At 56.3% G+C, this 66,428-nt stretch overlaps 5 protein-coding genes and 1 pseudogene across 5 annotated transcripts; 3 read left to right on the forward strand and 3 right to left on the reverse strand.

Moving 5' to 3' along the window:
- Nucleotides 1–10,348: 10,348 nt before the first annotated feature.
- Nucleotides 10,349–19,291, forward strand: NLRP6 (NLR family pyrin domain containing 6). The gene is made up of 8 exons (XM_055300917.1): nt 10,349–10,398; nt 13,716–14,005; nt 14,248–14,286; nt 14,552–16,274; nt 17,077–17,169; nt 18,291–18,461; nt 18,565–18,732; nt 19,153–19,291. The coding sequence occupies exons 1-8, from the start codon at nt 10,349–10,351 to the stop codon at nt 19,289–19,291; spliced, it is 2,673 nt and encodes an 890-aa protein (XP_055156892.1).
- Nucleotides 19,292–22,418: 3,127 nt separating this feature from the next.
- On the forward strand, nt 22,419–28,575 carry PGGHG (protein-glucosylgalactosylhydroxylysine glucosidase). The gene is made up of 14 exons (XM_055301147.1): nt 22,419–22,536; nt 22,780–23,063; nt 23,560–23,770; nt 23,845–24,280; nt 25,115–25,234; nt 25,572–25,703; nt 25,826–25,937; nt 26,140–26,212; nt 26,302–26,438; nt 26,537–26,670; nt 26,795–26,890; nt 27,056–27,153; nt 27,227–27,438; nt 27,543–28,575. The coding sequence occupies exons 2-14, from the start codon at nt 22,805–22,807 to the stop codon at nt 27,635–27,637; spliced, it is 2,115 nt and encodes a 704-aa protein (XP_055157122.1). The 5' UTR covers nt 22,419–22,536; nt 22,780–22,804; the 3' UTR covers nt 27,638–28,575.
- A 2,135-nt stretch (nt 28,576–30,710) lies between these two features.
- On the reverse strand, nt 30,711–31,836 carry IFITM5 (interferon induced transmembrane protein 5). The gene is made up of 2 exons (XM_055301149.1): nt 31,623–31,836; nt 30,711–31,191 (listed from the first exon to the last, which is right to left on the reverse strand). The coding sequence occupies exons 1-2, from the start codon at nt 31,812–31,814 to the stop codon at nt 30,979–30,981; spliced, it is 405 nt and encodes a 134-aa protein (XP_055157124.1). The 5' UTR covers nt 31,815–31,836; the 3' UTR covers nt 30,711–30,978.
- Nucleotides 31,837–39,024: 7,188 nt separating this feature from the next.
- Nucleotides 39,025–40,080, reverse strand: LOC129494306 (interferon-induced transmembrane protein 1-like). Its single transcript, XM_055301148.1, has 2 exons — nt 39,745–40,080; nt 39,025–39,309 (listed from the first exon to the last, which is right to left on the reverse strand). Exons 1-2 carry the CDS (start codon nt 39,991–39,993, stop codon nt 39,127–39,129), a joined length of 432 nt encoding a protein of 143 aa, XP_055157123.1. The 5' UTR covers nt 39,994–40,080; the 3' UTR covers nt 39,025–39,126.
- A 1,427-nt stretch (nt 40,081–41,507) lies between these two features.
- LOC129494308 (interferon-induced transmembrane protein 3-like) lies at nt 41,508–42,518 on the reverse strand (annotated as a pseudogene).
- Nucleotides 42,519–64,697: 22,179 nt separating this feature from the next.
- On the forward strand, nt 64,698–65,731 carry LOC129494310 (interferon-induced transmembrane protein 1-like). The gene is made up of 2 exons (XM_055301151.1): nt 64,698–64,932; nt 65,460–65,731. The coding sequence occupies exons 1-2, from the start codon at nt 64,753–64,755 to the stop codon at nt 65,652–65,654; spliced, it is 375 nt and encodes a 124-aa protein (XP_055157126.1). The 5' UTR covers nt 64,698–64,752; the 3' UTR covers nt 65,655–65,731.
- Nucleotides 65,732–66,428: the final 697 nt, after the last annotated feature.

Genomic DNA, 66,428 nt, shown 5'->3' on the forward strand with positions numbered 1-66,428 from the left:
ATTGGCCCGACTGTCCCGTGGTCACCTCCTGGGACATGAAGACTTAGATGAAGGCCCTTAATAACACAAATGGGGCCCTGATGGGCTTTCAGGCATTTTAGGGGATTCCTTGTTACATTTGGGAGCTTGCTTTCTTTTTTCCAAAGATTTTGTTTGTTTGTTTGTTTATTTGACCCAGAGAGACGAGGAGGGGGGATCAGTAGAGGCAGAGGGAGAAGCAGGCTCCCCTTTGAGCAGGGAGCCCGATGAGGACCTCGACCCCAGGACACCGGGATCATGACTGGAGTCGAAGGCGATGGCAGACACTTCACTGACTGAGCCCCCGGACCCCCTGGAATTAATGTTTTAAAAACATCTTTAGTGAGGGGCGCCTGGGGGGCCCAGTCAGTGAAGCATCTGCCTTCGGTTCAGATCATGATCCTGGGCTCCTGGGATCGAGCCCCACTCGGGCTCCCTGCTCAGCCAGGGTCTGCTTCTCCCTCTGCCCCTCCCTCTGCTCACACTGTCTCTCTCCATCACTCTCTCTCAAATAAATAAATAAAATATTTGAAAAACAAAACCCCAAAAACATCTTTGGCGAGATATAATTTATATACCATAAAATTCACCCACTTAAAGGATATAATCCAACGGTCCTCAGAACTCTTATTCATAGAGTTCTACAATCATTGCCACAGTCAGTTCTAGAACATTCCACCACTCCAAAAAGAAACCCCGTATCCGTTAGCAGTTGCTCCCATCCCCCCCAGCCCCTGGCCACTTCTAGTCTGTATTTTATCTCTGTGGATTTGCCTGTTTTGCACATCTCCTGTGAGTAGAATCATACAGTACTTGGCATTCTGGGTCTGGCTTCTTTCACCGAGCACAGTGTTGTTAGGGTTCATCCACGTGGTAACACGCGTCAGGACTTCATCCCTCCGTGTGGCCGCATAACATCCCACTGCGTGGACGGGCCACATTTCGTGTATCCAGTCTTCATTCGACACTGGTGTTGCTGGCACTTCTTGGCTAGTAGACGCACACTTTTTTTTTATGTTTTTATTTTTTTTAAAGATTTTAATTTATTTATTCATGAAAGACAGAGAGAGAGGCAGAGGCACAGGCAGAGGGAGGAGCAGGCTCCATGCAAGGAGCCCGACGTGGGACTCGATCCAGGGTCTCCAGGGTCACGCCCTGGGCCAAAGGCAGGTGCTAAACCACTGAGCCACCCAGGGATTCCCGATGCACACGTTTTTGTGTGGATGTTGTCTTCAATTCCCTTGGGAAGATACCGCCGAGGTACTTACTAGGTTATAGGGCAGCATCATGTTTAACATTCTGAGGAGCTGACAAGCTATTTCCCAAAATGGCTGCACCACTGTGCATTTCCACCAGCAGCACGTGAGACTTCTAATTTTTCTACTTCCTCACCAACACCTCTCATTGTCCATCCTTTTCATTATAACCATCTTACCGGAGGTGAAGCCGTATCGCGTTACGGTTTTTTAAAATAGACTTTATTTTTTAGAGCACTTTTAGGTTTATGAAAAGCTTCACAGAAAGTACAGAGAATTTTTAGATGCATACATATGTATAAACATATGTATATATTATATAAATCTAACCTTATTATTGACACCATGTGTTAGTGTCGTACATTTGTTACAACTGATGAGTCAATATTGATGCATTATTAACTAAAGCCCAGAGTTTACATTAGGGTTCTCTCTTGGCTGTACATTCTGTGGGTTTGGACAAATGCATCATGTCGTGTGTCTACCATGAGAGTGTCACGAAGAGTAGTTTCACTGCCATAAAAATCCCCTAAGCGCCATTATTCATCCCACTGTCCCTCTAACCCCTTGGAACCACTGATCTTTTTACTGTCTCCATAGTTTTGTCTTTTCCAGAATTTCACAGATGTGGAATCCTACAATGTGTAGCCTTTTCAGACTAACTTCTTTCACTTAGTAATACGCACTTAGGATTCCTGCATGTCTTTTCATGACTTGATAGCTTGTTTCTTTTTATCACTCATTAATACCCCATTGTGTGGATGTCCCAGAGTTTGCTTATCCATTAACCTATTGAAGAACATCCACTTCCAAGTTTTGGAAGTCATGAACAAAGATGCTATAAATATCTGTATGCAGGTTTCTGTGTGCACATGAGCTTTCAGCTCATTTAGGCAAATATCTAGGAGCATGATTGCTGGATTGTATGATTAAGAGTCTGTAAGAAACCACCAAACTGTCTCCCAAAGTGGCTGCACCATTTTGCAATGAGTAAGAGCTCCTATTGCTCTGTATCCTTGCCAACATGTGAGGCCAGTGTTCTGGGTCTTAACCATCCCAATAGATGTGCAGTGGTCGCTCATTATTTCAAGTTGCATTCCCCTGACGATACAGGATGCTCAGCTTCTTTTCATGTGCTTATTTGCCATCTGAATATCTTCTTTGGTGAAGCATCCAGATCTTTTGACCACTGTTTAAGGAGGTTGTTTTCTTATTTGGGAGTCTTGACAGTTCTTTATATATTTTGGATAACATTTCTTTATCAGATATGTCTTTTGCAAATATTTAGTACCAGTCTGTGGCTTGTCTTTTCATCCTTTTAACAATGTCTTTTGCAGAACAGAAGTTTTTAACTTTGGGGATCCATGGGTGGCTCAGCGGTTTAGCGCCTGCCTTTGGCCCAGGGCGCGATCCTGGAGTCCCGGGATCAAGTCCCACATCAGGCTCCCGGCATGGAGCCTGCTCCTCCCTCCTCCTGTGTGTCTCTGCCTCTCTCTCTCTCTCTCTCTCTGTCTATCAAAAAAAAAAGAAGTTTTTAACTTTAATGAAGTAAAATGTATCAATTTTCTCTTCCATGGGTCGTGCCTTTGGCATTGTATCTAAAACACCATTGCCAAACCCAAGATAACCTAGATTTCCTCATATGTCCTCTTCTAAAAACGTCATTGTTTTCTATTTAACATTTAGATCTATGACCCATTTTTGCATTGATTTTTGTGAAAGGTTAAAATCTGTGTTTAGATTTTTCCTTTCATGTAGAAACCCAGTTGCTCCTGTACCATTTGTTGAAAAAAAGCTATCCTTTCCAGGCAAAACACATGAAGGGGATTGAGAGGTACAAATTTCCAATTAGAAAATAAACTACACCTAAGGATGCAAAGTACAGCATAAGGAATATGGTCAATAATATCGCAACAACTTTGTATGGTGACAGATGGTAACTATACTTATTGTAGTGAGTATTTCACGAAGTATGTAAATGTTGAATCACTATGTTGTATATCTGAAACTAATATTGCATGTCACTTATGCATCAATAAAATAAAGTAAATATAAAACTTTTAACCAGAAAAAAAAAAAGACTATCCTTTCTCCGTTGAATTGCCTTTCCTCCTTTGTCAATGATAAGTTGACTATTTGTATGGGTCTCTATGTGGCCTCTCTATTCTATTCCATTGATCTATTTCTCTAGCTTTTTGCCAATAGCACACCGTCCTGATCATTGTAGCTTTACAGTAAGTCCTGAATCATTTGTTCCAACACAGTATTGTGTTGGCTCTTCTGGGTCTTTTGCTTCTCTGTATAAACTTTAAAATAAGTTTGTCGATGTCACAAAACAACTTGCTGGGATTTTGATTGGGATTATATTGAATCTATAAATCAATTTGGATAGAATTGACAGTTTTATAATATTGAATCTTCCTATCCAAAACATGGAATATTTCTCCATTGATTTATACTTTTTATATCTTTCATCAGTGCTGTGTTGTTTTCCTCATACAGATCATGTACATATTTTGTTAGATTTATACCCAAGTATTTTACCTGCTTTGGTGCTAATGTAAATGATGTTATGTTTAATTTCAAATTCCAGTTATTCATTGCTGGTATAAAGGAAAGCAAGCAACTTTTGTATATTGATCTTGTATCCTGCAGCTTCACAACAATTGCCTATTAGCTCCAGAAGTTTTTTATTCTTTGGAATTTTCTTTTTTAAATATTTCTTTTATTATTATTATTATTATTATTTATGATAGTCACAGAGAGAGAGAAAGGCAGAGACACAGGCAGAGGGAGAAGCAGGCTCCATGCACTGGGAGCCCGATGTGGGATTCGATCCCAGGTCTCCAGGATCGCACCCTGGGCTAAAGGCAGGCGCCAAACCTTTGCGCCACCCGAGGATCCCCTGGAATTTTCTACATAGACAATAATGTCATATGTGGGGAAAAAAGTAAATTTCTTCCTTCCTAATCTATATACTCTCATTACATTTTCTGGTCTTATTGCATAGGCTAAGACTTCCATTGTTGACTAGGACTGGTGAGAGGGAATTTCCTTGTCTCATTCTAGTTTCCCACCATCAAGGTGGAAGGATTCTTAGCAGATCTTTTTTTATTAAGTGAGGAAGTTCCCCTCTATTCCTAGTTTGCTGAGAGTTTTTCTCATGAAAGAGTGTTGAATTATGCCAATTTTTTTCTATATCTGTTGATTTGACGATGTGATTTTTCTTTCTTAGCCTGTTGATGTGATAGATTACACTAACTGATTTTGGAGAATTTTTTTGTTTTTTTTTTAAGATTTTATTTATTTATTCATGAGACACACAGAGAGAAGCAGAGACACAGACAGAGAGAGAAGCAGGTTCCCTGCAGGGAGCCCGATGCACAACTCGATCCCAGAACCCTGAAATCATGACCTAAGCCAAAGGCAGACGCTCAACCACTGAGCCACCTAAGTGCCCCATACTAACTGATTTTTTAATATTAAACAAGCCTTGCATACCAGAGATAAATCTCATTTGGTTGCAGTGTATAATTAATTTTACTCATGTTGGATTCAATTTTCTAATATTTAGTTGATTATTTTCACATCTATGTCCATGAGAGAGATTGTTCAATTTTTTTTGTAATGTCTACTTCTGGTCTTGGTATTAAGATAATGCTGGCTTCACAGTATGAGTTACACAATGTTCTCTCTGCTTCTATTTTCTGGAAGAGATAGTAGAGCTGTTATTTCTTCTTTAGAATTCACCAGTGAACACATCTGGACCTAGTACTTTCTGTTTTGGAACATGATTAGTTTGTGACTCTTTTTAGTAGATACAGACATATTCATATTATCTACTTATCCTTGTGAAAGTTTTAGTATATTGTATCTTTCAAGGAATTGATTTACTTCATCTAAAATGTCAAATTTGTGAGCATAGGGTTGTTCATAATATTCCTTTATTTTCCTTTTAATGTCCATGGGATCTGTAGTAATGGCCCTTTTCTCGTTCTGGTATTGATAACTTGTACCTTTTTTTAAGATTTATTTGTTTGTTTATTTATTTATTTATTTATTTATTTATTTATTTATTTGTTTGAGAGAGAGAGCTTGAGAGCATGAGCAAGAGAGACAGAGGGAGAGGGAGAAAGAATCTCAAGCAGACACCACACTGAGTTTGGAACCCAACGTGGGGCTTGATCTCACAACTCCGAGATGAGCTGAACCGAAACTAAGAGTTGGACATTTAACTGACTGCACCACCCAGGCATCCCTTATCTCTCTTTCTTTTTTACAGGTTAGTCTTGTTAGAGGCTTATGAATTTTATTGATATTTTCAAAGAACTAGCTTTTCATTCTTTTATCTGTTTCTACTAACTTCCTGCTTTCAGTTTCTTTGATTTCTTATCTAATTTTTATTATTTCATCTTTTTTCCTGGTTACTTGGATCTAACTTGCCTTCCCCTCCACTTGTTTCTCAGTGTAGCATCTTAAATTACTGATTTTGGAATTTTTTTCTTTTGTATAATTTTCCTCTAAGCAGCAATTTATATGAATCTTGCAAATTTTGAGAAGTTGTTTTTCCTTTTCATTTGGGCAACAATATTTTAAATTTTCTCTTGAGACTTCATCTTTGACCACTGCGTTATTGGAAAGTGTGTTGTTTAATCTCCAAATATTTCAGGATTTTCTAGGTATCTTTCTGTTATTGAATGCTAGTTAAATTCCTGTGATCTGAGAACAAACATTGTATGATTTCTATTCTTTTAAATTTGTTAAGGTGTGTTTTATGGCCCAGAATGTGGTCTATCTTGGTGAATGTTTCATATGAGCTTGAGAAGAGTGTGTGTTCTGCTGTTGTTGGTTGAAGTAGTCAATGGATGCCCATTACATCCAGTTGATTGATGGTCCTAAGTTCAACTATGTCCTTACTGATTTCCTGCCTGCTAAATCTGTGCATTTCTGGAAGAGGGGTATTGACATTTCCAAATATAAAAATGGGTTCACCTATTTCTCCTTGAAATTCTATCAGTTTCTTCCTCAGGTATCTGACACTCTGTTACTAGGTGCATACACGTCAAGGATTGTTATGACTACTTGGAGGATTAACCCTTTATCATTATGTATGCCCCTCTTTATCTCTGATGATTTTCCTTAGTCCTAAAATATGCTTTGTCTGCTTTGCTATTTGATGCCTTTGCTTTTGAAATTAATAAAACTACTCTAGTTTTTTTCTGTTTTATTGAGATAACAACTGACATACATGTAAACTGTGTGTTTAAGGTATACAGCATAAGGATTTGACTTACACATATCATGAAATGATTGTAAACTGTGTGTTTAAGGTATACAGCATAAGGATTTGACTTACACATATCATGAAATGATTACCACATAAATTCAGTTAATCTCCATCATCTCAGGGGCATCTGGGTGGCTCAATTGGTAAAGTGTCTGCCTTCGGCTCAGGTCATGATGTCAAGGTCCTGGGATCAAGCCCCACATCAGGCTCCCTGATCAGCAGAGAGCTTTCTTCTCCCTCTCCCCATTGCCGCCCCCCCCACTTGTGTGCTCTCTCTCTCTCTCTGTCAAATAAATAAAATCTTTAAAACATATATATCCATCATCTCAAATAGATATCAAAAGAAAAATGTCCTTCTTTTCTTTTTGATGAGACTTCTCAGGAATTTACTCTCAACATTTTTCGTATATGCATAGCATCCACAGCATTAACTGCGGTCACCATGTTGTCCTTTACATCCCCAGTGATCATTTATCTTATAACTGGAATTTTGTACCTTTTGACCACCTTAATTGACCCAGTTTTATTTTTATTAGCATTAGCCTGGTATATCTTTCTCCACTATTTGACTTTTAACCTATCTGTGTCTTTATATTTAATGTGGGTTCCTTATGGACAACATACACTTGGGTCATGCTTTTTATCCACTCCGATAGTTTCTCTCTTTTAATTGGTATTTAGGTCACTTATGTTTAAAATGATTATTGATATAGTTGAATTAGTATTTACTACATTTGTAACCATTTGCTATTTGATGCCTTTGCTTCACTTTCCTGGTTTTTTTCCCTTCCACTCTTTTTTCTGCCTTTTCTGGTTTTGAGTATTTTACATCATTCTGGTTTCTCTCTTCCCTTAGCATATCAAATATACTCCTTTTTATTTTTATTTTTTTGAAAGGGAGAGAGAGAGAGAGAGACAGAGACAGAGACCACAAGCAGGGAGCGAGGGACAGAGGGAAAGGGAGAGAAAGAATCTTAAGCAGGCTCCACACACAGCCTGGAGCCTGATGCGAGGCTCAGTCTCACAACCCTGAGATCATGACCTGAGCAGAAATCCAGAGTCAGATGCTTAGCTGACTGAGCTACCCAGGTACCCCGACTATACTTCTTTTTTAAATACTTAAAAAAGAAGCATTGGTTGCCCTAGAATCTGTAACCTGCTTTTACAGTACGCTAAGTCTGCTTTCATCTAATACTGCACCACTTCACAGATAGTGCAAGTATTTTATAACAGGCTATTCCCAATTCTTCCCTCCCATTCCTTATGACATTACTATCACACACCTCCCCTACTCACAAGCTACATTCAACCAATATATTGCTATTATTATCTTGAACAAACTGATAGATCAGTTAAGTATAAGAAAAAATATTTTGGGATGCCTGGGTGGCTCAGCAGTTGAGCATCTGCCTTTGGCCCAGGACATGATTCTGGAGTCCTGGGGTCAAGTCCCACATTGGGCAAGGGAGCCTGCTTCTCCCTCTGCCTGTGTCTCTGCCTCTCTCTGTGTGTCTCTCATGAATGAATAAATAAATCTTTTTTAAAAAATAAAAGAAAAATATTTTATTTTACCTTCATTTATTCTTTCAGTAGTCCTCTTCATTTATGTAGATCTGAATTTTGACCTATACTCTTTTTCTTCTCTCTGAGGAACTCCTATTAACATTTCTCGCAGGGCAGCCTGGGTGGCACAGCGGTTTAGCACCACCTCCGACCCGGGGTGTGATCCTGGACACCTGGGATCGAGTCCTGCGACGGGCTCCCTGAGTGGAGTCTGCTTCTCCCTCTGCCTATGTCTCTGCCTCTCTCTCTCTCTTTCTGCATCTTTCATGAATGAATAAATAAAGTCTTAAAAAAAAACATTTCTTGCAGGGCTGATCTTCTGGTGACAAATCTCCACAATTTTTGTTTGTGTGAGAAAGCTCTTATTCCTGCCTTCACTTTAGGATAATGTCACTCATTACAGAATTCTAGGTAGATGGGTTTTTTTTTCTTTCAACAATTTAAATACCTCATTCCACTCTTCTTGCTTGCGTGATTTCTAAGAGAGGTCTGATGTAATCTGTATCTTTGTTCTATTAGTGAGCTTTTACCCCCCCCCCCCCGCCCAGCTTCTTCTGAATTCTTCTCTGAGTGAGATAGAAAGGCTGGAGAGGGCTGGGGCTGAATATTTTCCATCCTTCGGTAGGTTAGGATGTATTAAAATCCATATTGGATACCCAGAGGGCAGACTATGTGAAGATCCTGGAGGAAAGAACTGTCTACAAGTCTGAGAGAAATGCCTTAGAAGGAACCAGCCTCGCTGATTCCTTGGTCTTGAGCCACCAGACTTTCTGAAGGCTAAAAGACAAGACATCTAGCTCCCAAACTCCCAGTGTACGAATGTATAAAAGGAAGCAAATCACTGCAATGAAAACCCTCATCAGAGAAAAGGGGAACGAGAACCAGCCAGGCTGCCTGGCCAGCGCCGACTGGTGGGGGGCACAGCACAGACTCCCAGTTACACTGATTGATTTTGGGATGTCAAGCCAACCTTGCACTACTGGGATAAATTCCACTTAGCCACAGTTTGTAATTCTTTTCATATGTTAATGATTCTGTTTTCTAGGAGTTTGTTGAAGATTTTTTTGTGTGTCTATTTATCAGGGAGACTGGTCTTTAGTCTTCTTGTGAAGTGTTTGCCTTGTCTGTTTGGTATCAGGGAAATATGGCCTCACAGAATGAGCTGGGCAAGTATTTTTCTCATTTATGTTTTTTGTAAACGTTTGTGAGGGAGTGTTTAGAATGCTTTAAATGTTTGATAGAAAAAATAAATAAATAAATAAATAAATAAATAAATAAATAAATAAATGTTTGATAGAATCACCAGAAATGCTGTCTGGGCCTGGACTTTTCTTTGTGGGAATTTTTCTTTATTATTAATTCAATCTCTTGTAGATCTATTCAGACTTTTTTTTTTTTGGTCCATTTCAATAGTTTGTGTCTTTCTAGGAATTTGCCCATTTCAGCCAAGTTATCTAATTTTAGCACACAGAGGATGGGTCAGCTGTAGGTCCATCAGCTGTAGGGACCTTCGAGGGATTTCACGATGCAGTCTAAGTTACTTGGCAAAGATTTCAAGATTGCGCCTTTGGAAGTGGCCCTGCTCAGCAGCTAAACGTGTGGGGATACCCACACCGCCTCCCTCCACTTCCTTTCCTCTCCTGCTTTGCTTTGCCTTTCTTTTCTTTTCTTTTCTTTTTTCTTTTCTTTCTTTCTTTGTTTCTTTCTTATGAGAGACAGAGATTTGGTGGTGGGGGAGGCAGAGAGAGAGGGAGAAGCAGGCTCCCCACAGAGCAGGAAGCCAGAAGTGAGACTTGATCCTAGGACTCTGGGATCCTGACCTGCACTGAAGGCAGATGCTTCACCCACTGAGCCACCCAGGTGCCCCTGGCTACCCCTTTCTAAGAAAGAAAGCCTTTGGCTGTCTCCACCCCCCAAACTGCACCCCTCCACCTGCTCCCAACCTCCTCTCCTCATCCCTTCCACACTTGGCTCACAACAAGGCTCCCCGATACTGGCTCCCACTATCAAAGCCTTTTCCAGGACTGTTATCAGCAGCTGCTGAGAGTCTGTGGGGCCCAGAGTCCATTTAAGGAGGGTCCATCTTAGGAGATGGGGATGACCTTGAAACGCCCAAATCACAGGCCTCGGGGCCCTTGGGCGGGCAGATGCATGCCCTTCCTCCAGCTCAGTGCCGGCTCTGAGCGCTCCCCTCTGTTTGGGAGATTGAGGGAAGGAAGGGAGCATGCACTTCAAGGAAAAGCTCATGGTCAGCAGCGTTAGGTGCGGGGACAGGTGAGCAAGTTTAGAAAGCAGGGTGTTCTCGATGACCCAGAGCTTCACAGTGAGAGGCCATCCCCGGGACTGGAGAGCCGGGAACAGGCAACACAGAGTGGGCCAGGCTTTGTGTCCTCCTGCAGGCCGGAGTGCCGTTGCCGGGCCTCCCATGGGTGAGGAACAGACTCTGAGAGGTTAAGGAGCTTGTCCAAGGTCATCCAGCTACTGGGTGGTGGAAGCAGGATTTGATCCCGACAGTCTGGCTAGGAGATGGTGCTGTTGATGGTGGCACTTTCTGTCCTAGACGACAATGAAAGGGGGACAGTGTAGTTGTAGAGAACTTGCTTTCAAGAAATTATACTGTGGAGAGGAAAAGCGAATGTGCATTTAGGAGAATCACAGCACTGGGACATCTGTCTCTGCCTGGGGGAGTGAGGGTTTGCAGAGTGTCTCAGGGTCGGAGTCGGGTTTCATGAGGGGACCTGAGGGGGTGCATTGGGGCCTTTGGAACAGGGGCTGCTGCCCAGGGCCCTGCAGTGTCCCCCCAGCTGTGCAGGCCCCACATTAGGCCCACGGTCCAGCCCTGACACACCTACATGTCGTCTATTTGTTGTTGCTTTGCCTCTAAAGAATGCCAGCCGTGTCAGAGGAGCTAAGTCAGGAGCCAGCAGGTCAAAGGAGCTGGGACCCCATAAGAGCTCACGACAGTAGCACCCCAAACCCCGACCTGCCCCGGCAGCCGAGGCCCAACTGTGCTAAGGGCTTGTCTCCAGGACCCTGACTCCGAGGAGACTCAGTCCACTCCTCTGCTTGGCTGGGTGTTGCCCACACCATGGCCTGGAGTAAGGGCCTCGCCCCCACTCTGGGCCTGCCCGGTGAAGCTGCTTCAACATACAGGGCGCGTGCACTGCCCCTACCTTCCCGTGCTCTGTAGGGGCAAAGAGACCTGTTCGTGCTCATAGAGTCCTCGGGTGCTGGCAGAGCCCCTCCAGGCTCTCTGCTCCCGACCCTGCCCTGCATCCGGAGGCTGCCCGGCTACATGGGTGAGGACCTGGCAGGGATTCAGGGAGCAGGAGTGAGGGAGGGGCTACCCTCAGGCAGATGTGAGTGTGGCTACATGGAGCCAGACCTACAAAAGCCTGAGCCCACCTCAGGGAGACACGGATCTATTTATTTTAAACAGAAAAATTTAAAAAGCCAGGAAGAAATGGGCACCTCTGTGAGTCTCCTCCTCCTGGTGGATGGGGGCAGTCAGAATAGATGCCCCCAGGACCCTGGATTCTCATCCCAAGGGGCAGTTCTCGAGGCTCCTGGCAGAAGCAAGATTAAACACAAGGATGGCTTATGGCCGGAAAGGCAGTGACGATTCCAGAACACCTGTTCTTGCAGTTTCCCAGAAATGCTCAGAGAGACGTTGAGTTCATTTTCTGCGGCTGCTGTAAACGCCACTACAAACCTGGCCTAAAGCAACACACATTTATTCTCTCACAGTTCTGCAGGTCAGAAGTCCACAACCAGTTTCGCTGGGCTGGGTTCCCCTTGCTGGCTCGGCCACATCCCCTCCAGAGGCTCTAGAGGACGTGTCCTCGCCTTGCCTTTCCGAGCTGCATTTCCAGCTCCTAGTGCTGCTTTCTTGGGCTCTGGGCTCACGGCCCCTCCTACAACTTCAAAGCCAGCAGCCCAGCATCTGGCTTCAGTGTCACACTGACTCCCCCTCTGCCACTATCCATGACCCTGGAGACGGTGCTTACAGCCCACCTGCACAATCCAGGATAACCTCTGGACCCTGAATTCGATCACATCTGCAAAGCCCCTTTTGGCATATGAGGGGACATTCACAGGTTCCAGAGATTAGGACCCCAATAGGCTTTGGGGTCTATTATTTAGCCGACCACAGATACAGTCACACAAAGACAGTATTAACATGGTCACACAGATAGACCCAGACACACACACACACACACACACACACACACAGACGCTGTCAGCAGAACCTCACACTCATCTGGTCACACATAGTCCCACATCGGTCCCACACACCCCTCACCTCCAAACCTCTTCCCATCAGCCTGCTCAAGGCAGATTTGGGAAGCCTCAGAGCTCCCTTCCCTGGCCCACGTGACAGCCTTCCTTTCCCTGATAAGAGCATGCAAGTCCCAGCGTCCCCTCTCCCTTAGAAGCCCTTCTTCCCTGCTGCCTTCAGAATCCAAGCTATCTTGAGGCCTTAAAGCCAAAGGTCTAGTTCTGAGCCCCACACAGTCCACCCTACTCTGCAGTCACCTGCTCACAGCTATGCCTTGCTGCCACACCCTACGGGGTTTCAGAGCACAGGAAGAGAAAAAGATTAAAAGAAAATCAAAGGTCACCAAGCAAAAACTCTTAAAGGGTGATTGTGAGTGTGTACCACAGTGCCTGAGTTGGGGAGCTCGGCAACTGCTGGACGGAGGTCTCAGTCCTGGCTGAGCCAGAGCACTCGGGCCTGGGGCATGGACGAGGCTGGACAACAACTCCACTAGAGCTTGGCTCCGGTCAACCTGAGGAGAGATCACATTTCTGATCCCCACTAAGTGCTAGTCCTAGGGGCCAGATTCCATGGACCCACCAGAGGCCTGCTGCAGGTGAGTGCTGGCATTCAGGGTCATCGCTCGGGAAGCCCTCCACGGCCTCACCTCACCCTGCTCGCTCCCTGGGGCTTCATACCTGCTTATCCACAATCTCCCCCCAACACCCCCAGGCTCAGGATTCTAGGGACTCCTTCAGCACAGAAGGCATCAGGGGTCTGTTCCCCAGAGGGGCTCGGACTCTGCGGGTGGTCTAGGCATCCGCCTGGGCCCCACCAGAGGGTGCCATGAGATGAGTGGCATGGGGAGCTGAGGAGCAGCTGGGCCAGGGGGTGAGCCTGGCTGTCTGCTGAGGCCAGCTCTGTTCTAGGCTCCCAGGGGAGGGGCAGGGAAGAGAGGAAAAGGGATCGTGAAGGCCCTGTGGACACCTCGTTTTCGGCTTTTGACCTGGCCTAGGCTGGCGTGTGGGGAGCACAGGGGAAGGGAGGTGCAGAGCAGGAAGGCGCAGCCTACCTTGGGTCAGGGTGGCCAGTGCCTGCCCCGGAGTGACCCCATTTCACCAGCAGGCGGCACAGCCTTAGAGCAAACCCCACCTACTCCCTCCATACGCCCCCCACCCCAGGTCCTGAGGAGAGATTTCTGTCCCCGCTGAGTGCCTGGGGTCACCTGGAGGGATGGGGGCGCATCTGAGCCTGGGGCCCCGACTCAGTAGGGCATGGGGGGGGCGGTGAGGCAGCGCCAGGGTCACCGTGCACGCACCTGTTGATGCCGCAGCCCCCGCAGCGTGGAGCTCCTTGTGGCTGCAGTGCGGGAGCTGCTGCAGGCCACGTTCGAGGACCTGAACCAGGAGCAGCTGAAGCGCTTCCGCCACAAGCTGCGGGATGCGACCCTGGACGGCCGCAACATCCCGTGGGGGCGGCTGGATGGCTTGGACGCCATGGACCTCGCAGCCCAGCTGACCCACTTCTACGGGCCGGAGCCTGCACTGGACGTGACCAGAAAGACCCTGAAGAGGGCGGACATGCTGGACGTGGCCGCGCGACTCAAGGAGCAGCAGCTGCAGCGTGAGCGTGGGCGGGGGGTTGCCTGGGTCTCTGCCTCCGGGTTGGCCTCCGCCTGAGCACAGTCTGGGCCCCGGGCCTCATCCTTCCCGCTTCCCTGTAAAAGGTCCGGTGCGCCCGCGGCTGGGATCCTGGGCATTCCTGAGCGTGCCCCTCTGCGCCCCGGCATCCCTGCACCCCTCCCGCTGCAGCCCCCGCCCGGCCCCTGCACCTTCGCGGGGCCTCACCACAGGTCTCCTTTCCAGGGCTCGGCCCCAGCTCCTCCACACTGCGCTCCGTGTCGGGTAGGTCTCTCTCCGTGGGAAGCGTGGGCCCTAAGCAGGTTAGTGACCCTCGGGTTAGGGGCCCTCGGACTGGCAGCACGTGTGTCGGAGGAGCCTGACAGCTGATCCCAGGGAGGGGAGCGCGTGGGAAGGCTGGCTGGGGAGGCAGCCCTGAACCCGGCGGCTTGGGGACCTTGGAGGCGGCCCATTGACACCGCCCGTCCCTTCCCGTCCCCATCCTCCCTCCTGCCCTCCCTGCCCCCCCCCCCCCCCCGGCGCCCACCAGAGTACAAGAAGAAGTACCGGGACCACGTCCTGCAGCAGCACGCCAAGGTCAAGGAGAGGAATGCACGCTCGGTCAAGATCAACAAGCGCTTCACCAAGCTGCTGATCGCACGCGAGGGCGCTGCGCTGCCCGACGAGGCCCCAGGGTGCGCGGAGGAGCTGGAGCCCAAGCCCCAGTGTGCACGGCGCTCCGACACCCACACCTTCAACCGCCTGTTCGGCCGTGACGAGGAAGGCCAGCGGCCCCTGACGGTCGTGCTGCAGGGCCCGGCGGGCATCGGCAAAACCATGGCGGCCAAGAAGATCCTGTACGACTGGGCGGCCGGCAAGCTGTACCACGGACAGGTGGACTTCGCCTTCTTCCTGCCCTGCCGCGAGCTGCTCGAGCGCCCGGGCACCTGCAGCCTGGCTGACCTGGTCCTGGACCAGTGCCCCCAGCGCAGCGCGCCCCTGAAGCCCATGCTGGCACGGCCGGAGCGGCTGCTCTTCATCCTGGACGGCGCGGACGAGCTGCCCCCGCTGGCGCCCCACGCGGCGCCCTGCACCGACCCCTCCCAGGTGGCTGACGCCGCGCGGGTGCTGGGCGGCCTGCTGGGCAAGACGCTGCTGCCCACCGCCCGCCTGCTGGTGACTGCACGCGCCACGGCGCCCGGGAGGCTCCTGGACCGCCTGTGCTCTCCGCAGTGCGCCGAGGTGTGCGGCTTCTCCGACAAGGACAAGAAGAAGTACTTCCACAAGTTTTTCCGGGACGAGAGGCTGGCGGAGCGTGCCTACCGCTTCGTGAAGGAAAACGAGACGCTCTTTGCGCTGTGCTTCGTGCCCTTCGTGTGCTGGATCGTGTGCACCGTCCTGCGCCAGCAGCTCGAGCTCGGCCAGGACCTGTCGCGCACCTCCAAGACCACCACGTCCGTGTACCTGCTGTTCATCATCAGCGTGCTGAGCTCCGCACCTGCCGCCGATGCTCCCCGGATGCGGGCCGAGCTGCGCAAGCTGTGCCGCCTGGCCCGCGAAGGCACCCTCGGGCACCGGGCCCAGTTCGCAGAGAAGGACCTGGAACGACTGGAACTTCGCGGCTCTAAAGTCCAGACACTGTTTCTCAGCAAGAAGGAGCTGCCAGGGGTACTGCAGACGGACGTCACCTACCAGTTCATGGACCAGAGCTTCCAGGAGTTTTTCTCGGCGCTGTCCTACCTGCTGGAGGAGGAGCGGGATCTCCAGGCACTTCTGTGGGGCGAAAGCCACCTCACGCTCACCACGCGCTTCCTCTTCGGGCTGCTGAACCCAGATCGCGTGTCCGACATGCAGCGCCACTTCGGCGTGGTGGTTCCGGAGCACGTGAAGCGGGATGTCCTGCTGTGGATGCAGGAACAGGGCCAGGGCCGCCCTAGGGCGGCACCTGAGAAGACGGCAGGGACGGAGGCCGTGGAGGACGCCGAGGAGCCCGAAGAGGAGGAGTGTGAGCCCAACTACCCGCTGGAGGTGCTGTACTGCCTGTACGAGACGCAGGAGGATGCCTTCGTGCGCCAGGCCCTGCGCTGCCTGCCGGAGCTGGAGCTGGAGAGGGTGCGCCTCAGCCGCATGGACCTGGTCATCCTGAGCTACTGCGTCAGGTGCTGCCCGCCCGGGCAGGCCCTGCGACTGGTTAGCTGTGGGCTGGCCCCCGCACAGAAGAAAAAGAAGAAGAGCCTGATGAAGCGACTGCACAGCAGCCTGGGCGGCAGCTCGTGAGTCCGCGGGGGGGCACGTGTGTCCGTGCATCCATCCCTGCAGGAGGACTGGGTCCACACCCACCTCCTGCTCCCCCAGAGGAGCCCACCCCCTTGTAAAGCAGCCTCCCAGTGTCCCTCTGTCCGTGTCCTTCCCCGGGGAGCCCTGGCCCTGCCAATCCCCAGCCGTCCACATCCATGGCAAACCTCCGAGCATGGCTATGCGGCTCGCCCCAGCTTTCTCATACAGTCTGGAATGCCCCATGCCTGCTGTGCCCTGACCTTGGCACCTGTTCTTCCCTCCGTCCAGAACACTCTGTTTGCTATCTATCATCAGCACTTTCCCAGGCTCCCCCAGCTGGCCTGGGACCCCTTTGCCCCCAGAAGTGCCCTATAGACCACTGTATGCCATGACCTCCACTCAGCTCTGTCTCCTTCCCCACACCCTCAGCTCCTTCAGGGCAAGTGGTTCTAGCTCCAACCGGCACTTGACCCCCTGCTCAGCATCTGTTCAGATGACAAATGTCGGGATGTCGGGAAGGGCTGGAGCTGGGGCTGCCCACTGCAGGTGCCAGGGTTGACCCACCTCAGAATGTGGGTGACATGCCCCCTGCTGGACCCACATAGACTGCTCCAGCATGAAGGTGCCTGCGGCCACCGATGAATAATTTCACTCTGGGTTTGGCGTGAAGGGGATAGAGGGATCCTGGCTCAGTTTAGGGTCAAAGGGCAGCGTCAGCTCTGACACCTCAGGACCACAGGAAAGAGGTAGGGATTGATAGAGGACAGGTGGGCTTCACCTTGCTCTCTCTCCTAACAGTTCACAAGCCAGCAAGAGAAAACCCCAGCCCTCTCCACTACGTCCACTCTTCGAGGCCATGACTGACGAACACTGTGGTCTGAACAGCCTGACGTGAGTGACCATGCCCGCCCCCCTTGGAAGGGATGCAAAGCAGGATACTCTAGGCAGGGACAGAGGCATAGTAGCCCTGTCTGGAAAGGGCTCAGGGGACAGGCTGAGAGCCCGTGGCCTCTGGTGTCTCATGCTGGGGTCAACAGATTGTAGCCACACAGGGTGGAGGAGGAAGAGATGGGGACAGGGGCTCCATCACCAACTTAGGTGATAGGAAGGAGGGGTTAGCCCCAGTTTGAGGGGAAAGTAGGGTGCAGCTAAGCATTCTGGGAGAAGGATAAAGAAGACCAGAACGTGCTTTCCTTCCAAATTAAAAAAACAAGCAAACAAAGGAAGGCTGCTAGGTCCTGTTAGAAAGTGCCTGGCAGTCCCTGTGAACTCTCACAAGCCCCGGAGGGAAGTGTGCGGGGCACAGGCCTTGAGTCCAGGCCGCCCAGCCCTTGGCCAGGACGGTCTGTCTGAGCTCGTTTCTTCACCCACGAAATGCAGCCAGTCGATCCTGCCTCGAGGGTTGGTATGGGATCGAGTATGGCAACCTGAGTACACGACTGTCACCAAGGGAGCCGAGTAAGAGAAGCGGTAGGAACTCGTGCCGGAGGGGACATGGCGAGCGAGATAGGGACAGGCGCACGTCCACGGTGACTTGGCCACACAGCTCGGTAGGACGGTATTTCCAGCAACCTGGGGGGGAGCGGGGCCACGCAGGGGACGGGCACATCTGGCCTGCCAATCTGCCACGAAATGGAACGCGTAAGGTGTTCACCAGGCGTTATTTAGAGCAGCAGGAAAGGAGAACCAACACAGCCGCTCAGTCCTTGGGGACCGGCTAAGGGGATGAGCTGTGGCCTACCCTAGCTGGAGAGGCAACCATATGCAACTAAACGGGCTGGCACAGGCTCTAAACTGGCTCATCTGGAAGCTGACCGTGCAGTGCAGCCCGGCCCACTGCACGTGGCCCCCAGGTACACAGGGTGGTGGCGAAGGACAGGGAAACCCTGCTCCTCTGGCGCCAACACGTCTACAGACTGAAGCAGCCACCCAAGGGGTGCACGGTGCGCAGAGCTGGGGTAGAGCAGCGCGGCCCCGGGGCCTGGAGGCAGACCCGTGTGCTCTGACCGCAGGCTGTGCCGCTGCAAGCTGCCTGACTCTGTGTGCCGCGACCTGTCTGAGGCCCTGAGGGAGGCCCCGGCCCTCACAGAGCTGGGCCTTCTCCACAACCAGCTCAGCGAGGCGGGCCTGCGCATGCTCCTCGAGGGCCTGGCCTGGCCCCAGTGCCACGTGCAGAAGCTCCGGTGAGACCTGGCCCGGAGGAGCCCCGGGAGGGCCGGGGGCAGGGCGGGGGCAGAGGCGGAGGGCCGGGGCCCCCCAGTACGCCTGAGGCCCCCCTTCCCCCAGGGTGCAGCAGCCCAGCCTCCAGGAAGCGCCTCAGTACATCATCAGCATCCTCAGACAGAGCGTGGCGTTGTCCACCCTGGATCTCGGCGACTGCCAGCTGCCGGGGCCCGTGGTCACCTCCCTGTGTGCGGCCCTGCAGCACCCAGGATGCCGCCTGCAAACCCTCAGGTAGACGCAGGGGCGGGAAAGGTGCTGCCAACGCAGCCTCTCAGACCTGGCTTGGGCTGGGGGACTGGGGATGCCCCCCGGACCCTGAAGAAGAGCCCCTCCCAGGGCCCCCCGAGTGGCCACACTCAGACCCTGTGCTCCAGAGCCCTGGCCCCAGCCCTTGGCTTCCAGCACCCAGCCAGACCAAACGTCCACTTGTCGTCCGGTGCCCATGTGAGTCGGCCCGTGATCCCCAAGCCCATGGACTCCCCCAGAGGCTCTAGCTCCCAGCCCCTGACCCCTTCCCCAGCCTCTGGCACCGTGTGCCTGTAGCACAGCCCAGGCCAACATCACATCACTGCCCCCGCACGGCTGTCCCCCCAGCCCTGGCCTCAGTTTCCCCAACCAAATCCTGCTTGTCTTCCGTGTGCACGGCCACAGTCTGACCTCCGTGGAGCTGAGCAAGGAGTCACTGAAGGAGCTGCAGGCAGTGAAGACAGCAAAGCCGGGTCTGGTCATCATCCACCCAGCCCTGGACAGTCACCCCAAGCCTTCCAAGGGACTCAGCGGTGCACTCTGAAGCCCTGAAGGTCAGAGGGATGACTCCAGTCAGCCCTACGGAGTAGATTTCCTCATCCCACGGGCAGGAGGGTGTTGCTCTCCGCTCTGGGCAGCTCTTGAGCCCAAGAGGTTGGGGGCAGGCAAACGGGAGGTGTCCCCTCCACTCACAGCCTAGGCACAGGTTGTGCCTCTGTCTCAGATGCCCAGGAACCCCTCCTCCCCCACCACCACCGCTGCTCCACCCACCTTTCTGTCTTGGGGCCCTCGAGCCTTCCCCCAACAGAGGCCACCAGCAGTGACGACCCCAACAGTTCCCAGTTACCCTGCACCTGCCGTGCATTGGCCATTACTTGGTGTGCTCAGTGCAGAGGGACCCCTTCGCTGACCCCATCCCCATCTGTATACAGGCCCCACAGCCCTGCCTCTGGCCACAGGGGACCAAGCAGGGGCTGACCTCTGACCAAAGGTGGGCGTCCCTCCCCAGGAATTTGGGGGTTGGTCATCCCTGAGGCTGTGTGGTTCTAGTCCAGAGGTGCCCATTCACTGTCTGGGTCTTCAGGGATGAACACCAGGGGAAAGGGGAGACGGAGCAGCCCCCAACACTGATAATACATTCTCCTTTGAATGAATGAATGAATGAATGAATTAATTAATTAATTAATCCTGGATTCATTTCTGCTGATTTCTGTTGTACGCGGCCAAGCACCCTAACGACTGTTCACAATCTTTCCTCTGATCCCCAACCTGTCCGCAGGGGGTGGGGCTGTATTCCCCATTTCCCAGGAAGGGAACTGAGGCTCGGGATTGCAGCCTGACCAGAGGGAGCTCTGAGGTGAGGCCTGGCTTGGATGGACAGGCCAGCGGTGCACAGCCCCCAAAGCCTCGGGTCTCTGCTCAACACCGCGGGGCTCAGCCAGTTCCTGAGACCTCAGGTCCAGGTGGATGAGGACCAAGGGGGTCAGTGCCTTCCCTGCTCGGGGGAAATCCCCCTTCCATCATCAGTGTTCAAGTCCAGCCATTCATCCCACAAAACAGACAAAAACCCCTGCCCTCCTGCACCTGCCAGGAAGACAGACTAACAGGTTTAGACAGGGGCCAGCCAGGGCTTTGGAGGAGCGTAAAGCAGGGCCAAGTGCAGGGAGACCATGTGGCCCAGGGGTTCTGGTTACAGGTAAGGAGTCTAGGAAAGTCTAACCGAGCGCAGGGTGCTTGAAAACAGAAAGATGTCCAGCCCCGAGCCCTGAGAAGGTCTGGACGGGAAAATGTTCCAGGCAGAGTTACAGCAAGGACAAGGCCGTGACGAGGAGTGTCTTGGGCAGCTCCGGCTGCCGTGACAAAACGCCATAAACTGGGGGGCTTCCCAGAAGTTTATTTCTCCGGCGCTGGAGCGAGGGTCCAGGTGGTGAGGCCCCTCCTGCCGCAGAAGGCTGTCCTCTGGCTCCCTCTTCTCTCAGTGGCTCCCAGGCCTTTCCTAGAAGGGCTCTAATCCCACTCTAATCCCAGCTCTTGACCTCCTTAACTCCCGAAGCCCCCGCTTCCACATAAGGTCAGATTTGGAATCCGATTTCAACCCGAGGATTTAGGGGCACACATTCAGTCCATAACAGGGAGCATGCTTGGACCGTTGCAGAAGCAGCCGGAAGGCCGGAGTGGCAGCCGGGGCGAGAGGAGGGGATCAGGGTGGGGTTGGGGTGCCAGCTGGCCGTCCTCCAGACAAGGTGGGCACCGCCCCGCAGGCCTCTGAGCAGAAGGCCCCGGCCCGACCTGGGCACTGTGAGGGTGGCCGCGGCTCGGTGTCCACAGGGACCAGGACTCTGGAGGGCAGAGCAGAGCAGAGAGCCCGCTGGGCCTCAAGAGGCTGCCTGGGGTCAGGGGAGCGGGGAGCCCTGGCAAGTGAAGAACCAAGTGGGTGTGGGGACAGCACAGGCCTCAGCAGCTGCACAGGCGGTGTCCGGCACCTGTGGGGGGAGGCGAGGGGGGGGGCCCCCCCGAGAGAAGCTGCTTTCCAGGGGCTCCTTGGGTCTGGGCGTCTCTGGCTGTGCCTAGTGCCGGAGCACAGGCTTGTGGCTCAGGCCGGGCCAGGGAGTGCAGCTGGTGCCGCCCTGGAGCCCCCGTGGGCCTGTGGGGAGGGGGGCCAGGAGCAGGGGGGGCCTGGAGCAGAGGCAGGGGGGGCTCCGGGAGCAAAGGGGGGGGCCAGGGGGGCCGGGAGCGGGGGGAGGGGCCGGGATTGGGGGGAGGCCGGGAGCAGGGGGGGCGGGGGGGGGGAATGGGGGTGTGTGCAGGGGGCAGGGGGCTCCGGGAGCAGAAGCGGGGGGGGGGGGGGGGGGGGGGGCGGGAGCGGGGGATGGGGCCGGGAGCGCGGGGGGGGGGGGGGGGGGAGGCCAGGAGCAGAGGCGGGGGGGGGGGGGGGGGGGCCGGGAGCAGGGGGGGCCTGGAGCAGAGGCAGAGGGGGCTCCGGGACCAGAAGCGGAGGGGGGGGGCCGGGGCCGGGAGCAGGGGGGGCGGGCCGGGCCGGGAGCAGAGGCGGGGGGGGGGGGACCGGGGGGGGGGGTGCCGGGAGCAGAGGGGGGCCGGGACGGGGGGGCGGGCCGGGAGCAGAGGCGGGGGGGGGCCGGGAGCAGGGGGGGCCTGGAGCAGAGGCAGGGGGGCCAAGGTGCGGCGAAGTGAAGGGCTCCTCCGGGAGCGGACGGGGCCCCCCACGAGCCACGGGCCCTGGTCCTCTATCCATCCCAGGCACGTCCCTAAGGTCACTGTTCAAAGTGTGCTCCTCACGCGGTTTCCCGCGGGTTCCACCCGCGCAGCAGCGGCGCCAGGCCCGCTCCCCGGGGGAGGAACCCCGCCCCGCCCCGCCCTGGGGAAGGGACCTCACCTCTCCCACCGCCCCCTCCGGCCCCACCACCGCTCCGCCCCGAGGGAGGGACCCCGCCCCGCCCTGCACCGCCCCGGGGGAGGGACCCCGCCCCGCCCTGCACCGCCCCGGGGGAGGGACCCCGCCCCCCTCCGCCCCCCGCCCCCCTCCGCCCCGCCTTCCCCTCCTCCCGCCCCGCGCGGCCCTGGGGGCGGGGACAGCACGACCTTCCGGCGACGGGGCGGCCGCGGTGAGCCCCGCCCCCCAGGCCCAGCCAAGCCCCGCCCCGCCCCGCCCCACCCCGCTCCCGCCTTGCTGAGCGCCGCTGTCCGGAAGACTGAGGCCTCCTCACTGCCCCTAAAAGATCGGGGCTCGTGGGGGTGCGGCTTGGAGAGACCCTGAATTGAGATCCTAAGGTGGGAGTTCGGGGGCCCAGAGGGGTCTCTGGACATCAGTTTTAGGAGTCTGAGCATCTCTTGGGGTGAAAGTTTCCTGGGGTGTCTCAAAAGTGGGGGCTGCCCGGGTGGCCCGCACCCCTCCCCACCCGCTGCTGGATGCATCACCCAAGTTGGGGGGGGCTTTGGGGTTTAGGGACAGTCCGAGGAGGGAGGAAGGGGGAGGCCGGGCCAGCGGTGGGAGCCGTGACTCCCCCTTTGCAGACCGCGCGGCTGAGCACGCCTTTCCATGGAGGATGCGGGTGAGGACCCCACCGTATTCGCTGCCCATTCCCTGCCCAGTGACCCCCGGCTCTTGGCCACCGTGACCAACGCGTACTTGGGCACACGTGTGTATCATGACACACTGCATGTGAGCGGCGTGTACAACGGGGCTGGTGGGGACACACACCGGGCCCTTCTGCCCAGTCCCCTCAATGTTCAGCTGGAGGCGCCTGCAGAGACAGGATGTGAGCTCACGGAGACGTTTGTCCTGGACACAAACACAGGTGACCACCATCCTATTCCCCCACCCGAGCCCCTGTTGCAGCTGAGGGGGAAACAGCAGCAGGCCCAGGAGCAGCCCCATCCCGGCCCCTCCCCCTCCCAGCTCAGGATGCCTCACTCACAAAGGGCTTCGGCTCTGCAGGGCCCCCCCAGCTGGTTGGAGCCTGGGTCCTCTGCAGACCGCCCTACTGGGTCCCCCTCCCAGCTGGTAGGAGCCTGGGGTCCTCTGCAGACTGCCCTGCAGGCTCCCCCCCAGCTGGTAGGAGCCTAGGTCCTCTGCAGACCGCCGTCCAGAGCCCCCCCCCAGTTGGTAGGAGCCTGCGTCCTCTGCTAACCGCCCTGTAGGATCCCCCCCAACTGGTAGGAGCCTGGGGTTCTCTGCAGACTGCCCTGCAGGGGCCCCCCAGCTGGTAGGAGCCTGGGTCCTCTGCAGACCGGGCAGTGAGGGCTCCCACGGCAGATCCACCACACTGAGGGGTTGGCCCTGCCCTTTGCCAGGCTCCTTTCTGCACACCCTGGAGGGCCCCAGCTTTCAGGCCTCCCAGCGCATCTACGCCCACCGCACACTGCCTCACGTCATGGCTTTCAGTGTGTCCATCACCCGTGTGGCCGTAGGGAGCTGGCCCATCATGGTGCTGCTGCGGTCAGCCTTCTCCCCGGAAAGCCCAGACCTGGACCTGCATCTGGGTCCTGATTTCCAAGGAGCCCGGTGAGGAGGGGGTCAGGGCCGGCCGGCACTCCAAGGAGGGAGCCGGTCCCTTAGACACGGCCGCTCTCTTGCAGGTACCTTTATGGCCATACGCTTACCCCAGAGCAACCTGGAGGGCCCCAGCAGGAGGTACACATGCTGTGGACACCAGTGCCCCCAGCCCTGACCCTTGGGGAAAGCGAGGAAGACCAGACCTGGGAGTTCTTAACCGTGGTGGGTGGCAGCCAGGCCGAGGCCCAACTCTGCTTCACTGAGGCCCTGCAGCTGCAGGCAGGGGGCACTCTGTACGCTGCGCATGCCCAGGCCTGGGCCCAGCTCTGGGCTACCTGTGGCCTGGATGTGGTGGGGCCCCTCCCCCTGCGCCAGGCCTTGCGTGGTGCCCTCTACTATCTGCTCAGTGCCCTGCCCCAGCCCGGGGCCCCAGGATATACCTGCCACGGTCTCAGCCCTGGGGGATTGTCCAACGGGAGCCGAGAGGAATGCTACTGGGGCCACGTCTTCTGGGACCAGGTATGCACCATTCCACCCCGCACGCGGCAGCCACGGGGCAGCCCGCAAACACGGAGGATGCTGTGCTGAGGGCGTAGCACAGCTGCCCGCTCTGCCCCCCGGGATGGGGCCTGCGATTTGGGAAGCACAGAGGCCACGGCGGAAGGGAAGGCTGCCTGGAGGAGGTGGGATCTCTGACAAAGAACATATAGGAGTTGGGTAGAAAAGAGTGATTCAGGCAAAGCGACCAGAAGGGACAAACACCACAGCTGGGCGGCACCTGCTGGAGCAACAGGGTACCTCCCCGGGGAACGGAGAGCAGCTCTCCGGCTGTAGAGCCATGGAGAGACCGTACCTGGGGAGTGACCCTGACAAAGGTGTGCTTGGGAAGGACCCTGGGGCACTGGCGGGAGCCCGGGGGAGGAGGGGGAGGCCTCGGCTGGTGCAGTGGGCGGCGCCGGGGTGCTACTGCATCCTCACCAGATCGTCCAGTAGCCAGAGGCCCGCTCCGGTGGAGCCGAGTCCCTCACCCCCGGTCGGGCAGTTGCCGAGCGGCGGTGCTCCATGCCCAGATTCTGGCCTTGCTCCCGGGGGCCGCAGATGCCCGCTGGGGACTAACCCAAGGAGCCCGGGGCCTGGAGATGGCGACGTGGGCTGGGGGTGCAGGCGGACAGCCTCGGAGGGCCCGGGAGGGAGCCAGCGGGCGGGGGCAAGGAGCTGGACAGAGCCCGGGGCCTTTCGGGAGGCAGCGTGGAGTGGGCTGGCTGGGCTGAGGCACATGGGGCAGGCGGGGACACAAATGGGGACACAGATGCTGGGGGAGCTCCTGAGCCAGAGGCACTTCCTTGCTCTCAGGATCTCTGGATGTTCCCGAACGTTCTGCTGTTCCAGCCGGAGGCCGCCAGGGCCCTCCTGGAGTACCGCATCCGGACGCTGGGTGGGGCCCTGGACAACGCCCGGAAGCTGGGTTACCAGGTGAGGGAGACCTGGCACCCACCCTACAGGGCCCCTGCGGGCTGGTGTCCCCACATCCCTCCTTGGCTTGCACCCATCCCGTCAGGTTCCCCTCTGGGTGGGGCTGGGATTCCTGGATTCTTCCAGGGGCTCGGCAGCACCCCGGCTCCAGGTCGGAGCAGCCTGGCCGGGCCCAGCTCGAGTCCCCTTGCCGCCCTGGCCTGTGACGGGGACACAGTGGGGTGCCCCTCCGTGAGGGCATCCGCACAGGCGGTGCACCCACTTCTGTCCTCTGTGGCTGGGGAGTGGGTGGACCGCCCAGAGCCCTGGAGGCTGCTCCTCCCCCCGCGGCCCTCAGGGAGCCAAGTTTGCCTGGGAGAGCGCAGGCTCTGGTAGGGAGGTCTGCCCCGAGGACATCTACGGCACCCAGGAGATTCACATCAACGGAGCTGTGGTGCTGGCCTTCCAGCTGTACTATCACGCCACCCAGGTGAGGGGTCCCGGCCCCCCAGGCCCGGGCGCGCCCCACCCCCGCCACAGCAGGCCCTCGGAGGGGCCCCAGTGAGACCTCGGGTGGCGTGGCCCCCCGCCCACCACCCGTGGCTTCCCCAGGATGTGCAGCTCTTCCGCGAGTCCGGTGGCTGGGACGTGGTCAGGGCTGTGGCTGAGTTCTGGTGCAGCCGCGTGGAGTGGAGCCCCGAGGAGGAGGAGTACCAGCTGAAGGGTGAGGCGTGAGGAGGGCAGGGCCGTCCCTGGGGGCGTGGGGGACGGTGGTCGGGGAGAGGTGGGGACAGCCGCGGCCGGTGGACGCTCCTCAGGGGCACATGGTCTCTGGCTTCGGCGTTGCCAGCCCCACGCAGGCTGCTGGCATCGGGGCAGGTCCCTGGGACCCTGTCCTGGACACCAGCTCCTGTCTGTGTGTGTAGGAGTCATGCCGCCCGACGAATACCACTCAGGGGTCGACAACTCCGTGTACACCAACGTCCTGGTCCAGAACAAGTAGGACCCAAGATCCCTGCGCCACTGCTCGCACGCCGGGGGGCCGGGGGGAGCTGGGCCTGCAGCTCCCTCTCCCTGCCTCCCCGCAGCCTGCGCTTCGCTGCGGCCCTGGCCGGGGACCTGGGACGGCCTGTCCCCACTGAGTGGCTGGCGGTGGCTGAAAAGATCAAGGTGCCCTTTGACCCGAGGCGGGACTTCCACCCTGAGTTTGACGGGTACCAGCCTGGTGAGCGCCCTCTGGCTGCTTTGGGCCCCTTCACCCTGCCCTGGACCCGTGTCCCTGCCTTCCTGCCCCCTCGCCCATCAGTGCCCGTCCCTCCCCAGGAGAGGAGGTGAAGCAGGCAGACGTGGTACTCCTGGGGTACCCCATCCCTTTCCACCTGAGCCCTCACACTCGCAGGAGGAACCTGGAGATTTATGAGGCTGCGACGTCCCCAAGAGGCCCTGCCATGACCTGGGTAAGGAGGCCGCGGAGGGAGGGGCGGGCCAGCGGTCCTCGGGGCGGCTTCACCCGGCGCCCCAGCCCCAGTTCCAGCCCCCAGCGAGGCTCCCCTCCAGCACGTTCTCTGACTCTGGCCCCAGAGCATGTTCGCCGTGGGCTGGATGGAGCTGAAGGATCCCCGGCGGGCCCAGGACTTCCTGGAGAGGAGCTTTGCCAACATTGCTGAGCCCTTCAAGGTCGGCGGCTCGGGTCAGCCCTCATGCCCAGCACACCTGCCTCCACCCTGGCCTCCGGGGTCGGGCGGTAGCCCAGCCTCAGGGGTGGTCACCACAGGGTCAGAGCCCGGCCTGGGGTCGGGGCGGCGGCCTGGCAGCCCGGCACTAACCGCGGTGCCCGGGCAGGTGTGGACGGAGAATGCGGATGGCTCTGGCGCTGTGAACTTCCTGACCGGCATGGGGGGCTTCCTGCAGGCGGCGCTCTGTGGATTCACAGGGTTCCGGTGAGTGGGGCGCCGGCCGGGAGCAGCCACGTGCCCCCCACTTCCTGCTCTCACCACTGCCTCCCTCCTGCAGGATCACCGGGGCTGGCGTGACCTTCGACCCCATGTGTCCGGCGGGGGTCTCTGCAGTGTGTGTCCAGGGCCTGTGTTACCAGGGGAACAGGCTGGACTTCTCCTTCTCTGAGGGTTCCGTGACGGTTGAGGTCAAAGCCCAGCCAGGACCCGGGGCCCCGCCGCTGGAGGCTGAGCTGTGGCCGACGCGCGCACGAGTCCCCTTGCTCCCAGGTGGGCAGCCAGCCCAGACTCACCGAAGCATCCAGAGCAGGTGAGTGCCCCAGGGCTGCCCCCTGCGTGTGTGCCCCCACTCCAGATGCCCCCTCTCCCTGCAGGGCACAGAGTCTCCTTCCCCCGCTCGGCTGGACGGATACAGAGGTCACTCCCGCCTGGAGCAGAGGCAGCAGGTTCCGCTCCAGGAGTTTCCTAGGAGAACTTTGAGGACATTAGACCCCTGCCCCACAACCCACGGGACCCCAGTTTCCTCGCCCTGGTGCTGTCTTGGGCACCCTGCACCTGCGTGAACAAGCAAGGCTTCCCGGATGTCTCCCAGGTCCTCCGGGCTGGCTCCTCCTTCTGTGGGCGCCCCCCTCCGGCTGCACCCACCCCTCCTCAGCACCCTCCTGGCCCCCTCCAGCCAGCAGCCAGGCTCACGGGCTCCTGGGAAAATCTGAATTCATTGGCCCAAAGTTCAAGACGGTCTGCCTCTAACCTGAGCCCCTCTGCAGCCGAGCCCTGCGTAGGCTGTGGGGTTCCCCCACGGCCTCACACTCAGCCACATCTGTGCCTGCCTTTGTGGGCCGATGCCCACGCCTGTACCTACACCGGTACCCTGCCCCAGGACCCCACAGTGTGGGGCGGGTGGGGCTCAAGCCTCCGTGTAGGGGATGGCAGGGCCGAGGGGCAGGAGGCACACTTGGCCCCCTGCAGAGTCCTCGGGACTCTCCTTCACAGACCACAAAGGAACTTCGCGTGTCACACAGGCAAGGGGCAGGCACAGCAGAATCAAGGTGTGCTCAGCATCCTCAGTCCGTGGCTCCTCCAGCCTCCGGGCCACTTCAGTGAGGCTGCACCATTTCCATCACGGGCCTTTCTCAGCCAAGAAGAGCGGGGGCAGGGTGCAGAGCAGGACCATGCACCTCGCCTCCGACCAGCCTGGAGAACTCAAGGCCACAGGCCTGGGCCCACCTGTCCTGACAGGCTGCCCCTCCTCCTGGGGCCTCAGCCCATCTGTGGGCACATCCAACTTGGGGCCTTGGGGGTTTCTCAATGAGGGGAGATGGTACCCGCTGCCAAAATTTTGGTGAGAGCCGTGCCACGTGCACCAAGTGTGCCTGAAGAATTAAAGGTCCATGCTGGGAGAAAGTCTGCTGCCTTGAGGAGCTGGCGCCCCCCTTCCTGCCGAGAGTGAGGCCTACATAAGGGATGGGGTCACACAGGAAGTGCAGTGGGTGCTCGTACAGAGCCGACGGGGGGCCTGCCACTGTCCTTTGCTCGGGCCACCCACTGTCCCGCGTCTGTCCTGGCTGGACAGTTAGTCCAAGCTCTCCAAGAAGCAGATGGCCATGAGGAGGGCAGGTGGAGGCGACGAGGGGTCCCCGGGCTTGTCTCTGCAGCACGTGGTACGAAGGGTGGCCTCCGAGGGTGCACAGCAGCCTTGCAGATCCGCAGGGAGGTCGGTGCTGGTCCCTGCAGGCATGTGACCTCAGGGAATGAAGCCCGCACCTTGGAGGGCTTGCCCAGGTGCCCCAGGCTCTCCCTCACCCGCTGGCCACATGGCAAAGCCCAGGGCAGGTCGGCCAGAGCAGGGTGTGCTGGCGGGCACCGTCCCGGTAGAGCAGAGGCTTACCTTTGCAGCCCTGGAGCCCGGCGTGGGCACAGGTACTCCCGACGCTGATACAGCCCGGTCCCTCCTGCCTGTAGGTGCCGTGTACGTGTGCCTCTACCTGTACACAGCGAGGGGCCCTCCGCGGAGACCAGGGAGGGTGGCCATACACGTGTGCCGGCCACGGCTGGTCAGGGCTCCATGGCAGCCACCGACCTGAATTTCACCGGGCCCCTCGGCCTGCCCAGGAGGCAGCCCGGGATGCAGAGGACCGCTTGCCACCCTCCCTGTGCCTGTCTTCACCACACACTGTGTCTTCAGCACCTGGGCACAGGCCAATCTCGGGGCCCCTCACCCGGTGTGGGGACCCGCAGACCATAGCAGGCTTGCTTGGGGGCATGCACATGGGTCTCACACCAGCTGATCCTCACTCCCAGCCTGTGAGCTGCTCCCTTCTTGGGCCAAACCCGGAGCTCAGGGTTGGCACACCGTATCCATCCTGGTCCAAGCGCTGGCACACTGCCCTTATCTGCGGTCCCACATGGGACCAGCACCTGGCGTGGGCCAGTGCACCGTGTCAGGCCCCAGGCCCCAGGCAGCACATCCCTCCCTGCAGCACACGTTCCAGCCCAGGGCAGGACACCGTCTAGCACCCTGTGTCAGCTAGGCCAGCTGTTGGCTGTCGCAGGAGAGAGGACTACTCGGAGGCTCCAGGTACAGCGGCGAAGCCGACCCCCCACACCCAGCCCAGGCTGATGGGTAGGCAAAGGGGGCTCCTTGGGTGGGGACGGAGCCCTGGGTGGGGTGCCCACAAGCCTGAACCACCCTGAGGTTAAGGCCCCTGCAATTAGCCTGCCCTGTCATTGGACCAGCCACAGTGAGGCCGGAGGGACCTCACCCCCAGCCACACAGGGTGTGTGCATGCTTAGCCACCCCCCTCTTTGCCAGCTCTGCTGGTTCCCAGGAAGGGGGGCCGTGCTCAAGGGAGGGAGACTATACAAGGACGCGTATCTAGTACCAGGGATGCTCAGCCCCCCAGTTTTCACCTTCTGCCTAAACGCATGTGTGTGGGATGCACGTGGGCACGGGTGACTGGAGGGTCATGCCTCTGCACTCCCGTGTCTCTGTGTCCAGCGTCACTGACCCAGGAGGGACGGAACCCACTGTGGGGATCACGATCTCTCAAAACAAGGAATGCAGGAGTCCTAGGGACAGACAGAAGGACCCAAACAAGGGGGCTGGCACTCGCCTGACCCACCAACGGAAACATGCAGGGCTAGGAAGAGGGGTGTCCTCCCAGGGACTCCTGGAGGGCACAAGTCCACACAAGTGCACACGCAGAGGGGGAAGGGCACACGTGTTCTGGAAGAGAGACCACTAAACCACAGGCCCAGCAGGGCAGCAGACATCAAAACCCCGAGTTCCCGAACTGCGTTCTAAAATACTCTGGCGCCTCCACCCCAGAAGCCACAAGCCACCCAGTGCCTGAGTGAAGGCAACCATCAGGGCACGGCCCAGCACAAAGAATGGGTCATCCAGCCGTCATGCTGGGGTCAGTCCATGCAGCATGGGATGCAGCTTGGGTGGCCCCTCGGGTGGCTCCTCTCCCACCCCAGCAAAAAGCCCAGGAGGCACTTTCTGGAACCAGGCACTTTTAATTGTGAAACCAAGCCTGAGTCTGATGGGCGAGGAAGGAGGGTGCAGCCTGGGCACAGTGTTGGGGGGGGGCATCACAGTTGGAGTGAGGCCACCAGGGTCCACACAATGGATCTTCAGGGTCAGCGTTAGGCACCCAGGCTGGGGTGGCAGGGGGCATCAGGCCCTGTGCTGGAGTCAGGGTTCTGGGCGGGGGTGGGGGGACAGGATGGAGTCCCTGGGGACACTGCCCTGGGGGGTGGTCCTGGGGTCAGGGTCCATGGGTCAGGATGGGGACAAGGCCCAGCCCATCAGTCATAGTCCGAGTCCTCGAACTTGGTGCTAAAGAAGGCTGCAGAGTCCTTGGCCAGCCGGGACAGGTGCAGCGCCCCAGTCACCACCAGCGCCAGCAGCAGCAGAGGCGGCACCAGCGCCCACATCGTGGCCAGGATGTTGTAGCACTTGGCTTTGGAGCCAAATCGCCGGGCCGCCTCCAGGTCTCCAGCCACCTTCTGGTCTCGGGCCTGTGGACCAGGGGCAGAGCCAGGTCTCTACACGTGCGGGGGGGGGGGGGGGGGGGAGGCCATCCCTTCCAGCATCAGCTTCCAAGGACCCTCTGTGGGTGGGGAGTCCTGGGGTGCCGAGAAGCCCCAGGAGCTGAAGCCTGGGGGGCTTTGGTCACGGGAGTCCCCCGAGTGTGAAACATCATTTGATGAAAGAAGCCCCCTTGCATAGCGCCCCCCAGCCTGTGCCCTCTGACGCGCCCGCCTCGCCCCGGGTCGGACCCTGCGCTTCCTGAACAGCACCTGCCTCAGCGCAACCACCCGACGAAGTGAGGAGCAGGTCCGCGGCCTGGCGGATCCAGTGTCCCTCCCACGGGCGGTGCCCCCGGGACGCCCCGCAGCAGCCTCCCAGCCCCTGCACCAGCCCCGAGGGACCCCGCCCGCCTGCCCACCTTGATGGAGTAGGCCAGCGCCAGGAAGCCGAGGCAGCACAGGTTCAGGTAGAGGGTGCTGAACACCGACCAGAGCAGGTGGTCCCGGGGCGGGGGCCTCGGCGCCCCGACGGCCAGGGCCGTGTGCACCGCGCCGTCCGCCTTGCGGGGCGCCGGGGCCCGGGGGTCCTCGCGGGGGTACGCCGTGTCCATGGGCTCCAGCGCCGTCTCCTCCGGCTCGGGCTCCCGGGCCGGGGCACCGGGGCCGCTTATACCGGCCGCCCGCCGCGGCCCCGCGGGCGCCGCCCGCTCAGTGTGACGACCAATGACGGCCCGGCCCGGGGCGCCGCCCCGCCCCCGAGCCCCGAGACCCCGCCCCCCGCCCCGAGACCCCGCCCCCGAGGCACTGAGCCCCGCCCCGAGGCCCCGCCCCCGCCTCCCGAGGCCCCGCCCCTGAGCCCCGGAGCCCCGCCCCAGGCCCTGAGCCCCGCCCCGAGACCCGCCCCCGCCCCTGAGCCCCGCCCGCGCCCCCGCCCGGAGACCCCGCCCCGCGAGTCTGCCCCCCACCCCGGAGCCCCCGCCCCGCCCCGCGAGAGGCCCCTGCCCCCCGACCGCCCCGCCCCCGCCATGCTAGCCTCCCCCCCCCAGCCCCCGGAGCTCCCGCCTGCTGACCTCCCGCCACCCGGAGTGACCCCCCCGCCCCCGAGGCCCTGAGCCCCGCCCCCAAGACCCCGCCCCGCCCCGGAGCCCCGGAGCCCCCGCCCCTCGATGCCCGCCCCTACCGGAGACCCCGCCCTCGAGCCCAGGATCCCCCTCCCCGCGAGGCTGCCCCCCGCCCCGCGGCAGCCCCCCTGCCCCCCGACCGCCCCGCCCCCGCCACGCTAGCCTCCCGCCACCTGCCCCCGGAGCCCCCGGAGCCCCCAGAGCCCCCGCCCGCTGACCTCCGGTCCCCCGGAGTGCCGGCCCCCCGCCGTCCCCCGCTCTCCCAGAGCCCCCCCCCGCCCCCTAGCCCCCGCCCGCTGATCGCCCCGCGCCCGCCCCCGCCCCGCGAGCCTGCCCCCTCCAGCCCCCGCTGTCCCTCCCGGGAGCCTCCCGCCTCCCCGCCGGAGCCCCAGCCGACCCCCTACCTGAGTCCCTCCCGCTCCCCGCTGCCGCCGCCGCCCTCCGCACCCCGCACCCCTGGAGGCCCCACCCCCACCCCCACCCCCAAGCAGGCCCCCCCAGGCCCCAGCCTCGCTGACCCGCCAGCTCCCCCACCGCAGGCGGCTGGGCCGAGGGGCAGGGGTGTGCTCCGCCCGGGCTGCCCGCCCTGCCCACCGAGCCCCGGCCTCGCGGCCCAAAGGACTCGGAGGTGCCCCTGGGGACCCCGGTGGGTGCTTGTCGCCTCAGCTGTGGAGAAGGGCTGGAGGCCCCCAGGCTTGGGCCCTTGACCCCGACCCCCAGCCCGCGCCCCAGCCCTGCCCCGGGCTCCCCGGTCTCCTTCCCACCCCCCACCCCCCCCCGGCGTCCAGCGCAGGGAGCGGCCCCAGGCGACCACGGGGTGGGACACAGGAGGCCTCGCGCCCGCCCGCCCAAGTCCGGTGCTGCCCAGAGCTCTGGGCCATGGGCACAGGGGCTGGCCCCGCTCCCTGAGCCGACGGCTGCTCAGCTTCCTCGGGGCCCTCGGGGGGTGGAGGGGGAGCTCAGGGCTGTTCTGGGCCCCCTGGAGGGTCCACAGCCTCTTGGCTGACCCTTCCGTGGAGGGGCCACACTTCTCCGTAGCCGGAGTCGCCTACTCTGGCAGAAGGGCCCTGGGGTCTCCCACCTAACTGCCCCGCAACCTCCTGTTGGGGTTGTTATAACGAAGTGCCATAGGTTTGGGGGGCTCATAGACAAAGGACATTTAGGGTCACAGGTCTGGAAGCTGGGAGGCAGGCAGAGTGGGCCGGTTCCGGCGAGACCCTCTTCCTGGGTGCAGTGGCTATCTCCTCACTGTGAGCCACAATTGGGAGGGGCTTGTGGGGTCTCCTACAACGACACTGATGCTATCATGACCCACCTACTTCCCAAAGCCCCCACTTCCTATGCCATCACTTTGGGTTTTAGGATTTCAACATAAATTCAGGAGGACACAAACCAGGGGCCGCCAGACACATGGAGCCCCATGATTCCTTGGGCCCATCACACCCCATCAGAAAGGGACCAGGATGATGCTTTGCCCATTGACATATTGTGATACTGTGATTTATAAGATGTATATTTTTCTTCATCCCCATTTCTGGCACAGAACCCCTAAAGCCTTGGGAATTTCTCAAGTGATCAAGGTGTTTTTGTTATGTTAATGAGGCAAGTTCTGAACCCCTGGGTTGGGGACCACAGGTGACCTGGGGCACTGCCTCTCCCCACCCCTGGCCCTGGGCCTCTCTTCCATCTGGCTGCTCCCCACCCGTGTCCATTCATAGGCTGCTGGGGACGTGGGAAGGAGAACATCCCCCGACTCCGTGGGCCTCTCTCGCGAATCAGTACAACCAAGAGGTCTCTATGGAGGCCGAGAAAATTAAGGCCATTCCACTTTAAGTTCAGCGTTAGCACAAGTCCAGCCATCCCAGGCCCCTGGGAATAAGAACTGAGATTTACATTACTTCAGTTACAGGAAGCAAACAGCTTGCAGCTAGATGTCCTAGAAAGCCCCATATTAGAATAAAAACAGAGCTCAATGCCCTTGAAGGGGCCATATCAGAATGTAAACAGAACTTGAGAAATCCCCCCCCCCCCCCCCCCCCCCCCCCCCCGTCCTGGAGGTCCCCTAGACCAGCCCAGAAAACTAAGCTAAAACCCACCTCGGGGTCCAAGTCCCTGCTCCGCTGTGTCGGGTGCACTTGGACCCAAGCTCGAGCTTGTAAATAAACCCTCGTGTGTTTGCATCGGTTTCGGCTCCTTGGTGGTTTCTCGGATTCGCGATCTTGGGCACAACAGTCACGGAGGGCTCTGGGGGCGTCCCACGTGGTCAGAGCACAGGTGCGGCCCCGGCTGGTGACAAGGCTCCAGGGACAGTTGGTAAAAATTAACCCTGGCCCCTGCGACCTGCTGAGCCCTTGGGCAGAAGGGCTAGGAATGGAGGCAATGCTGACGCCCTGCGGGGTCTGACACCTGCTTAGTGCCTGTGGCCTGTCCTCCCACCCTATGCCCCCCCACCCCCTGCACGTTGGAACTGGGTTAAACTTAAGTATAAAGCTGCCAGTGGGCAGACCTGGTGGCGCAGCGGTTTAGCGCCACCTGCAGCCGGGGTGTGATCCTGGAGACACAGGTAGAGTCCCATGTTGGGCTCCCTGCATGGAGCCTGCTTCTCTCTTTGCCTGTGTCTCTGCCCCTCTCTTTTGCTCTCCCTGAATAAATAAATAAATAAATCTTTAAAAAAATAAATAAATAATAACCTGCCAAATGGGTTTAATTGGGAAGAGTAGAAAATTACAATTCTAGAAAGGCAAACGATGGCAAAACTGTACAAAAATCCCAAAACAGAGGAACAAAGATCTTTCATAGATTGGGGGGGGGGGGGGAGGGAGGGGCTGTTGTAAAGGAGAAGTCCATTGGAGTGACCTGGGGGCTGGGGGTCCTGGCTTCCCACTGGTTAGGCTGTCACTGTCGGCGGGGGGTGGTGGCTGTGCCCCACCTGGATGAGCTGTGCTCTCCCGGGATGCCCTGTGCTCCCACCTGCTGCGGGGTGGCTGGCACTCCCTGGCTAGGTGTCAGGGATGCAGGACCGCTCTTCGCCACTGGCCTCCCCACCGCCTTAGTTACTCCCTCCAGGGTTCAGGACCCTAATCTACATATGGGCCTGGGCCTGAGTCCATCTCTACCCTAAGACACCCAAGTTCTGAATGTGGGTCTGTTTGGCCCCCACCTGGGGAAGGCTCTGGGGGTCGGGGCTGATGGAGGCCTGAGGACACAGGCGACCACCTGCGCACACGTCACGTTCGGGACGAGACCCAGGCAGGACCTGGGGGCTTCACGCAGCACAGCTCATCCACTTCCAGGCAGTTTGGTCGGCTCCGAGCTCGGCCGCGGTGCCAGGAAACCCTGAGAACCCGCCAGCGCACAGATCCCACAACGCGTCCCTCGGCGGGGCCTTCGGCACCTGCAACCCCAGCCAGGCCGCGAGGGGACGGCCACTGCGCCGCGGGGGGGGGGGGGGGGCAGGCGCCTGGAAGCCCCTGGGCCTCGCCCTCACCCCAGCAGCCTTGTAACCCAATCCACACCACTGGCCTGTGTAGCACGGACGACCTGGGGCGGTGGCAGCGCCGGGGCCAGCGGGGGTCCACCCGGCCTCCCTGACCTCCCCCCGAAATGGGCACCAGGGCCAGGTCCTCTCCCCGGGGTCGATGCTGGGTCCGTGAGGACACCTTCGGGGTTGGTGTGCGGCCACAACACCAGGACCACAGCGGGGTTTCACAGGACACCTGCAGGGTGGGGGGGCGAGGGGGGCGGAGGGCAGGAAGCAGCTGGGGGCGCCCTGGGGGTGCTGCACAGTGAACTGGGAAACGCCAGATTGGACTGGGGTGTGGAGCCCACTGGCCCCCAGGCTGCGGCAAGAGCTCCCAGCGGCCCAGGACTGCGGGTAGCAGAGGACCTGCAGACTTGGCTCTCGGGCGGGGCCATGTCCTGGCTCCCGAGCTGAGCCGACCGACCCCTGAGAAGGGGGCGCAGGCCGGAAGCAGAAGAGGAAAGTCCCCACTTCCTCCGTCACCACCACCTGACGTCCACAGAGCAGGTGGGGGGGCGGGGAGGGAAGGCAGGGGTGTGTGACCTCGAAGGCCTGTGCTCCCGGGGCTGCCACATGGACCCTTGACACAAGCCAGACGCCCCTTCCGCCTGCTGGGTCCTGACCTGGGCACGCACAACACCGCACCCCCTCCCCACCACGGACTCCAGGGCAGGAAGGGGAACAGATTCCAGACAGGAGGCCTGCGACCCCTGGGATGCGGGCTGGGGGCCTGGGGGCTCTCTGTGTGGGGCCTGAGGGGCCTGCTGTGCACGGTGGGGGCCCTGCAGCACCTGGAGTCTGGGTGGGGGCAAGGGGGGAGCCTCACAGGCCACAAGAGGTCCTGGGGCCACCCTGAGCCCTGGATGAGGAGGTGGGGCAGCGGGGACAGCAGCTGATTGAGAGCCTGGGATAGGGAACCCCCCAGAGACCTCAGCCCTTGACCCGCCAGCACCCGCCAGCACCTGCCCAGCACCTGTGTAGCCTGACAGAATCTTTGGTTCTGCTTTACGCCCTCCTGGACCCAGCCAATTCCCAATTCCCTGAGCACCAAAAAATGAATTTTCAGAGAAAAGGAAACCACTGGGGAAGGTAGGACCCAGAGCTGCCTCCCCCGTCCACCCCCCACGAGCTGCATCGCCCACCATGGGTGACAACCCTCTCCCATCCAGGGGGGCACAGCCCCTGCAGGTGGAGCAGAGCCCATCGGGGGGTCACAGCCGGCCAGGGGGAGCACAGCCCCCCCCACAGTGACAGCCTAACCAGTGGGAAGCCAGGACCCCCAGGCCCCAGGTCACTCCAATGGACTTCTCCTTTACAGCAGCCCCTCCCTCCCCCCCAATCTATGAAAGATCTTTGTTCCTCTGTTTTGGGATTTTTGTACAGTTTTGCCATCGTTTGCCTTTCTAGAATTGTAATTTTCTACTCTTCCCAATTAAACCCATTTGGCGGTCAAATAACCGGCAGCTTTAACCTTAGTTTAACCCAGTTCCAACGTGCGGGGAGGACGGGCCGCACGCACTAAGCAGCGTCAGACCCCGCAGGGCATCAGCATCGCCTCCATTCCCAGCCCTTCTGCCCAAGGGTCAGTGGGTCGCACGGTCCAGGGTTCATTTTTACCAACTGTCCCTGGACCCTCGTCACCAGCCGGGGCCGCACCTGTGCTCTGACCACGTGGGCCCCCCGGAGCCCTCCGTGACCTCTTGGTTGTACAGATTCGCGAGAGTGGCCCACGGAGTCGGGAGACGGTCTCCTTCCCGCGTCCCCAGCGCCTCATGCAAGGACGCGGGTCGGGAGCAGCCAGATGGAAGAGATGCCAGGGCGGGGGTGGGGAGACGTCCACGGCTGTTCCAGGCACAGCACTGTCCCCACGCTGGCTGAGGTCCCCAAGCCAGGGGTTCAGAACCTCGCCCTTAGGGTTCCCGGTGCCGGGGGTGGCCCGGTCGCGGGTGGGGCATTGCCGCGGGCACGGGCCCCGGCCTGAGGGGCAGGCACAGTCACGTTCTCGCAGCTCTCGGGAGGATGGTCACAGCGGGCGTAACCGTCCCTGAGCTGCAGTGCCAGGAGCACGGTCCTGCTGGGGGGCGACCCTCTCGTGCCGCCAACAAAGCCCTTTGAGGTGAAGCTTTTGCAAACCGGAGGACAGAGCTGAGGCCTCCCGCAGGCCAGGGCGGCCCATGGGCAGGTGCCGGCTGCGGAGCGCGGGGCGGAGAGGCTCCACCCCTGGGTGCTTCCTCGAGGCCACGCGCTCCGGGGCCGCCGGGTGCCCGGGCCACAGAGTGGGCGGCGGGGTGAGGCCGCGGATGAGCCTCGGAGGCATTGCAGCACCTCCCAAGGGCGCTCTGGAGGGAACAGTCTCTTCCAGCCAAGGGGGCAGCGGTCCCGGGAGGAAGACGGACAGGCGTCCGCCCCGAGACACCGAGGGCGGCCCAGAGTGGGGGCGGGGAAGGGAGGAAGGACACGCTCCTCAGCAGCAGGGGATCCATCAGGTGCCGCGGATCCGGGTAGGTGGGGCTGCCCTGCCCACCCGGCTGGGGTCTCACCCCACTGGCCTCTTGGGGTCGGGATCTCCTCCTTCACCGACTGGACGGCTGATGGGCCAGCGTGCCCCCCTCCACCCAGGGTACCCCAGGTCTCCCCCGTGCATCTGCGAGTTAGGGCACCAGGTGCGGGGTAGGGACGCGGGACTGGGGAACCGCAGCCGGGACCCCAGTGCTCGGGGTCTGCCTTGGGGCAGCCACGGTGTCCCCGATACGGAGGCCACGACACGAGGAGGTGATGATGTGACCCCACTCGGGGCAAGGGTACACCCTGACTCGAGAGCAGGGACACGGACCTTATAGTGCCGGATGTAGAGGCCGTGCTCCCGGCAGCGGGTGTCCCGCCACCTTCCCCGCCACGGGGTCCCTGGGAGCTAGGAACAGCCTGAATCTACTGCCGCTCTTCCCCACACGAGCCATCGGTCAGGGCGCAGACCTCTGGGGAGCAGGGACCCCTCCCACGCCGCCCACCTGTGTCCCGGCAGCCGGAGGCCAGATGCAGGCCAGGCCCCGACGAGCCCACCCGGCGCACGCACTGGAGCAGGTGCAGGCGGGCGACGGGCCGAGGGCGGGCAGCGGGGCCTGCAGCCGGGCAGCGGGGCCGCAGGCGTCTCCAAGGGCCCCCCAGCGAGAGCGCAGCAGGTCACAGGCAGGTGCTTTATTGACACCAGCGCTAGAGGGACCTGAAGGTGACAGTGCGACCGGAGCGGCCGCCGAGGCCTCCGGCGCCGACTACGACCCTCCGTCAGTCATGTTTTACCATCTCGGAAACTGTTTCGAAAATCATCAGGGAGCCGGTTGACACAAGAATGACGAAGGTGACAGTCAGGAGGAGGCCCAGGACCAGCGCCCAGATGTTGAGGCACCTGGCTGTGGAGGCGAAGCTCTGCGCCCCGGTCAGGTCGCCCACCATCTTCCGGTCCCTGGCCTGAGGACGACACGTGGACATGGGGTGAGGGGCGGGTCCTCCCAGACCAGGGACTCAGGGGCGCCCTGGCGGGCCCTGCCCTTCACCCGACCCGGGACCCCATCCCCCTCCCTGGAGCCTGAGCAGGTCGGGGCCCCGGGGCCTGTCCCTCCTGGGGCCTCCACGTCCTTCCTCGGCTCTCGGCCCCCCTGGACACCCCGGGGTCACCCCTGCCCGGCTCTGGCCCCTCCCTGGCCTCAGTTTCCCCCAAAGTTCTTTCTTCTTCCTGGGGGGGCTTTGGGGCCACACGCGCAGCCCAGGGATGTGGTTTCTAGCATCGGTCAGTAGGGGAACTCGTGGGACCCTGGGCGCAGGACTGCTGCAGCCTCCCTGCAGGTACAGGCGCTCCCGCCCCCGCCCCATACCCCGGGGACTCCCCCTCCCACCCCCACCCACCTTCACAGAGTAGGCGAAGGCCAGGAAGCCCAGGCAGCACCAGTTCATGAAGACGGTGTTGAACAGGGACCAGACGACGTGGTCGGGCACGACCGTGTCACCGTGGATGTTGATCACGGTGGTGGTCGCGGGAGCCGTGCTCTGGGGCGCCCGGACGACCACCACCTCCTGCTCCTCCTTGAGCATCTCGTATGTGGGGGGGCCGGCGGCGCAGGCGCCAGGGAGCAAGGGCCGAGGGGAGCGGCTCATGGTGGCAGGTGCAGCTCGCAGGGTGCGGACGCGGGAAGCAGCTCAGGGCCCCACCTTCCCCAGGGGTTTCCTTTCCCCAAAGTTTCTGTTTCCTGGCTTTTCTGAAAGTGGTGAACTGGCCAGGTACCAGGAGGGTGGCCCCAGAGCCCGGTGTCAGGTTACAGGGGGCCGGGCTGGGAGGGCTGAGGACAGGCGGTCCTGGCTCCCTCCCTGTTCAGGGGTGTGCAGAGGGTCCCCAGGCCTGTGCCCCCGCCTCCCAATCCCTGCACCCTTGACCTGCCCCCCGCCGGTCTCGGCTTATTACTAAAAAGGGTGTAGACAGGCCGCCTGCGGGTGCTCCCTGATCCCAAGGAGCCTCTGCTGGAGCTTCCAGCAAACATTGGAAAACTTGTAAAATAGGAGACTGGGGAATCACACAGCACAGGCGTAGCCTCAGCACAAGGTGTCAGGTTGTCAGGTGCGGGTTGGAGGCCCAGGGACAGGTGGAAGGGGGTCGGGCCGGGGGAGCACAGGGAGAGAGAGAGTGGGGCCCAGGGGGGAGCCCTGGCCCCGAGCATGCAGGGAGCTGGAGCACCCAGGAAATCAGCAGGCGGCCCCAGGTCACCGGTCGGCAGGCAGGGGGCAGGGTGACTGCCGGTGCTGGCCTGTGACCTGGGCGCCTCTGAGGACATTGGGACTTGCCTTCCAAGGAGGGGATGGGAGGCAGTGGGGGAGCTGGAGGCTGCTGACGGAGGGAGCCGGGCCAGGGCTGCCCCACTGTGGACCTGGCAGCCTGGACGCCCCAGGCGAGGCGCCCGACAGGGTCCCACCCGGACATCGGACATCGGCCTGTGGCCCCTGCACTCCCGCAGCCTCTGCAGGTTGCCGTGTAGACCGGGCCCAGCACCCACCCCCTCTGGGGCCTCCCATACCACTGCCTGGGCCAAGTCCCCTTGCCCGGGGAGAGGAGCCCAGGACGGCCCCACACCCTACGCCCCACACCCCACGCCCACGCCCCACGTGTGACCCAGGCTCTGGCCCCAGCTCACACCCAAGCCCCATGACCCCCAGTGGCCAGGAGACCCTTGGCGGGGCCCTTAGGCAGCCACTGCATCCTGCGGGCTGAGCCTCGGTGGGGGGACGGGTCCCTCCTCTCAGGCTTCCTGACCACGGGCTTAGTCGCGGGGTGTGATTGTCGCTTCTGCTGTCAGCGCACAGGGGAGAGCTCTGTGCCCCCCCAGCCCGGCCCCCTGGCTCCCACACACCTGGGAGGCGGAGCCTCCCTCTCGGACCCAGGCTGTGCTGGACTCGTGGCTTCCTTGGGTCGGGGACCCCCAGGACCCCGGCCAGGCCTTGCTCCTAGCAGGCCGCCAGCAGCCAGCCCAGCCCGAGGATGTGCCCGCCCCCCGGAGCCCCACACTGGGCAGGGGGCCGGTGTGCTTAGGCCCAGCGTGCCGGGGGCTCCCCGCACATCCCCCGCCCCGTGAGGGAGGTCACAGCGTGTCACACACAGGGCACTTTATTGAAGTCGGCTGCACACAGGCTGGTCTGTGCACCTGGAGCAGAGGGCTGGGGGCTGGGGCGCGGCCGGCAGGCGAGGAGGGGACCGGGGCATCCTGCGGGGGCTCCTAGTGGTAGCGGCCGTTCTGCATGGCCTGTAACAGGGCCCTGTAGGCTGCGGCGTAGGCCATGCCCACGAGGACAATGGATATGATGCCCAGGACCAGCGCCCAGATGTTGAGGCACCTGGCGGTGGAGGCGCGAAGCTCTGCGCCCTGGTCAGGTCGCCCACCATCTTCCGGTCCCTGGCCTGAGGACGACACGTGGACAGTGGGGTGAGGGACGGGTCCTCCCAGACCAGGGACTCAGGGGCACCAACCTACCCCGGGCCCTGTCCTTCACCCCCACCGGGGACCCCGTCCCCCTCCCTGGAGCCTGAGCAGGTCGGGGCCCCGGGGCCTGTCCCTCCTGGGGCCTCCACGTCCTTCCTCGGCCCTCGGCCCCCTGGACATCCCGGGGTCGCCCCTGCCTATCTCTGGGCCCCTCCCTGGCCACTGGCCCCGTCAGGCTGAGCAGCGTTCAGGGCCGTGGCTTCCTCTGGCCCAGACTCGGGCTCCAAATCTGACGTGCGGAGGCTCCAGGGGGGAGGAGAGCTTCTGGGGATGGTGGGCACTGGGGGACCTTGCCCTCCGCTGCCACCACGTGCGGCCTTCCCACGCCTCCCTGGGGCTGGTCACACGGGCCGCATACTCCCCTCGCGCACGTGGGCTCCCGCGAGCGGCCTCTGGGCGGGGGTTCCCGAGGTTGGCACCCTGGGCGGAGGCCCCAGCCCGCACCCACCCACCTTCACAGAGTAGACGAAGGCCACGAAGCCCAGGCAGAACGAGTTCAGGAAGATGGTGTTGAACAGGGACCAGACGACGTGGTCGGGCACGACCGTCTCCTCCGGGACATTGATCACCGTGGTCGTCGCAGGAGCCGTGCTCAGGAGGGCCCCCCGCACGTCCACCTTGTTCTGCATCATCTCTCGTGGGGAGGCGCAGGCGTGCCCGGGGAAGAAGAGTGCAGGTGGCCGTGTGGCCCCGAGCAGGTGTGGCCGGGAGCTGGGCAGGGCCCCGGGGTAGGTTGGGCTTCCCCACCGCTCAGGTTTCCTGGTGCTGTGCAGGCTTCGTGGGCGGGGGCGGGGCCGGGCTGCTGAGGCCTGTCACTCACTGTGTCTGCCTGACTCATATCTTATTGGCCTTGACCTATTGTCCCGTCAACGGCCTCACACAAGGTGCTGCTGCACCCACTGGCAGCGGGGGGGCTCCGGGGCTCTGGCACATTCCTGCCATGCAGCTGCGGGCCTGGTGCTTAGGTGCAGGACGTGCGTGTGGCACCTGACGTGGGTGCCCTCCAGGTCCGCCGTCACCGCCCGGGGCCTGTGCCCAGCGCCTGGCGGTCGCGGGTCCCCGTGCGCCCCTTGGGGCTGCCCTCCGCGGGCTCTCTGTGCATCTGGGATTCTCCCTGGGCTCGTGTGCTGCAGCCGCATCTCAGGCGTCTTAGCGTCTGTGACTGCTTCGTTCCTCCCTGGGGCCCCGGAGACCCTGTTGTGTGGACGCAGGGCCTGTGTCCCGCAGCGGTGACACGCTGGCGCGCAGCTGCTGGCATGCGGGCCGCCGTGGGCGACGCGGGGCACGGCCATCCTGGGCACCTCGCAGGGGCTCTTTGTCCCCTGTGGGCGTCTTCCCTCCGGGCTGTGCCCTCTGTCACCACAGCTGTCCCTCGGTCCTGGGGTTGCAGGGAGGTGACCTGGCCCCACAGGGCCGCCCGCAGCGCTCAGCTAGTGCCCACGTCCTGGGGTGCCCCGAACACCCAGGCCCTCTCTGGGGGTGCGTGTGTCCCCCGGGATCGGGTGCCAGCCACCAGGACCGCGGCCTGCCCGCCACACCACTCCCTGCGCCCCGCTGGCCCCGCGGCTGGTGGCCTTGGGCTCCCCTGAGGCCGCGGAGGACAGCCCGCTCTGGGCAGATGTCCCAGCACCGGGTCCGGGTCCCTGCCAGCCGGGAGCGCCAGGCCCTGTCCTGTCCCTGGTACCCCGCGGGGCGCGGGGCGTGGTCCCGGGAGCTCAGGACTCTGGGGCCCTCACCGGGTCTCCCGCAGACCCTCGTGTCCACTTGATCCACTGCAGCGACGTCCTCCTCAGCGCTGGATCTTCCACATCCGCGTAGACACGGCCTGTCCCTTATGGACGGCCTGTTGGGATGATGCCTCGCGGCTTCCTGGGCCCCAAGCCCCTTCCGCGGCCTTGGACCTGGCTCTTTGTGGTCCTTTCCCGTTGTCCAGGCCACGTCGGACTCTTGCTGGTGCCTGGCGGCTGCTCCCTCCGGAGCGTGGGCTGTCTTCCCTCGGGTGCCTCAGCGGTTTCTGGTGGAAACTCGGTCCGCAGGACATGCGGCAACAACCCGGCTCTGCTTTCCGGTTCCCGGGTTCGTGCTTGCCTCTCGCTCTAACATGAGTGCCTGGCTTGGGTAGTTTTTTTCCCCCTTGACCCCAGCCCAGGGCCGCATGGTGTGTTGGCAGGGACGCGGGACCAGGTCCCCCTGAGCCCCCCTAACTGGTCACTGATCCCTCTACCGTTTCAACCCTGCCTTGTTGTATAAATCGCTCTGCACATTAATCCAACCAAGGTCTGGCTCCTTCGAAGGAATATTTTCTGATGTGAATGATTGATATTTTTCCGACCCCAGGAATGTTCACTCCACGTGTGTATTCCAGGGTTCGTTCTGCGGATGAGCTGACCCACAGCTGAGATTGTGTCTTCCCTGAGTCCCAGCCTATCCCCCCTTTATCGCGGGCCACACCGTTTCTGAGAGTCCCTTTGGCTTGAACCTCAGGCTCTGTTGCAGAGGAAAGCAGTGTCTGGGGGGAGAGGTCAGGAACTACCTGCTTCTAAGCCCTGCCTCTCTTCCCAGCAAGACCTCTGAGCCACTTCCCTGGAGCCGCGGTGGGAACTTGGCTCTGAGGAGCTGAGCGCTCAGTGGACAGAGAGCATTGCTCTCAGGACCCAAAGGACAGCCAGGGTCCCCCATCTCTGTGCTGCAAGGCCCGGGCACAGCTTCTATGCAATGATGGGGATGGGGAGCTGGGCAGAGGGAGCCCCAGTCTCTGGACTTCACTCCCCTGGGCCTCGGCAGGGACTCAGCAGTAGGCAGCCAGGCAGGGCGAAGTCCCTCTTCCCAGGATGAAGCCCTCCAGATGCTGCTAAGAGAGGGGAGCCCTGTGTCTGGCCTCTTCAGTCCGAAGAGGAGTCTGCACCTTGAGGACCTGGCAGAGTGAGGGAGGAAGGGGGAGGGAGAAGGAGGGAAGGGGAAGGGAAGGGGAAGGAGGGTGGGGAGGAGGAGAGGGGAAAGGAGAGAGGAGTGGGGGGGGAGGCAGAGAGTGGGAGAGGGAGAGCAGGAGGGGGAGGGAAGGGGAAGGAGGGGGACGGAAGGGGAGGGAGGGGGAGGGAAGGGGAGGGAGGAGGGGGAGGGGGAGGGGGGGAGGGAAGGGGAATGAGGGGGAGGGAAGGGGAATGAGGAGGAGGGAAGGGGAAGTAGAGGGAGGGAAGGGGAGGGAGGGGAAGGGAAGGAGGGGGAGGGAAGGGGAAGCAGGATGAGGGAAGGGGAAGGAGGGGGAGGGAAGGGGAAGGAGTTGGAGGAAAGGTGAGGAGGGGGAGGGAACGGGAGGGAGGGAAGGGGAGGGAGGAAGGGAAGGAGGGGCAGGGAAGGGCAGGGAGGGGGAGGGCAGAGGAGAAAGGGTATAACCTTCCTTCCTAGTCAGCAGTTCTTACTGTTCTAAGTTTTCATAGATGTTCTTGAACCGCAGTTTCTTCACCTGTTGGTCGTCCCTAGGGCCATCTCAGGGGGACTTATGTGGTCACGTCCTGTCACTGTCACCGGCCGGCGTGGCTGTGGCGTGGGCCGCGCGGGGAGCCGTTCCGAGTGTGTCCGAGGCATTTCTCTGTGGTCTGACGGCCTCACTGACCCGGAGGGAGCTCCAGGGCCCTGGGCCTGGTGAGGGCAGCGGCACCCGGAGAGGTCGTGCCTCCCCGTGAGACTGGGGCGAGGCTGAGGCTGCCTGGCCCTCTGCCGGGGTGTCCACTTGGCCCACGGGGTGCATTCCAGGACCCGGTGGGAGCCTCCGTGCTGCAGGCAGGGTTGCCCGGGTGGGCGCCGGTCACGCCCCGAGTGCACTGACTGCCCTGGGAGCACCTCACTGCCCCTGGGAGCACCTCGGGTATTCTGAAAACGGTTGGCTTTCATGAGGTGACCGGAATTGGTCTCAATTGGTCAACTTCTTGTGTGTCCCAAGTGACACAGGTGGAAAGTGGCCTAGGCTGGTGAAAACCTCGCAGACCCCCCCCGCCCCCGCCCCCCACCCCCCACCCCGGATTCTCCGTCATAGCCGGTGGCTGCTGCCTGGCCCGGACCACGGCTCCAGGGGTGGGGACACGGAGGGCTGTGGCTTCGGGAGCTGCAGCTGCAGGGACAGGCCACGAGCCAGGCTGTGCCGCCAGGAGAGACCCGTGGGGAAGGAGGGCAGTGTGGCCCCCGCGATGGGGAGTCGGGGTGCAGGGGGCACTCGGGGCCCCCAGGCCGGGCTCAACCTGGGCAGGTGCGGGGGCGGTGGGCGAGGCACCTCCTCCCCGCGCCTCGGGTTTGCCTTATACTCCTTCACTCGTGAGTCATTTCCATTCATTTATTTAATATTTTCACATATGAACTTCGTGTCTTTCTCGGGATATCATTTGCCACAAGGGTTACGCGTGTTTAACGTCCGTAAATATATTAACGAAATATTTCTGACTGGACAGGTATCTTGCTGATCTGTTGCGTCAGGATGACCTGGAAGCCCTGCTGAGCAGGAGGTGGCGACCAGGCTGGGGTGCAAGCCGCCAGAGGCTTGAGGCTGGGCCCCCCCAAAGCCTCTGGCAAGGACTGGGCAGCTGTGGGCTGTGGGCGCTGATCGTGGGCACCCACGGCTCGCACCCACGGCTCGGCAAGGGCAGCTGAAGCACTGTCGTTGGCCGCCCGGACACAAGGCCACGGGGTGCAGCAGGAGCACCCCGACAGCAGCCTCCTCGAGCGAGCGGGACGAGCCGCGGGCAGGGGCCTCGTCCCCAGGCCACCAGATCCTGTCGCCGACAATGGCCACTTTCGGACTGGAATTATCGGGCAAAGAGTCACAAATCCCCGGTGCACACGCAGAGGGAAGCATTCGGCCCGGGCTGCTCCGAGGGGCCGGACTTGCTAGACGAAGGTTTCAGGTGTGATCAAGAAACCCCAAGAACTGGCGCCCAACAAGTTAGACAAAATATGAGAATGGTGTTCTACTAAGGGAGACTATAGAGAAGGAGAAAGCACTTTTACAAGAGCCAAATAGAGATTCTGAAGTTGGGAAGCACACTCACGAGCTGAGAAATCACACGGGGCCGGGAGCACATCTGACCCACAGGAAGAGTCTGTGAATGAGCACGACGGTGGGTAATCGGGGTCACCCCGCCTGAAGAAGGCAGATGAATCAGTTCGGAGGCCTGTGGGACGCCAACCGCAGGACCACGTGCGTGTGAGGGCCCCAGGCAAGCGTGAGAGAAAGCACAGAACAAGCATTTGAAGAAAGAATGGCCAAAAGCTTCCCAGAATTGATGGGGCGGGGGGGGGACGCACTAAACCTCACGTTTAAGAAGCGCCACGGATTCAAAGAATGACCCCAAAGAGATGCGCATGTAGACGCGTCATAGCCAAACTACCAAAAGTCAAAGACAAAGAAACTCAGGCTCATCCCAGCGGAAAGTGGCGTCTCACTGGGACGTCGTGTCGCATGTGACTCAGGAGGCTCGATGCCTCCTTGTGTGCTTGCCAGCGGACACCTTCCCTGGAGACGCATCTAGCCGGGCCCTTTGCCATTTTGTCTTTTTCCCGTAGCCGTATCCTGTGTGACCCCTTGAGCCCGTGTGTAGGTGCCGTGTCCGTAAGACTTTATTTCCTCTGGATCATCTGACCTGCTGGTATGCAGCCGTCCTCAGGATTTCTGTAGTTCTGCTACTGGTGATTATATTGTCCCCGCTTTCATGTCTGATTTTAGAAATCTGAGATTTTTCTCTTCCTAGTGCATCTAACTGAAGGTTTGTCAATTTTGTTTGTCTTTTCAAAGAATCCATTTTTGGTTTTGCCGATTTTCTTTATGCCTGCCCTAAACTGTGTCATTTCCTTCCTTTGGCTTGCATTTTACTTTGCGTTTTTTTTTTTTTTCTGGTTTCTCAAGGTGAAAAGCCGCGTATTGATTTCACATCTTTCCCCTCTTTAAGCGACAGTCTCTGCCTGGAGGCGTTCCCTCCGAGCGCTGCTTGCCCTGCCTCCCCAAGTGTTCACACATTTGGGTTTGGTTTTCACTCATCTCCAAGCACTTTCTGGTCTATCTTGTGATAGACCCTATTCTTCGGGTCTTTGGTTCCGCGGGGAATGTCTCTGTTTTCCTTCTGTCACAGAAATCTAATTGTATTTCATTGCAGTCAGATAATATATTTTGTATGATTTCAACCCTTTTGCATTTATTGAGAATTGTTTTGTAGCTTAACATGTGTCCCACCTGGAGAATATGTCATGTGCCCATAAGGAGAACATGTGTTATGTTAAGTCTAGTTGGTGTGTACTTGTGAGGCCACCCACAGGATGACGCTGTACCCCCCCAACCCAAAACTTTTGATTCAAATGTGGAATGTGATGAGGACGCACATCCAAGGGACCGAGACTGGGTGTATTTCTCACACAATGACGCATTACGGGGAGAGCAGGGCAGTCCCCAGCAGGTCCAAGAAGGGCTTGAGAGGAGCACCTGGGGGGCTCAGTGGTTGAGCGTCTGCCTTGGGCTCAGGGCGTGACCCCGGGGTCCTGAGATCGAGTCCCGCATCGGGCTCCCCACATGGAGCCTGCTTCTCCCAAAGCCTGTGTCTCTGCCTCTCTCTGTGTCTCTCATGAAAAAATAAATAAAATCCTAAGAAAAAAAGAAAAAGAAAACAGCTTGGGAGAGTAGAGCAAGGAGGCTGTTCAAGATTTTTATGGTGGCCTAGGGACTGGGGCCGGGGCACGATTTGCCAGGCATGGTTGGAACTCCCCCACCCCCGCCCCCAGTGCCAAAGGAGACAGCACCCAGGCTTTCCTACCAGCCTGAGGCAAAGAAGGAGGAGAAGGAGGAGACTTAGAGCTATCAGCAAAGAAAATGAAATCAGACCCTTGATCACAAGTCACCCCTGCTACCCAACTTTGACTGAATCATGCCTCTTTCACTTAACTTGACCTTCCTTGAGGGACCCACCATGGCAATCTACGAGCCGCTCGGGGAGGCGGAAGCCCCATGGAGTGCCCCATTCAGAAGCCCAGCTCTGTGTATCTGAGAAGTGAAACAAGTGTCTTTTCAGTATCAGGATCTGGAGCCCTGATGGGGACGAGGAGTGTCTTCGGAGCCTGTATGGTGGTTTCCGTACACACGTGCTCGTGTGTCGTGTTTTGAGGCGTCTGTGAGGCAAGAGATTCATAATTCAGTTCTTTACCCCCGAGTCTGTAAAATGGGAAGATGGGCCCATTGTTGGCCATGGCATCTGGTGCTGACTCGATTGCCTGTTCCCCTCCATCCGCATCCTTTCAGGGATGTCCCAATAGAGGACAAAAGGGAGCAGCCATCGTTGAGCTCCACCATGCACAGTGGGGGCTATGCCATCTGTAAAGCATCCTAACTCTCATTGTGGTTTATAATTTTTATATCCTGTTCATGGATTGGTTGTTTTTTTTAAAGATTTATTTATTTATTTATTTATTTATTTATTTATGATAGACATACACACACACACACAGAGAGAGAGAGAGAGAGAGAGAGGCAGAGACACAGGTGGAGGCAGAAGCAGGTTCCATGCAGGGAGCCCGATGTGGGACTCGATCCCGGGACTCCATGATCATGCCTTGGGCCAAAGGCAGGCACTAAACTGCTGAGCCACCCAGGGATCCCAGGATTGGTTGTTTTTTAATTACAAAATGTTCTTCATTGGGGCATCTGTGGGACTCAGTTGGTTGAGTGTCTTACTCTTGATTTCAGCTCAGGTCACGATCTCAGGGTCCTAGGATGAAGCTCTGCACTGGGCTCCACACTTGGTGTGCGGTCTGCTTGAGAGTCTCTGTCTCCTTCGGCTCCTCACCCCTTTCACACACTCTCTCTCAATAAATTAAAAAAAATCTTTAATTGGTTGCATTGTGCAACCACAACACCTGTGTGTGTTGTCGAATCTGAAGGTTATTTCTTGTATATTGTCTTTATCCGGATCACATTTTTGTTTTTCTACCCCCTTCTAGCATTCTGTCTTTTGATTGTTTTACCCATTTACATTTAATATGATTATTAAGTTAAATGTGACTTTGATTTACCATTTTTTCTAAATGTCTTATTTCCCGTTTTCTTTATTCCTCAATAACTGCCTTTTCTGCATGAAATATAGATCATTTGTATTTTAACTTCCTTTTCATTGATTTTACTATATATTTTTTGCAAGTTACTTTTTTTGAAAAAGTGGTTGCTGTGGGGATTAATATTAGCAGTTTAACTTTTAATAAACTGGCTTGAAATAACCCAACTTAATTTCAGTGATATCCAAAACTTTTACCCCTGTGTAGCTCCACTCACTCCTCCATCTTTTGCAACGTTTTCATCACATATAAATCTTTATTCACTGTGTATATCTGATATAAATACCAGATTTAAAATGTTTCTTAATGCAAATGCCTTTTAAATCAGAAAAAAGTCACAAATGAAAATACATTAATACTGTTTCTTAAAAAAAAATACTGTTTCTTATATTTCCAAATAGAGTTGCTTCTATGGATGCTATACTTCTCCCTGTGTATCTGCGTCACCATCTACTGTTTTTTTAATTTCAGCCTAAAGAACTCCTTTTAGTATTTTTGTTGGCTGGTTCTGCTAGCCTAGAATTATTTCTGGTTTTGTTTATCTCGCAATGTCTAAATTCTCCTTTACTCATGTGGCTACTGTTGCTGGATATGGGATTCTTGATTGACGGTGACATGTCAGGGCAGGAGCGGGTCTCCATTGTTCTGATGGGGTATCCCTTCCCATCTTACTGGGGATTCCCTGTATGTGATGAGTTGCTCCTCTCTTGGGGCTTTCAAAATTCTCTCTTTGGTTTTACTTTCAGCAGTTTGGTTATATTGTGTCCAGGTTGGGTCTCTTTGCATGAACTCCCTGTGGATTTGTTGAACTTATGGGATATGCTTTTCACCACATCTGGCAAGTTTTCAGTCCTTATTTCTTTACACACAATTTCTTACCCTCTTCTATCACTCCCTTCCTTTGGGGATACCCATTATGCATGTGTTAATACGCTTTATGGTGCCCTACAAGCCTTTGAGACTAACTTAATTGTTCTTTTTTGTTGTTGTTCTGTTTTTCAGACTGGATAACCTCCATTGACCTACCTTCCCATTCACGGACTCTTTCTCTGCTGCCTCAAATAGGCTGCTGGCCTCTTCTGTGAAATTTTCATTTTGTGGGGAGTACTTTTCCACTCCGTAATTTCTATTTGGTTCTGTTTGATGACTTTTATCTCCTTATTGATATTTTCTATTTGATGAGAGTTCCTTCTCATACTTTGCTTTATTTAATGTCATTTCTTTTTGGTCTTTGAACAGATTTCAGATAGCTGATTTAAAGTCTTTTCCTAGCAATTACAATATCCGGGGTTCCTCAGAGATAGTTTCTATGGACTCCTTTTTTTTTCTGTGTATGGGTCATAGTTTCTTGTTTATTTGCATTTATCATGATGCTTTGTTGAAAATTAGACTTTTTATTTTTTATTTTTTAAAATATTTTTTAAATTTTTATTTATTTATGATAGGCACACACACACAGAGAGAGGCAGAGACACAGGCAGAGGGAGAAGCAGGCTCCATGCACCGGGAGCCCAACGTGGGATTCGATCCCGGGTCTCCAGGATCGTGCCCTGGGCCAAAGGCAGGCGCTAAACTGCTGCGCCACCCAGGGATCCCAAAAATTAGACTTTTTAAATTTTTTTATTTTTCACAAAAACTGGACTTCTAATATAATACAATATGACAACTTGGGAAACCTCTTCCCCAGGGGGACTATTTTCACCTCTTTGTTGTTATTGCTTCTGTTGGTACTATTCTCTGAAGTAATTCTGTTAAATCTATTTGCTTTATGCTTCCCTGATGAAATCTGGGGTGAGCTAATGTTTGGACAGAGATTGCTCAAACTTCTGAGACCAGTAAGTCCCTGTCTTTGTCAAGGGGCTCTGGGAACATGTTGGGGCCTGCCGGCAGCAATCAATCAGGAAGGTGAGAAGTCTGCCTCCACCTTCACTTCCTGCTTGCCAGTAGGTTAGAGCACAGGGCTCTTGTCAGGTCTTGCCTGAGCAGGAGCACCACCCTCCATATGTGCCTGGCTTCTAGAATTCCAGGAATATGTTGGGATTTTGTTTAATTTTTTAGATTTTTAAATTGAGGTGAAATTCACACAACATACAATGACCATTCAAAAGTGTACAATTTAGTGGCATTTAGCATATTCACAATGTTGTGCAACCACAACCTCTCTCTAGTTTCAAAACTTTTTCATCAAGTCCAGAAAAATATCTTGTACCAGTTAAATAATCAGTCTCCATTCCCCTTTTCTCCCATTTCCTGATAACCACTAACCTACTAGAAAGGCCTCTGTGGAGTTGCCTATCTGGATATAGAACATAAAAGAAATCATACAATATGTGACCTTTTGTGTCTGCCTTCTTTTACTGAGCATCATGTTTCTGAGGTTCATCCAAGTCATAGCAGGTGTCAGGACTTTGTTCTTTTTATGTTGAATAATATTCCAGTGAGTAAATGTATCATGGTTTGTTTATCTTTTCATCTGTTGCTGGGTGTTTAGTTTGTCTCTTTGGGCAGGAATAATGCTGCCATTACCATTGCATCTAATCTTCCTTTTTTAAGACAAATTTTTAAAAAGATTTTATTTCTTTATTTATTTGACAGAGAGAGAGAGCCCACAAGCAGGGGGTGCTGACAGGCAGAGGGAGATGCAGGCTCTCCGCCGAGCAGGGAGCCCAATGTGGGGCTGGATCCTGGGACCCTGGGATCATTACCCGAGCCCAAGGCAGCTGCTCAACCCACTGAGCCACCCAGGTGCTCCACATATATGATTCCTGATGGACATGTTTTCACTCCTCTTGGATAAACACCTTGGGTTGGAACTGCTGGGTCCCATGGCGACTCTATGTTAGGGTTAATGGCAGCTGCACCACTTTATACTCCCACTAGCAAGGCTTCTTACTTTTCCACACCCTTATCAACACTTGCTATGTTCTGTTTTATTGGTAAAAGCCATCCTAAGGGATATGAAGTGATTTCTCATTGTGGTTTTGATTTGCATTTCCTTAGTGACCAATGATGCTGAATATCTTTTCATGTGCTGGCTGGTCATTTGTGCATCTTCTTGGGAGAAATGTTGATTCAAGCACTTTGTAAATTTAAAAATTGTTGGAGGGACGTCTGGGTGGCTCAGTGGTTGAGCGTCTGCCTTTGGCTCGGGGCGTGATCCTGGGGCCCGGGATCAAGTCCCACATTGGACTCCCCGCATGGAGCCTGCTTCTCCCTCTCCCTGTGTCTCTGCCTCTCTCTCTGTGTGTGTGTGTGTGTCTCATAAATAAATAAATAAATAAATAAATAAATAAATAAATAAATAAAATTGTTGGAAATTTTCAAAGCCTCCTATGGATGTCTCACCCCCACCCCCAGCTTTTTCTCTTGAACTTTCTGATTAGCTTATTGCTTGCCCCCAAATACCCTCTACTGCCTCAAGCAGCCATGATGTTAAACACTTGCTCCTCAAATTTTTAAACAAACGTCCACGGAGAGAAGTGTCCACCCTGTGCAGGCTCTGAGTGAGGCTGGATGAGAAGATCATTTTGACTAGTGTCTCCCAGGGCGGGTGTTGTCACATTGCTCAAATAGTGACAGTTCCCTAGGAAGGAGCCCCAAGCCTGCTGTGGTCCACCTGCCCGGGAGGGCTGGGTGCTTGTTGGCTTCGTGAAACTGAGCAAAGGGAGCTTCACCAACCTGCAGGGAGAGCCTTCTCAGCCCCACCATTCCCAAAAGGAAGAGCCGCACACATTGCCTGTGGTTTCTACGTAGCTAGTGTGTCCCAGATTGCAACTCTCTGCTATTCCTGAATAAACCCGTTTTGCTGGTAAAACAACTGACAGTTTCATTTTTAGGATCAACAGTTTTAAATTACCAAAGGGTTGGTGTGAGTGGTAGATGGGAGTATGGCAAGTTAAAACACTGCAAATCTCACTGTTTTTATTTAAAAAAAAAAGGGAGCTTTTCTTGATTAAATCACGCCCAGAGAGTTTAAGAATTTTGCTAATTTCCCGAGTTCTGAAAAGTTCTGTTCTTACAAGTTTCACTTTTTCTCATTGCCTTTCTGGCAGAGGGGTTTTGGAAAGTAGAACCTGTTTTACTTACCCGCACCCAGTATACATTTGTAACCTATCATGTCCACCTTCAAGTAATAGGACACTGCTCCAGAGATGGTGCAGGGACTCCGACACTGTTCCCAATTCTTCCCTCCTGGCCCTTGAACATTGCTGTGATTCATCTTGCTTAGCTTTCTTTGTGCCGTGATAACCGAATACACCACCACTACGAACTAACCTAACAGCTATTCTTCTCATTTAATTAAGAACAAGAAATAGAATATTTTCTTTTACATTCATTTATTTCTTCTCTGATGCACTTTCTTCATGGAGATTAAAGTTTCTGACCTCTGTATAGTTTTATTTCTGCCTGAAAAATTTCTTCTAAGATTTCTTACAGGGTAGGTCTGCTGACAAATTCCTTGTTTTTGTTTGAGAAAACACATTTCATCCTCACTTTCAAGGAATAATTTCATTATATGTGGAATTCTACATAAATGGGGTTATTTTTCTTCTTTCAACATTGTCAATATTTCACTCTACTTCTTGCTGGCATCGTTTCAGAGCTGACGTTTGGTGCAATTCTTTGATTTTCTATAGATCAGGTGTATTGGTTTAGGTATTGGTTTTTAAATCTGGCTTTTTTCAATATCTTTGCACTTTTTATAGGATATGTCTTCAGGTGGAGTTTTTTTCCCCATTGTGAAATATCCCATTGGTGATGCTTTTCCCCTTAAAATCTACGCTGTCCAGTATTACTACAAGTGTACCAGCAACCTTTTGGGTAATGTTCCCTGATGTTTCCTTACATTTTTATAAAATCTAGTCTCTTCCATCCTTATCTTAAAATATGTGTCTTACAAGAAGAATAAAGGGTTTAATTTAATTTAATTTAATTAATTAATTTATTTTTAAATATATTTTTAATTTTTTTATTTATTTATGATAGGCACACAGTGAGAGAGAGAGAGGCAGAGACACAAGGCAGAGGGAGAAGCAGGCTCCATGCACCGGGAGCCTGACGTGAGATTTGATCCCGCGTCTCCAGGATCGCACCCTGGGCCAAAGGCAGGCGCCAAACCACTGCGCCACCCAGGGATCTCAAGGGTTTTATTTTAAATCAATTCTAGCATTCAATGAATTTAGTTCAAATATGTCTGACATGTTATTATTTGACTTTCTTTGATGTAGTGTGCTTCTCTTTAGTCTCCTTTCTTACTCTTTTGCTTAGATAATTCATCATTCGACCTTCATTTTATAATGATTTGCACACTTTCCCTGTACTCCAAATGCTTAACTTACAGGTTACAACATGCAGTTCAGATTTATTAACTCCCAATATATGTTAGTTATGTAAGTATTTCCTGGCAGTGAAACCACCTTAAGAACTTTAAACCTTGTTACCTGCCCAACCACACCTTATCTTTTTTATTTGCATTGTATTTCTACATGTGCACCTGCTATTTATAGTCTACATGTAATTCAAATATTAATTTTTTCTGATATCTCACTTGATAGCTGAATATTGAGTGATATATTGTTATATATAGCTCTATTTACCTATTTTATCTTTCATTATCAATCTCTAGATTAATTCCACTCTGATCATAGAGCATATTATCAATTATTTAAATATTTGAAATTGTTTTATATTTGCTACACTTAGCAAATGCAGAATTGTAACAATTCCATGATTTCAAGTATATAATATATTCGTGATACACACATCATGGGTATATTTATCAACCTATATATGGACATGTGCATGTATGTATAGAGTACAGTGTTCATAGAGCTGATTAGGTCAATTATCTTATTGTTTTGTTCAGATGTGTGATAATATTACTAACTCTCTAAATTTTTACATATTTTTTTTCCTATCAAATTTGTCCTATCAGCCCTGAAGGATTTGTGTTAAATACTCACATTGTGATTATGTTTTCATTTCTTTCTTCTTGTGTTCCATTTCAATGTATATGTGTTAAAATTACATATTTATACTTTTTCAAGATTTTATTTATTTATTCATGAGGGATACAGAGAGAGAGAGGCAGAGACACAGGCAGAGGGAGAAGCAGGCTCCATGCAGGGAGCCCGACGTGGGACTGGATCCCAGGTCTCCTGGGCTGAAGGCATCCCTAAACCACTGGGCCACCGGGGCTGCCCTATATTTAGACTTTTAAATGGGATACTTCATCAACTAACATTTAATATAATTATTGATTTTTTAATTATATTTCTCATGTTCTACTTTTGCACATTGTATTTATTGTTTCATTTTAGCTTCTATTTTTAAAAATATTTTTTTATTTATTTGAGAGAGAGAGAATGATCATGAACAGGGGGAGGAACAAAGGGAGAGGGAGAAGCAGATCCCTTGCTGAGCAGAGCGCCCCACATGGGGCTCCATCCCAGGACCCTGAGATCATGACCTGAGCTGAAAGCAGACACTCAACTGATTGAACCACCCCGGCGCCCCTTAGCTTCTATTGTTTTTTTTTTTTTTTTAATATTTATTTATTTATTTATTTATTTATTTATTTATTTATTTTTTAAGATAGTCACACACACAGAGAGAGAGAGAGGCAGAAACATAGGCAGAGGGAGAAGCAGGCCCCATGCCCCGGGAGCCCGACGTGGGACTCGATCCCGGGTCTCCAGGATCGCGCCCTGGGCCAAAGGCAGGCGCCAAACCGCTGCGCCACCCAGGGATCCCTTTTTTAATTCTTTTTTAAAAAAATTTTTTTTTTATTTATAGCTTCTATTGTTAAACATGGTTTAGCTAGCTATTGTAAAATAATGCCACTTAAAAAAGCCTCCATAGCACAGAAGATAAGCATTTACTTCTGGCATATTATATTGTGGGTCAGTGGTCATGGCTTTGCCTTAGGGTTGGTGCTAGGGCAAGCCACCTTCCTAAAGCTTATTTTTGTCTATAGTAGAGTTGCAAGAGGGTAAACCCCATATATAAACACTTTTAAAACACTGCTCACTTCACATTTATTGATTTTACATTGGCCAAAACATGTCCTGTAGCCAGATACGATGTCCAGGACAGAGCACCTGACAAGGTGCACAGGCCATGAGGCTCAGACCACCTGTTCACCAGCTCACCTGAGCACCTAGTGTCCTCTTGCCTTTTTGTCCTATGGTCCTACCATTGCTATGTCTCGCAATTATGGAATGAATGACACTTTGTTGTGTAAACCCTTGTCAAGATTTTCTCTCTCCAGAGTGGGTTCATTCTCTACTCCACATCCCATCAGGACTGACACCAGCCTGGGACCCAAGGGCACATGGTCAGGCTTCCGTTGGTATTTCTGCAGGTGTGTCCTTGGGCCCCTGGTAGACTCTGAGCACTGACTGGCATCCTGTCAGATGTGCCACCCGCTTCTTGGAGGAGGCTCTCTGCTACCAGTGGAAACTCCAGGTCTATTTGGATGGGGTCAAGATCCACTTGCTCAAGACTACTCTGTCCTTCATGTTGACCAAAGCTTATGCTCTGGAAGTATGGTCAAATATAAAATGATAAAGGTTAAAGAGAAGGGTTTTCTAAAGATAAAGAGTTTGGTAAAAAAAAAAAAATTAAAAAAAAAGAGTTTGGTCAATAACAAAGAGTTATTATGCCATATTTTAGACTTTGGCTTATAAGTTGATTTGAGTAATAGTTTTCCTTTTTCCCATCTGTCAGCACTGACTGGTATATAGATCAACTAATCCTAAATCAACAGAAAAACCACATGGTTTCTGAGACGTTTCCAGGTAGGAAGGCCACTGAGGCCCACAAGACAACTTCTGAGGTATGGCCAGGTTAAGGGAGCACAGCCACAGCATGGGTCACATTCAGGCCCCTGGCTGGGGTTGGGGCAGGAACCACTGGGGGACCCTTCAAGCCTTGGACAGGACTGACATGGGCCTGATAAAGGCCCAAGGGACCAGCATAGGAATGATCCGGGCACCATAGCTGCCTCTGCTCTAATCCCCACCCTCATGCCTAGAGTGCCCAATCCGTGAGTGCCCGGACTGAGGACCAGGGAATGGCATTCGTGGGCAGTGAAGGATTATCCTTCCTCCCATATTCACCCACAATTTGCATAATTAGTTTATAGGTAAAGAAAGTTTTATACTAAATAATGTTAAAATTTAAAACTTAAAATAAGGTACATTTTATGTTATATATATATATATACTTCATCACAATTAAAAAATTGATTTTGACAGTTTATTCATTGATTATGTGGGGCAACGGACTTTGGAGTTCCCAAATTTTTCCTACATGATTTAATTTTAACAATAGTTATGTTTCACAATCAGCTTTTACAAGTTAGTAGGAGCTCCACCACACTTCTGCTATAGGGCATACGTCAAGCCAGAGAAGGTGCATCCTATTTGGGGATCAACATCTTACCATCTTTGTGCTTGCCCCTAGAGCCCAGGCAGGAACAGAGGGACAGGTGTGGGACAGCAGGGGTAGGTGACACAGGTAGTGCAAACTGCCTGTTTGATCTGGAATGTTCCACCTCCATCCTCTAGTGCATTGGTGCTGAGCCCACCTCAAAGCTCTGACTTGATGGGTCTGATACAACCTTGCTCATGGTGAGCAGGTCTGCCATCAGGTCACCTGGCCAGCTGCATCACAATGGCTCTTACTCAGAAAGCCACTGCGTGAGGATGAACCAACCACCAATTATTTCTATTCCCGTTACTGGTCTGAGGAATGGAAAATGCCTCCTGAGAGGGGCCAGAGGCCCCACTTAGAGTTTGATTTGGGCCAAGATTCCTTTCAGAACTTGGCTTCCATGTGCCCTCATGCAGTCACATTTTGCCATTTTGTCATCTGTCATTCTTTTTGCCATGCACGACCCCCATTTTATTGCTTTTACACATTTCAGCTGGCTTTATCTCTACTGACATACACAAGTCTTAGTTGTTCAACTTTGAAACCAGAAGGCACCCATGTAGCTCACACATTTACCATGGTGTAGAGCATTTAGTGTTGGATCTAGCTCCTGACAATGTACAGGAGCTCCTCTGTGAACTACCAGGAACTTCTGTGTCTGTGTGAAACAAACATTATCATCCTATAGAAAAATGGTGGGATGGGAGATCCCAAAAGCCCGTCATTCCACCATTGCAGCAAATAAACTGGGAAAAATTATCTGAGTCAACATTTTCGGACTCTGGAATGTAGTAAAAGTGTACAGAAATCAGAGGAATGGTTAATCAAGAAAAAAGTAGTGAAATATGGGTACAGAGGTTTGTGGCATTTTAACTTTCTTTGGCCCCACTTTCACTTCCCAGATGGAAAGTTTGCAATGTCTCAAACTCTTCCAAAAGTTTGAAGAAGAAGGAACACTTCTTATGTCATCGTTGAGGCCAGCATGACCCCGACACCAAAGTCAGACGAAGATACTGCAAGAGGAGAAAACCACAGACCAATATATCCTTTATGAGTGTAGATGGAAAAATACTCAGATTACTAGCAATCTGATTTCAGCAACATATCAGAAAGATTATCTACCATGACCAAATGGGATTTGTCCCAGACATGTAAGGGTGGCTTAAGAGATAAAACACAATTATTATATTCCTCAAAAATTAAAATAGAAATACCATATGACCCAGTAATCCTACTGAAACTCCAGTGAGTATTTACTCAAGGAAACTGAAAACAGGAATTCAAAAAGATCCCTGCAGGGATCCCTGGGTGGCGCAGCGGTTTGGCGCCTGCCTTTGGCCCAGGGGGCGATCCTGGAGACCCGGGATCGAATCCCACGTCGGGCTCCCGGTGCATGGAGCCTGCTTCTCCCTCTGCCTGTGTCTCTGCCTCTCTCTCTCTCTCTCACTGTGTGCCTATCATAAATAAAAATAAGAAAAATAGAATTAAAAAAAAAAAAGATCCCTGCACCCCTGTGTTCATTGCAGCATTACTGACAATGGCTAAGGTGTGGAAGCAGCCCGTGTCCATTGAAAGACGAATGAATAAAGAAGACGAGGTTTTTATATGATGAAACATTACACAGGTATTAAAAAATTAAACCTTGCCATCCATGACAACGTGGGTAACATAGAGAGTGTTATGCTAAATGAAATAAATCAGAAAAAGAGAAAGACTGTATGATTTCACTCATATGTGGAATCTAAAAAACAAAACAAGCAAATAAAAAGCAGAATCAGACCCAATAGTGCAGAGAACAAACTGATGGTTGTCAGAGGGGAGGCAGGTGGGGGATGAACAGAGGGCAGTCCGATCCAGGGTTCCAGTTATGGAGGAACGAATCACAGAAATGAGAGGCAAGGCAGAGCGAATACAGTCAATGGCATTGTTTTTTTTAAAAAATATTTTTATTTATTTATGAGAGACATAGAGAGGCAGAGGGAGAAGCAAGCTCTTCACAGGGAGCCTGAATCAGAACTCGATCCCAGGACCCCGAGATCAAGCCCTGAGCCGGAAGCAGACGCTCAACTGTTGAGCCACCCGGGCGTCCCCAATGACATTGCTGTAGTGTTGTATGGTGACAGATGGCAGCTACATTTATGGTGAGCACGGCGTAACACAGCCTTGTTGAATCACTGTGTTGTACACTTGAGACTAATCTAACATTGTATGTCAATGTACCTCAATTTAAAAAACCAATCAGGGCAGCCCGGGTGGCTCAGCGGTTCAGCGCCGCCTTCAGCCCAGGGCCTGGTCCTGGAGACCTGGGATCGAGTCCCACGTCAGTCTCCCTGCATGGAGCCTGCTTCTCCCTCTGCCTGTGTCTCTGCCTCTCTCTCTCTCTCTCTCTCTCTCTTGAACAAATAAAATCTTAAAAAAAACAAACAAACAGGGATGCCTGGGTGGCTCAGCGGTTGGGTGTCTCTCTTCAGCCGAGGACGTGACCCTGGAGACCTGGGATTGAGTCCCACATTGGGCTCCCTGCATGGAGCCTCCTTCTCCATCCGTCTGTGTCTCTGCCTTTCTCTCTGTGTCTCTCATGAATAAATAAATAAAATATTTTAAATTAAAAAAATCTTTAAAAAAACAATCAAAATAATATTCTATATTAACAGAATGAAGAAAAAACACCATGTGTTCATCTCAATTACTGCAGAAAAGCATTTGACAAAATCCTTTCATGATAAAAACACACACACAAAAACTAGAAATAGAAGGGAGGTTCCTCAACCTAATTAAGGACATCTATGGACAATCACAGCTGACATTTAACCAAGTAGGTACAAGACTTGTATACTGAAAACTATAAAATACTGCTGAAAGGAAACAAAGAAGTGTAAAGAAATGAAATCCATTCCGTTGTGCACAGATTTGAATTCTTAATACGGTTAAGACGGCAATACTGACTAAATTTATCTGCAGTTTCAGTGCACCCGCTATTGAAATTCCTACTGCATTTTTTTTTTTTTTTCAGAAATGGACAAGCTGATCCTGAAATTCAGAGGCCAATTGTCAGACCAACAATCTTGAAAAAGCGGAATAAAGTCAGGGGCTCACATTTCGTGGTTTCAAAGCTTACTAGGAAGCTACCGTAATCAAGACAGTGCGGCCCTGGCCCGAGGACAGACATACAGGCCCGCGGGACAGAGTTCAGAGTCCAGCCATAAACCCACACTGACGGCGAGCTGACCTTCAGCCAGGGCGCCAACACCTTTCCACACACGGTGCTAACCGAGATCCGCCCGGAAAGGAATGAAGTCGGACCTCCGTCTTACACACTATACACAAATTAACTCAAAATGGGCCCAAGACCCAACATGAGAGCTAAAACTACAAAACTGTTAGAAACATCATTGTAAATACTTGTGACCTTGGCTTGGGCAATGCTGTTCTTAAACATAACATGAGCAATAAGAGAACAGACGAATTGCACTTTGACAAGTTAAAATGTTTGCACCCCGAAGGCCATGCTCAGGACAGCGAGAACGCGGAAGAGCTGCGCACGCTCGCGGCTCACGGATCCCACAAGGGCCAGGAGTTCAGAGCTCAGTCCCACAGGAACACAAGCAGCTGCACGAGTGAAAGGACAGAGACTTGCCCAGACGTTCTGCGGCCAAACCGGGACAAGCGATGAGGACGGGAGGAGGCGCAGGGAGAGCATCGCCCAAGGAAACCCACGCAGACCACAGCGACCGCCACCGACAGATAACAGACCGGCGCTCACCTGGTGTAACGTAAAAATAAGTGTTGGTGAGAATATGGAGAAACAGAGATTCTCACGCAATGTGGGTGGAAATAGCTTGAAAGATGCTCAAAAAGGACTGAGCCTGGGGGGCTCAGTCGGGTAAGCGGCCAACTCTTGGTGTTGCCCCAGGTCATGATCTCAGGGTCTTGGGATCGAGCCCCGGTCAGGCTCCGCGCTCAGCAGGGAACCTGCTCAAGATTCTCCCCCTCCCGCCCCTTCCCTGCTGTCTGCTCATTCTCTCTAAAATGAATAAATAATCTTTAAAAAAATCACACAGGCAGCCCGGGGGGCTCAGCGGTTTAGCGCCGCCTTCAGCCCAGGGCTTGACCCCGGGGTCCCGGAATCGAGTCTCACGTCGGGCTCCCTGCATGGGGCCTGCTTCCCCCGCTGCCTGTGTCTCTGCCTCTCTCTCACGCTCTGCCTCTCATGAATAAGTAAATAAAATCTTCAAAAAAAAATCGCACATTAAGTTGTGACATGACCCAGTCATTCCTCAGAGCACCAAAAACGTGTCCGTATAAACCGCACTCAACTCTTCCCAACAGCATTACTCATAAGAGCCAAAAATTGGAAATACCCAAATGTCCATAAATTAATCAATATTGAATAAGGAGAGTACGTTACAATCGTACAGTACAACATTTATCCGCCATAAAAAGGAAGGAGTTCGGATTCATTGAGCTCGTCCATTTATGTGAAATGCCTGACAGAAGGGAAGCCGAACAGACGGGCGGCTTGAGGAAGTAGGGGCGAGGAAATGTGGTTTCTGCCTTGTGGGTACCTGTTTCTTTTGCTGAAAAGGAAACGCTCAGAGCAATAGGACTGTGACACCTACGACACCAAGACACATGAAAAGTCACAAATGCTGCACATTTTCCATGGGTAAAATGACGAGTTCTTCTGTTATGCAAATTTTATCTCATTAAAAAATTAAACCATATCACCTTTAAATTAAATAAATGCTAGTAAACGTTAGGCAAAACACATTCCTTGGCAAGACTAGAGCCCCTTTCCCTTTCCCTGTGCAGGTGAGGGGCGGCCACCTTAGTGCCACAGAGGGCGCTGCCCAAGTGAGCTCCTGCCCGAACCCACCTGAGTCGGCTCAGGGGCGGGGGTCACGGGGGAGAAAAACTACCCAAGCCAGGCACTCATGTTAGAGCGAGAGGCAAGCACGAACCCGGGAACCGGAAAGCAGAGCCGGGTTGCTGCCGCATGTCCTGCGGACCGAGTTTCCACCAGAAACCGCTGAGGCACCCGAGGGAAGACAGCCCACGCTCCGGAGGGAGCAGCCGCCAGGCACCAGCAAGAGTCCGACGTGGCCTGGACAACGGGAAAGGACCACAAAGAGCCAGGTCCAAGGCCGCGGAAGGGGCTTGGGGCCCAGGAAGCCGCGAGGCATCATCCCAACAGGCCGTGTCTACGCGGATGTGGAAGATCCAGCGCTGAGGAGGACGTCGCTGCAGTGGATCAAGTGGACACGAGGGTCTGCGGGAGACCCGGTGAGGGCCCCAGAGTCCTGAGCTCCCGGGACCACGCCCCGCGCCCCGCGGGGTACCAGGGACAGGACAGGGCCTGGCGCTCCCGGCTGGCAGGGACCCGGACCCGGTGCTGGGACATCTGCCCAGAGCGGGCTGTCCTCCGCGGCCTCAGGGGAGCCCAAGGCCACCAGCCGCGGGGGCCAGTGGGGCGTGGGGAGTGGTGTGGCAGGCAGGCCGCAGTCCTGATGGCTGGCACCCGATCCCCCACAGAGGGCCTGGGGGCTCAGGGCACCCCGGGACGTGGGCACTAGCTGAGCGCTGCGGGCGGCCCTGTGGGGCCAGGTCACCTCCCTGCAACCCCAGGACCGAGGGACAGCTGTGGTGACAGAGGGCGCAGCCCGGAGGGAAGACGCCCACAGGGGACAAAGAGCCCCTGCGAGGTGCCCAGGACGGCCGTGCCCCGCGTCGCCCACGGCGGCCCGCATGCCAGCAGCTGCGCGCCAGCGTGTCACCGCTGCGGAACACAGGCCCTGCGTCCACACAACAGGGTCTCCGGGGCCCCAGGGAGGAACGAAGCAGTCACAGACGCTAAGACGCCTGAGATGCGGCTGCAGCACACGAGCCCAGGGAGAATCCCAGATGCACAGAGAGCCCGCGGAGGGCAGCCCCAAGGGGCGCACGGGGACCCGCGATCGCCAGGCGCTGGGCACAGGCCCCGGGCGGTGACGGCGGACCTGGAGGGCACCCACGTCAGGTGCCACATGCACGTCCTGCACCTAAGCACCAGGCCCGCAGCTGCATGGCAGGAATGTGCCAGAGCCCCGGAGCCCCCCGCTGCCAGTGGGTGCAGCAGCACCTTGTGTGAGGCCGTTGACGGGACAATAGGTCAAGGCCAATAAGATATGAGTCAGGCAGACACAGTGAGTGACAGGCCTCAGCAGCCCGGCCCCGCCCCCGCCCACGAAGCCTGCACAGCACCAGGAAACCTGAGCGGTGGGGAAGCCCAACCTACCCAGGGGCCCTGCCCAGCTCCCGGCCACACCTGCTCGGGGCCACACGGCCACCTGCACTCTTCTTCCCCGGACACGCCTGCGCCTCCCCACGAGAGATGATGCAGAACAAGGTGGACGTGCGGGGGGCCCCCCTGAGCACGGCTCCTGCCACGACCACGGTGATCAATGTCCCGGTGGAGACGGTCGTGCCCGACCACGTCGTCTGGTCCCTGTTCAACACCATCTTCCTGAACTGGTTCTGCCTGGGCTTCGTGGCCTTCGTCTACTCCGTGAAGGTGGGTGGGTGCGGGCCGGGGCCTCCCCCCAGGGTGCCAACCTTGGGGACCCCCGCCCAGAGGGCGCTGTGGGGGAGCCCACGTGAGTGTGGGGGTGCGTGGCCCATGTGACCGGCCCCAGGGAGGTGCGGGGAGGCCACACGTGGTGGCAGCGGAGGGCAAGGTCCCCAGTGCCCACCATCCCCAGAAGCTCTCCTCCCCCCTAGAGCCTCCGCACGTCAGATTTGGAGCCCGAGTCTGGGCCAGAGGAAGCCACGGCCCTGAACACTGCTCAGCCTGACGGGGCGAGTGGCCAGGGAGGGGCCCAGAGCCGGGCAGGGGCGACCCCGGGGTGTCCAGGGGGACTGAGAGCCGAGGAAGGACGTGGAGGCCCCAGGAGGGACAGGCCCCGGGGCCCCGACCTGCTCAGGCTCCAGGGAGGGGGACGGGGTCCCGGGTCGGGTGAAGGGCAGGGCCCGCCAGGGCGCCCCTGAGTCCCTGGTCTGGGAGGACCCACCCCTCACCCCATGTCCACGTGTCGTCCTCAGGCCAGGGACCGGAAGATGGTGGGCGACCTGACCGGGGCGCAGAGCTTCGCCTCCACAGCCAGGTGCCTCAACATCTGGGCGCTGGTCCTGGGACTCCTCCTGACCATCATATCCATTGTCCTCCTGGGCATGGCCTACGCCGCGGCCTACGGGGCCCTGTTACAGGCCATGCAGCAGAACGGCCGCTACCACTAGGAGCCCCCGCAGGACGCCCCGGGCCCCTCCTCGCCCGCCGGCCGCGCCCCAGCCCCCAGCCCTCTACTCCAGGTGCACAGACCGGCCTGTGTGCAGCCGACTTCAATAAAGTGCCCTGTGTGTGACGTGCTGTGACCTCCCTCCCGGGTTGGGGGGGTGTGCGGGGAGGCCCTGGCGCCCTGGGCCTCAGCACACCGGCCCCCTGCCCAGTGTGGGGCTCCGGGGGCAGGCACGTCCTCGGGCTGGGCTGGCTGCTGGCGGCCTGCTAGGAGCAAGGCCTGGCCGGGGTCCTGGGGGGTCCCCGACCCAAGGAAGCCACGAGTCCAGCACAGCCTGGGTCCGAGGGTGAGGCTCCGCCTCCCAGGTGTGTGGGAGCCAGGGGGCCGGGCTGGGGGGGCACAGAGCTCTCCCCTGTGCGCTGACAGCAGAAGTGACAATCACACCCCGCGACTAAGCCCGTGGTCAGGAAGCCTGAGAGGAGGGACCCGTCCCCCCACCGTGGCTCAGCCCGCAGGATGCAGTGGCTGCCTAAGGGCCCCGCCAAGGGTCTCCTGGCCACTGGGGGTCATGGGGCTTGGGTGTGAGCTGGGGCCAGAGCCTGGGTCACACGTGGGGCGTGGGCGTGGGGTGTGGGGCGTAGGGTGTGGGGCCGTCCTGGGCTCCTCTCCCCGGGCAAGGGGACTTGGCCCAGGCAGTGGTATGGGAGGCCCCAGAGGGGGTGGGTGCTGGGCCCGGTCTACACGGCAACCTGCAGAGGCTGCGGGAGTGCAGGGG

This window comes from Nyctereutes procyonoides, unplaced genomic scaffold (genome assembly GCF_905146905.1).
Source record: "Nyctereutes procyonoides isolate TBG_1078 unplaced genomic scaffold, NYPRO_anot_genome, whole genome shotgun sequence".
NCBI classification, from domain to species: Eukaryota; Metazoa; Chordata; class Mammalia; order Carnivora; family Canidae; genus Nyctereutes; species Nyctereutes procyonoides.

What these genes read in the sequence shown, in the direction of transcription:
- NLRP6 (XM_055300917.1), top strand. Translation starts at nt 10,349, where the DNA reads ATGCACTTCAAGGAAAAGCTCATGGTCAGCAGCGTTAGGTGCGGGGAC. An exon ending in CAAGGAGCAGCAGCTGCAGC is followed by an intron (nt 14,006 to 14,247) that starts GTGAGCGTGGGC and finishes TCTCCTTTCCAG; the next exon opens with GGCTCGGCCCCAGCTCCTCC. An exon ending in TGCCGCCTGCAAACCCTCAG is followed by an intron (nt 18,733 to 19,152) that starts GTAGACGCAGGG and finishes GCACGGCCACAG; the next exon opens with TCTGACCTCCGTGGAGCTGA.
- PGGHG (XM_055301147.1), top strand. Translation starts at nt 22,805, where the DNA reads ATGGAGGATGCGGGTGAGGACCCCACCGTATTCGCTGCCCATTCCCTG. An exon ending in CCTGATTTCCAAGGAGCCCG is followed by an intron (nt 23,771 to 23,844) that starts GTGAGGAGGGGG and finishes GCTCTCTTGCAG; the next exon opens with GTACCTTTATGGCCATACGC. An exon ending in GAGGCCCTGCCATGACCTGG is followed by an intron (nt 26,671 to 26,794) that starts GTAAGGAGGCCG and finishes CTCTGGCCCCAG; the next exon opens with AGCATGTTCGCCGTGGGCTG.
- IFITM5 (XM_055301149.1), bottom strand. Translation starts at nt 31,814, where the DNA reads ATGGACACGGCGTACCCCCGCGAGGACCCCCGGGCCCCGGCGCCCCGC. An exon ending in CGCTGGCCTACTCCATCAAG is followed by an intron (nt 31,192 to 31,622) that starts GTGGGCAGGCGG and finishes CCTGGTCCACAG; the next exon opens with GCCCGAGACCAGAAGGTGGC.
- LOC129494306 (XM_055301148.1), bottom strand. Translation starts at nt 39,993, where the DNA reads ATGAGCCGCTCCCCTCGGCCCTTGCTCCCTGGCGCCTGCGCCGCCGGC. An exon ending in CCTTCGCCTACTCTGTGAAG is followed by an intron (nt 39,310 to 39,744) that starts GTGGGTGGGGGT and finishes TGTCGTCCTCAG; the next exon opens with GCCAGGGACCGGAAGATGGT.
- LOC129494310 (XM_055301151.1), top strand. Translation starts at nt 64,753, where the DNA reads ATGATGCAGAACAAGGTGGACGTGCGGGGGGCCCCCCTGAGCACGGCT. An exon ending in CCTTCGTCTACTCCGTGAAG is followed by an intron (nt 64,933 to 65,459) that starts GTGGGTGGGTGC and finishes TGTCGTCCTCAG; the next exon opens with GCCAGGGACCGGAAGATGGT.